This window comes from Dreissena polymorpha, chromosome 10 (genome assembly GCF_020536995.1).
Source record: "Dreissena polymorpha isolate Duluth1 chromosome 10, UMN_Dpol_1.0, whole genome shotgun sequence".
Taxonomy (NCBI): Eukaryota; Metazoa; Mollusca; class Bivalvia; order Myida; family Dreissenidae; genus Dreissena; species Dreissena polymorpha.
This window is the reverse complement of record NC_068364.1, coordinates 12,337,119-12,409,207: the sequence shown is the minus strand read 5'-3', so window position 1 is coordinate 12,409,207 and position 72,089 is coordinate 12,337,119. Positions and strand designations below refer to the sequence as shown.

At 35.8% G+C, this 72,089-nt stretch overlaps 2 protein-coding genes across 3 annotated transcripts; one reads left to right on the top strand and one right to left on the bottom strand.

The window, feature by feature from the left end:
- Nucleotides 1-24,380: 24,380 nt before the first annotated feature.
- LOC127847175 (uncharacterized) lies at nt 24,381-28,414 on the top strand. Its single transcript, XM_052378892.1, has 3 exons — nt 24,381-24,797; nt 24,960-25,079; nt 26,115-28,414. The coding sequence occupies exons 1-3, from the start codon at nt 24,542-24,544 to the stop codon at nt 26,642-26,644; spliced, it is 906 nt and encodes a 301-aa protein (XP_052234852.1). The 5' UTR covers nt 24,381-24,541; the 3' UTR covers nt 26,645-28,414.
- Nucleotides 28,415-50,226: 21,812 nt separating this feature from the next.
- Nucleotides 50,227-64,829, bottom strand: LOC127847176 (uncharacterized). 2 transcript variants are annotated; one of them, XM_052378893.1, is made up of 2 exons: nt 64,341-64,829; nt 50,227-50,318 (listed from the first exon to the last, which is right to left on the bottom strand). In XM_052378893.1, exons 1-2 carry the CDS (start codon nt 64,737-64,739, stop codon nt 50,250-50,252), a joined length of 468 nt encoding a protein of 155 aa, XP_052234853.1. In that variant the 5' UTR covers nt 64,740-64,829; the 3' UTR covers nt 50,227-50,249. The 2 variants fall into 2 exon arrangements, with proteins under 2 accessions (XP_052234853.1, XP_052234854.1); XM_052378894.1 differs by lacking the exon at nt 50,227-50,318 and adding an exon at nt 54,901-54,992.
- Between the last annotated feature and the right edge of the window lie 7,260 nt (nt 64,830-72,089).

Here is a 72,089-nt window from a genome sequence, read left to right as displayed (position 1 = left end):
TGTTTTCCCTTTATTTGTGAACCCTTTGTCAACATTTCTTAAGTATTATGGTGGTTAATTTAACGAATATTAATACTTGTCATAAAGTAATAACTTGCATGTACAATGTAGCAACTAACATAAATGTATCAAGTGTCAGAGAATAAAAATTATAAGAACAATAGATTTCCATTCTAATAGTCAAAATAACATGTGCACATAGTGTCTTGTTTTCAGCTTTCAAGACCTGCATTTACATTTGCAATTGTAAAATTAGATAATCAACAATAATATTTTTTCTGTTGCAAGACTGTATTACACACTCTTAAATGTTAATCAATTAATTAGAATATAACACCAAAGCAACAACCTGCACAGAACCTTCACAGTTGGCAGTACAGGAAACAAAGCCAGGGGCGTAGCTGCTATAAGGCACAGCTGGCCCGGGCCTACACTTTTTTGAAACATGAACAATAAAAATGCTTCAATTTCGAACACGCATTTAAATGTTGACCTGAGTGGTGAGGTGTTAGAAATCTGCATTTTATATTGACATAATCCTCAGACAATGGATTCTAGTGTTCAAAGGACATATCTTCCAATTATTAACTTTTCTTCTTTCTATGTGCATAGATTCTAGCTCGCTTCTTTTCACGTGACTTGATGTTACTAGTTTACATAGATCTACAAGTAGATCTACTTGTCTCCCTTTTAACATTACAGTAAGATGTAATCAGTTATCGTTGGATTTTTAAGAAACATTCCGAATGATGTTTATGACCGCGGATATTTAAAATGGAGCACTTGCCCCCGTATCCCGATCCATTGACTTAACACGGGTCGGTTCGGTCCCTTGATGCCGAACAAAAACCACCTGGTGGACGGACCGACCGACCGACCGACAAGAGCAAAGCAATATACCCCCTCTTCTTCGAAGGGAGGGCAAAAATATCAAAGAAAAACAGGCCAAAGTATTATATTTTCTTATCTTATAATTTGTCTAGATATACTTTAAATCTCACCACAGGCGTTACAGGATTTAAAAATGTTCAGGGGGAGGACCCCCAGACCCCCCATTTTAATGTATCATATTTGGGCCTACAGCTAAAAAAAATGCTAGCTACGCCCCTGAAAGCCAGTGTTTGTATTGTTTATATTCATATTTCGCATACATTAATGTTATCTGTAACAGTAATAACACCAGACACATAAAGATTGCTCACACAATCAGCTCATAGCTCTCATCATACCTGGCCTCCTAAACCAGACCCCTCAGTTAATGTGGATTTGAATATTTGTCTATGGAATGCTAGCAATAAGACAGCCCAGAAAATGTACCCATTCAAAATATACTCCTAAATCTGTGTCTGGAGAGCAAAATTGTTATACAGGAACTAGATATTGCAATATACCCCCTGTCTGAAGGAAACAATGTAAACCCATCAAAAAGAGTGATGGAGTGCCAAAAATTGACCCACTCCTAGTTGCGAAGAATTGACTTTAACTTAAATAGGTTTTAATTATTTAAGCGGTACAAAGCAGCATATGGTCGCGTAAACTGTAAAGCAGTTTACTACTTCAATTCCTTGGACAATCCTTGTTGCCATAGACAAATCAAAAGACTTTTTTAACTGGTCAATTCAACTTAAAAAGGGGCCTTTTCACAGATTTTGGCATATTTTTAACTTGTCATTAAATGCTTTATATTGATAAATGTAAACATTGGCTCATAAAAGCTCCAGTAAAAAATCAAGAATAAAATTTAAAAAAGGAAAAAAAGTAGCCAGTACCAGGGCTCGAACCAGTGACCCCCTGAGTCCTGGAATTAGTCTGAAGTAAAAACGCATTATAGCCCTCTCGGCTATTCCGCCGGGTATACACAGGTTAAGTATTTTATACCTTATATAAGCAATCTTTGTAGTTTTGTAAATTTAAACGACAAATACAGAACTCTCCAAATTATTCAATCGTTTTGCGTAGCATTGTTTTATAATTTTTAGGTTTTCCAATCGTCAAAAGATACATATACAACTGTAATGGCTATATTGGACTATGGTAAATGTTCAATAATACTGTTTCCTCACAAATATCATAACTAAAACGAAAATTTGCGAATCTGAAACAATTTTTTTTCAATTTTGTCAATTTACCAAACTGTGAAAAGATCCCTTTAAATAATTATATAATCAGAGCCCCAAAGTAGGCCTAATTGGAGGGACCCAACACCCGGGGCTGTGGCCCCATTTTCCAACCCTGCCTGGTTGAACCCCCACCTTTTTTTATCTGATGACATTATTATAAAATAAATTTTACTTTAAGTTGCATAAAATTGTTTTAGGTTTTACTTGAAACTAGTTATAATTATTACAGAAACAAAGTTTTAAATGTAAATACGAGTCATGTTATGTGTATTATATTTAACAAATGCTATATTGAAATTATAAGCCACATGTTTAATATTGACCACGAACGATTTTAAGGGCCCTTATGACAAATACATGTAAGCACACGGACCTTTTCAAATCCTAGCTGGAGCACTGTGTAAAAATATGATTTATATTGTATAATATAGCTATTAAAGATATAGGAAAAGGACGGTTGAATAAATATAGCTATAGTCTTACACACAATGAATTGTCTAATGTCGCAGAAAAAACCGTAAAAATACTTTTCATATTGTACATGATATCCAAATCCAAAATATCCAAATTATTAAAATTGAAAGATAAAGAAAAAGGGAGGTTATATAAATATGGCAACAGTGTTGACACATAAAATATTGTCTTATTTTCGCAGAAAATACCAGAAATATTACTTTTGATATTGACAACATGTATAGTATCAGCGATTTTTTTTGTCCAATTGGGAAAAGTACCCGTACCGGTCCAATTGGGAAAAATTGAGTCGTGAAAACCCTCAAATTGGGAAAAATCGAGTCGTGAAACCCTCAAATTGGGAAATTGGTGTATTTGATTTTATGCTCCCAAATACTTTAAAATTGATAACTAAGTGTTTTCAAGCTGTCAATATTATATTTACCTAGGTTCAAACCATAGAGCTGCACAGGGAAACTAACAAAATTGTGCACTTAAAAAAAAAAAAAAAAAAAAAATTTTTTTTTTCTTTTTACCTTAAATTGGGAATTTTATGGCCAACAATTTGAAGTTTTTTCGTAATTGGGAAAGTGCCGTTTACCGGTACTTTATCAAGAAGGAAAAAAATCGCTGAGTATACATTATTAAAATTGACAGATAAAGGAAAAGAAAGGTTATATAATTATAATGGCAATGGTGTTGACACATGATCGTATTTCGCAGAAAATACCAGTAAAATTACGTTTCATATTGACTACATGTATATTATACATTATTAAAATTGAAAGATAAAGGAAAAAAAAGGTTATAATATGGCAATAGTATTGACACACGATATCTGATATCGTCTTATACTGGCAGAAAATACCAATTAGGAGCAGGTGATTGCCACTGAAGAGAAATGTTACTACAGTAACGCACCTGAAACATCAAAAACTTGTATTGCAGTCATAATAAGGGCGTATAAAGGTGCTGTCAGCTTTTGTGGATGAGTGTGGAAGAATATCAAATAATTGTCATCAGTCCTTGGAGAAAAGAGCTTAATAAATATAATTAAAAAATTGCCTGACAAACCACAATACATATGATGCCAAAGAACTGTCTTGAATTGTGCTGATGTAGACTTTTTTCTTGCCTCTGTTTTTTGCTGCTCTTGACTTTTCATCCACTTTGATGCTTTAAGATGTGTGTGCCCATTTGTGTTATGTTTCATCTTCAACTAATACTATATAGTTGTTTTTGCTTAACACTTTTAACATGACATGCTTGATATTTAAGGTCTGTAAAATTATATCCCACAGCTAATTCTCCATGAACGTGTGCTATTTATGAATGCAGTGTTGTTTTTGTCATATTTTGCACAACAATTTGACCATATTCCAAATCTCAAAAAGTATATATTTGCCAATTGACTGCCTTAAAATTTTAATGAAGGTTCCAAAAAATATAAATAAATAAATTTCAGCCAATTGCCATTTTATAATTCAGCTCTTTAATCTTTAAGTTGAACCTTTAACTAAAATAATATAGAATTGAAACAATTTAATTCAGGTAATCCTCAATTTTGCAGTATTTGATAGCAACCCCCCCACCCAAATGTCCCTGTTTTAGTCAAAAAGACGTGATGATTTACAATCTGAAGGGCCCAGGTCCCATTCCGATAATGGCAAGAAATAGCACACACTGACATGTTGATTACAGCACAATAGGTGCAAGGGATGCCCAATTCTATACAATATTTTTCAAAGGCTTTGATCTATAGCCTATAGGGCACAAACCACAGAAAGAAAATGTTGCCCCATTCGTGCAGAAAGGTACCATGTGACATTGAAATTAGAAGGCACGTGGAACCTTTTTGCACCAATGGGATTATTTTACCTCCTCATCAGTTAAATATAAGGCCTATAATAGTTACAGATTATTAGAACACCATAATGGATTACAGCTGCTGCTTAATAAATGATAAATAATGGCACAGAAAAATAAGTTGTCAAGCCAAAGGGAAATACAACAGATATTTTGATATAAACAGTTAAATCAGTAAAACTGTGGCACTACAACACACCAATCCACATTTGATAAACTATATGTACATGGTGATGTATTAAGAATCATGACAGATGCTTTGGGTTTTAAGCATTGAATTCATTCAAACTTCACCATGACACTGACAAAGTCATCATTCTCACTGTGACAGCTTTATTTTCAAAACTAGTCATCATTAAAACTACAATTGTCAATTTTGACATCATTAACACTGACTATCACCAAAATGTGCAATTTTTTCATTGAATATACATTTAACAAAGAAATGAATTTAAAAATTAGCTGCACTCTGTGGAAAGGGGGTTAAATGCATGTGCGTAAAGTGTCGTCCCAGATTAGTCTGCACAGGCTAATCAGGGACAACTCTTTCTGCCTTAACTGGATTTTTGCTACTACAAGAGACTTGTTTTTTAGGAAAAATTTCATGAATGGAGAAAGTGTCGTCCCTGATGAGCCTGTGCAGACTGCACAGGCTTATCTGGGACAACATTTAAGCACATGCATTAAACTCCCTTTTCACAGAGCAAGGATCAAATACAATATTTTGAGTCATCAACAAAGATCTAAACACCTTAACAGGACAGAAGACTTTGGCAGGTGACTTAGATAACTCTGTTGAGAGGGACCACACATCTGATAGTGATGGCCAAGGCCTATTGTGCACATTTACAGTGTTGCATTTACAGTGCTTAATTTTTCCCCATACTTAAAAGTCCTGACCACATCTTGTGTTGAAATAACTTGGCTATTAATTGCCAACATTGAACATTTAATGTTTATGTGTTAACTTTAATTATGAAATATTGTAGTGTACAAAATATTCGTTGATTTTGAGTGTTTATAGGCTTTTAATAATTAGTTTATGAAAAATGGCATACAATTTTGTGTCAGTCCCCTAAAAAATGGAACCATTTGAAACAACAAAAATTAAGAAAAGGACATTTTGATTGCATAATGTATTTTTGTTGAAAATAAGAAAATTAGGTTAGTTTTTCTTAAGATAATTATTTCCTCAAAACCAAATGCAAATTTTATAATCATTGAAGACACTTAAAGAATTGACAAATTGATAATAAAACAAGAAATTTGTCCAAAGGAAATGGATGCCCCACTTTATAATATTACACTGGACACAGAAACAAGTATTTTGTGCCACACATACATGTAATATGAACAGTATTATGTACATGTACCAGTCCTTTGAAACTGTTTCTTAGTTACATAACAGCTCATTCTCATACCTGCCATTAACATTAACCCATTTATGCCTAGTAGACTCTCCCATCGTTCTAAATTGGATCAATTTATTTCCAAAATTAGGGATGTCTAGTATATTTATTTCTATATTTGGAATATTTCTTACAGAAATTCCTTTAAGCAAACAGCGCAGACCCTGATGAGACGTCTCATCTGGGTCTACGCTGTTTGCCAAGGCCTTTTTTCTAGACGCTAGGCATAAATGGGTTAAAGCAAGCACCATAGTTCAGGGGCACAGAACATGTCGTCTTGAAATTATGAAACATTTTGCAGATAAACTAATAAGAAATACTTTTTTATAGACATACAAAGAATAATCACAAACTCCAAGTGTCCACTTACTGTGACCTTGATCTTGAAGCAAGGGACATGCTTGTTGCAACTGACAGGTTCTCTTAAACATGATGATTATTTGTTCTAATTTATTTCATTATGCATCACAAAGGTTTGTCTCAGACACAAAGATGTACTTGGACTATATATTTAACATGGTATAAGGAATACACATTCACATGTATGCAAAACAGACTGACAGCATCCACTGTGACCTTGACCTTGAAGTGAATGACATGTTTTTCACGGGACCAATCTCCTTGTTATGATGATCATTTGACCCAATTTATTTCTAAATAAGTGCAAAATATTGTCATTGGCCGGACATGAACATGCTCCTCAACTATATACATACATAAACTATAGTTATACCTTTACAATTTATAATGGCAGGGACATACAAATAATTGTATCATGTATATGTAGTGATTTAAGGTCTATTCCAACAGCCTTGCTGTTGAGCTAGCTTTTCAGCGACGCGGTTAGAGTGTCTGACTACCACTCTGGAGGTCGTGGGTTCGATCCCCCATTGAAGCTCCGTATTTTTACAATAATGGCGACGAGGCAAACACGAATTGTGATTCAGAACGTGGGTGTGAGCTTTCTAATGGCTTCAAGGAGCCGCTTGTGAAGCGGTCGACACTATAATATAGCAAAAAGTGTCATATGACATGCTGTAGCAGGCATGTCTGGCCTTGAAACATTTTTAATGGCTTCAAGGAGCCGCTTGTGAAGCGGTTGACACTATAATATAGCAAAAAGTGTCATATGACATGCTGTAGCGGGCATGTCTGGCCTTGTAACATTAAGAGGGGGAGGAGTGTAGTGATTTAAGGTCACTTCCAACAGCCTTGCTGTTGAGCTAGCTTTTCAGCGACGCGGTTAGAGTGTCTGACTACCACTCTGGAGGTCGTGGGTTCGATCCCCCATTGAAGCTCCGTATTTTTACAATAATGGCGACGAGGCAAACACGAATCGTGATTCAGAACGTGGGTGTGAGCTTTCTAATGGCTTCAAGGAGCCGCTTGTGAAGCGGTCGACACTATAATATAGCAAAAAGTGTCATATGACATGCTGTAGCAGGCATGTCTGGCCTTGAAACATTTTTAATGGCTTCAAGGAGCCGCTTGTGAAGCGGTTGACACTATAATATAGCAAAAAGTGTCATATGACATGCTGTAGCGGGCATGTCTGGCCTTGTAACATTAAGAGGGGGAGGAGTGTAGTGATTTAAGGTCACTTCCAACAGCCTTGCTGTTGAGCTAGCTTTTCAGCGACGCGGTTAGAGTGTCTGACTACCACTCTGGAGGTCGTGGGTTTGATCCCCCATTGAAGCTCCGTATTTTTACAATATATGTCTGACTACCACTCTGGAGGTCGTGGGTTCGATCCCCCATTGAAGCTCCGTATTTTTACAATATATGTGCTATTGATGAATTGAGTAGAGTCAAGATGATGATATTTAAAGAGTTTTTTGTTCACTCAAATTGTGCGTTTATTATAAATGACAAAAATACTATCATAAATAATATGCATGCAGTTTTATGAGTATAATTTTAGTGGTTATGGAATAAATAAGGATTCATTTATATTTACAACACTTGCTTCGGGTGTTCTCACTGGATTTATGTCAACAAACTTATCATTAGTCAAACACAGCTGCAGAAATGTTTAATATCCCACTGTTGTCAATACACATCGCCTTGTATTAACTGTCAAGTCAATCAAGCAGACACTGTACATGTACACTGTTCGGTGAAGATCAAACAAAACGCCGAACCACTTGTTGCAACCGGAAAACAGTTAGATGTGTAAGTTTTCTTGAATATAAGGCTTTTAATGAAGTGAATAGAGTTTACAAACCTGTTGCCACCGATCCTCGAGGGAGGCTTGTGCAGAAAAATAGCCTGTGTCATGAACAACTTGCAGTTCCCGAAAAATGTTCCCACTAGGAAGAATGTCCATTTTGACAGTTCGGTTTATAAACCGGTTCACTTTCAACTTGCAACTGAAATCATACAGTCGTGTGAAATTCCCAGCCTCTCGAATTTAAGAAATTCACGAACCGAATCGTGATTTGCTTCACTGTGTGTTATGAAATTTAAACATTTTACGTGAAAGTTGTGGTATGAATGTATGAATCACAAACTGTCTACATGTCGCGAGTAGAAGATATACTCAACCAATCAGAATGTTCGTTACAAGGTAAAAGTATGTGAAGAATTTATTTCAACCAATCACAACGCGTGACCCATTACAGCTACTATTATCAATAATATTATGACAGAAGCCCTATGGTTGTAAATTGTATAGATTGAATGCATGTTTGTACATAATCAAGTGATTTATGGGCAAAATCATCTTTCGATCCAAGCAATAAAACCACTATTTTCAAACGATATTAAATAACTTGTGGATTAAGTATGCTTATGGCACAGAAGCTCTCTAGTATCTCATTAGGGCTACTTAAAATTGTACTTCACAAGAAACCCAACACTTGAAATGTCTCTTAAACTAGATCTAATGTAGTATTTTTAATTTTTGTAAACAAGAATAATGGTAAGCAAAATGACAATTCGATTACAGAAAACACTGGGCGTTAAGTAAATTTGCTACTGTTTAATCTATTAGCACACAGTAACTTTGAAAACCAATATGAAAAGTATGCGCTAATTTGTACATAATTATTATTGATACGAATATAAATCACATTTGAAATGCCCATGCATATAAACTAGTTGTTGTTTTTCAGAACAAGATGCGAACATATTTTGTCCCATATCATTAAGCGCGATAAATTTTACGAGGACATATTTACTCCCACCGTGGCCATATATGGACTATTACTAAGTGCACTATTTATAGCACAATATAAAATCGAAGGAATCGCTCGTTCGCTTCATTCAGTCCTGGGTGATTCAGTTAGAAACATGGGGCAATGAGATAAACCGAATATCACGACGGAATTGTTGTGTTTCCAAATTTAAATACCCCTTTTGCGCATTATAAATATTGGATGTGTCATATAGTCACACCATTTCTAATTTGGTACTAATCAATGATTTGAAATACATAACGTGTGCAAATAGAGGTTTATCAACTCTGGTTTATAGCGATCATACGCATGTTTACGGTGTGACATCCAAAACACTTCACTGGCATAATAATATCTATTTTTCGTTTAATTAAATGCGCGCCTACACCATGTTAAACGAAATCAACGAAATTTAATTGAACGGATTCAGTATGTGAAGACGCCCCGTGTCCCAAGCTCAGAGGTCAAGATCACGCTTTAAAGGGGCCTTAATTTTCACGTTGTGCTAAATTGACAAAATTAAAAAAAAATGTTTCAGATTCGTAAATTTTCGTTGTAGTTATGATATTTTTGAGAAAACAGTAATACTGAACATATAAAGTGTAAAAAACATTACTCATTGTATAAGAACGGATGGCCGAGTGGTATAAGCATTACTCTTTAACTCCAGGGATCAATGGTTCGAGACCAGATGAAGGTTACCCGGTACTCACCTTTCTTTCGTTAATTTTATTTGTGTTGTTTACTGGAGCTTTTAAGATCAAATGTTTTTATTTATCAATTTAACGCATTGAATGACAAACTTCAATACATGCCAAAATATGTGAAAAGGTCTCTTTAAACGAAATCAACGAATACAATTGGACAGATTCGGCATTTAGAGACGTCCCGCGTCTCAAGCTCAGAGATCACTATCGCGCATCAAGGTTCGTCGTTCGTCGATCAAATATGGACACACTACAGTTTGTGAAGCACGTAGCCTCAAAATTCATCGGAAATTTTTAAACAACAGATGCTCACTATTTCGTTTCGAGTTCAGCGAATGTAGGGTATGAGAAAATATCCCTTTTCTTGTGTTAGGTGAAAGTCCTATGCCAAAGGTCAAGGTCATATGCTCAAAGGTCGAGGAGAAACTAACAGGTGAATGCTCAGAATATGGATCCGATTAAACCCGTGCAAACTGTGAGTTAATCATTTAATTGACAATGCCATGTGTTACATAATATTATTCACCATATGGAATGCACTTGCTGCTAGATAGATAGATATCTGTGTCCCGAGCTCATTGCAACATGAATGACATTCAGGACAACGGTATCGACACATTGCCGTCAGATATTTTGATATTCGGTGCATTTCTCACAGAGGTGTTCATGTGTGCCTTGATTTGAATTTCATCAAGTGGCGTATTGATATTTATGAGCTATTTTTACACCTTTTTTGCACAGAAAAACATAAGCGTTTAGCTTGCGTTCCTATGATATCCTGACCGGCAGAATAGCTGAATAACATAGGGCCATTGGCTAAACGCGTTTGTTTTTGTTGGGGAACAGAACCAACTGAGTGTTCAAAGTTTATAAATATAAATTAGAAGCGCTTTAGGAAACAGGGATTCAATTCATATGCGTCAAGTGTCGTCTCAAATTAGTCAGTGCGAACTGCACATTCATTAAGTTCTATTTTCACAGAGCGCGACACAAATATATCTACGCACTTTTGCGCGTTTGGCGTTTCAAAAATGCGAATGTTTTCATAGGAATTTCAATATTGGGAGTAAAGTTGTATCATGTTTGTTTAATATTTTGTGTCCATGTATTCAATGACATTCCAATAAAGTCAGTAGACTCTCGCAGTTATTCGATTGTCTACAATGTTTCATCGCTTAAAGCAGGCGAAATAATGCGTAGAAAACTCGCTAAATTACTGTTTCAGAGTAGCGTCCCTTGCTCAAACGTGATGTTAATTCCAATAAATCTTCATAAGCTTTATTCAGTGCACGCATTGGATATAATTATAAATTAAGCATTTTTGCATTTTATTTAAGTTTCATTTCATCGTTTTGTATTTCACTGATATATTGATAGATAATTATGATTATAGAACAACAAAAGGTAGTAAGATATATCATGATTATCATCATTTTGCTGCTACCACATTGATGATACTCAAAGATTAAAGACAGTAAGTTTACCTTGGTATTTAAATTTCAGAAGTACCTTAAAGCTAGACAGACAATTTCTTTACGGTAAATACCGGAATCAAGGCCGGTATTAAAGGGGCCTTTCACAGATTTTGGCATTTTTTAACTTATTCATTAAATGCTTTATATCGATAAATGTAAACATTGGATCGTAAAAGCACCAGTAAAAAATCAAGAATAAAATTAAAAAAAGGAAAAGAAGATTGCCCGGACCAGGTTTCGAACCAGTGACCCCTGGAGTCCTGCCAGAGTCCTGAAGTAAAAACGCTTTAGCTTACTGAGCTATTCCGCCGAGTATACACTGTTTAAGTATTTTATACCTTATATAAGCAATCTTCGTCGTTTCACAAAATTAAACGACAAAAACAGAACTCTCCAAATTATTCAATCGTTTTGCGTTGCAACGCTTTATAATTTTTAGGTTTTAAAATCGTCATAAGATGCATGTAATGGCTATATTAGACCATGGTAAATGTTCAGTATTACTGTTTCCTCACAAATATCATAACTAAAACGAAAATTTGCGAATCTGAAACAAATTTTTTCAATTTTGTCAATTTACCAAAGCGTGAAAAGATCCCTTTAAATGCTCTACGCAATAAAGTGCGTAGGCACGAAAAAATTGTGTAATATAATGCGGAATAACGAGCGAAGTGCGCAATAGTACGCGCGAGAACAAGATATTTGCATCGCTGCCTTCTGTTTGAAACTCTTAGCAATATATTCAGAACGTTTAGATAGTAACACTACATTGAAATCTGAAATGTGTAATGTATATGTGTAACATATGTAATTAGCACACTAATAAGAGTAATATGTAAGAAATAACCTTTTATATTGAAACATGCACATTTTAATCATTTCTAATCATATTAATAAAATAATGAGAATCATCATCATCGTCTATAATCCGCACAAAGACCTGGTCCTCATCATCGGACTCATCATCAGCGACATTATATTCTTCCTCATCTTCTTCGTCTACATCACTCAGTGAGTAGTAACGCTGAGCCGGCTTTGTTTTCACCGTGGCAATGATCATCAGATCTGGATCGAACTGATCAACGTAGATGTTGTTGTTGTTGCCATCATTATCTTCATCATCGCTCTTACTACTGGTTTTGAATCGGTAGGTGTCGCTTCCATAAGTAGAGTGAGTAGATGTGTTTACTTCTGGCGCATCTCCCCTGGCTTCCCAACCGTAACTGGACCCCTGCATGATGTCGAAGAGCGGCACACTTCCGATCCGGTCTGTAAACTTACCGGGAGTGTCGCCTCCCCATATCTGACGGCGTAGGTGTTGAAGGATACTCTGCATGTTTCGTTTTGTTATGTTTTAAATCGGAGCTTCGATTATGCGTCTGATCGTAAAGGTTTCTTTTATCACAATGAGCGTTGTTGCTATATGATGTCATAAGACGGACGTCATGACGTCATAAGTATGACGTTTAAAGTAGTACGTAGTTTAAATAATATATTGGCACCAGCGAAGATAATGTTGTGTTTTAATTTACAGAATACGCATGGTTGTACTTAAAAGGACTGTCCAACAGATTAAAGCCTCGTTCGACGCGAATCGATATTTTGGGAACTACGAGGATTACTTATATAGCTAAAAATACCTCCGCATTTGACGTGAGCGTGGATGGTCGAGTGGTAAAAACAGGAGACATTTTACTCCAAGCTTCCATGACTCTAGGGGTCAGTGGTTCGAGCCCTGTGGAGGTTAACGTTTTTTTTTTGTTTTTTTTTTTTAATTGTATTCTTATTTTTTACTGGAGACTTTTAGTTCAAATGTTGAAATTTATCAATATAAAGCATTTAAAGCAGTTAATGACAAGCTTTAATACATGCCAAAATCTGTTGGACGGCCCCTTTAAAGACAGATTGAATATTCATTTTGTAAGAACATGCATTAATTGTCATTATTTTCTTTGAACGTTCCAAGTAATGGCGCTTTTACTTTCAGATATACTCATATGTAATGCCATATTTACGAGAGTTCCACTTATACTTAGTTTTTTTACAATACGATCCAACCTTATAGTGGAGAGATTACGCGACTAATGCGGTGTATTGAATATCCATGATTGTGTCGCTCTACCAGTTTTTGACGATGCTGGAACAGCGTCGTCTAAGGTTTGATAACCAGTAAAAAAAACTTCACAATGGGGACCTATGTAAAAGACCGAGCCAGTCCGATTGAGATAACTCGATTTTTCAGTTACTTCCCTTGGCATTTTCCACTGCGTAGGAGATTGCTCGTTGATTTTCATAGAAACATTCTCCTAGCAGAGTTGTCGTTCGTGTTGATAAAGGTAAATATTAATAGAACAGCATATCCTGGGGAAACAGATTCAATAAGTGTATCAGAACGTTAATTTAAAATTAGTAATTTTACATCCATTTTATTTTTATGGACCAATGAAACAACTATATATTTTCTCTATTTTGTTTGATATTTGTTCTCGATTTAGTAAATAAATTGCGAATAAAAACATGTAATATTAACTTTTTACGTGATCACAAAACTAAAGAATGCGAACAATTTCGAACCTGCAAATTGTAAACGCTGCACTGCTATGATATATATAGATATAACAAAATTTACGTAATTGTTCGTCCCGCTAGAGCAATGGTAAGGACGTTCGCTTTTTCACCTTTACGACACCGGTTCGATTCCCGCTCCCGGCGCAATGTTATATTTTGTCTGTTTTGTGGTCACCATTCCGGACAGGTGTTTTTCCCGGATAATCTCATCCCCCCCCCCCCGCAGCATTTGACCATATAAACAATTAAAAAGTATTTCAGTACAAAACAAATAGCTGGAAATTGCAGCTATCATTCAAAATTCGTCCCAACTGTCGTCAATCTAATCTTATTAGGTAGGAGTGCTGGACACACTCCGGGTCCCAACATTATGCAGCCTCAGCGCGGAGGTAACTCATAACCTTGGAAAAACACAAATACACAGACTGGGTGCAGCCTAGGCGCGTATAGACTCAAACAAGGCAACAAACTCAAGTGCGGGCACAATCATTAAAAATTTACATATTGAATACGATATTCTAACAGAAATTACACAACCACCAAAGTGTACATACCATGTTTGATATTTCGTTCGATTGTTAGATTTCAGCATGTACATGTATAAGGTCATTTCGCTATTAGTTAACTTATCCATATGTTCGTGGGCGAACTCGGATAGTCAAGTGCTCATACGATTGAGCTCACATGGTCCGGCTATGTGCTCATACTTACTTTCGAGAATCATCATGAAGGTATTGCCATACTTAATGAACAAGAATGTGACCCGCCTCCCAGTTTCGCTCAATAGGTCAAGTTACCCACGGGTAATACTTCCCCATACCCCTAAACTTGTTTTCGTACCAAAAATGTTTCGTACGCAAATTTTTTTCGTACCAAATTTATTTTCGTACCCAAATTTTTTGTACCCAAATTTTATATCGTACCCAAATGTTCGTATCAACATACAGAATTGTGGTGATATAGATAGACTTAAATTGATGTTTTATATCCATCCTCTTCAAAAGCATCGTCACACCAGTACTGTCATTACTTTGATTTTTCCATTGTGTGTACCGTTTTCTACCAATCGTAATACATCGACTATCTCCGGTATGCTACGCAACTGGTTTATGCAATACATCGGCCTGCTGATCCACGTTACAGTATACTAAATAATTTTGGTGTGCAATTCTATACCCTCTAAAACTTCTACATCAGTTATTTGAAGACACGATTCTCTGTTAAGTCATTTGCCGTGACTTAATTTAAGAATATTTCTGTGTGCATGTGGTAGGGGAAACATTGTTGTTAACTACAAATTCACTCTTTTGCTTGAAGTTTGGAGACTACATATGACTTTGCAGGGGCGTATCCAGATTTTTTTCAGAAGGGGGAGGCGGCTTAACTGGGGAGGATGCGGGAGGGGTGTCCCCTACCACGGTCAAATTTTTTTTGAAATGGTGCAATTTCCTGCTATCTAATCCGCTTTTTGCATGATAAAAGTGCATGTAAAACAAACAGGAACTTGAGTTCAGACATCAAGTGTGACAGACACATAGACAGACAGACAGACACACAGGGGTAAATCAAATGTCTGTCTTGAAAAGTACAATTTGAACACACTCAATTTTTTTGTTGGAAAGTACCTGAAAGCAGCAACAGACTCATTTTCAGCTGGTTCACTAGTTTTCTGTTTCTTGTTCCAAATCGTTTCAAGTGTTGCCTGTTGGCGTTTCATTTTGAAAATGATTTAGTTTCATACTAGCAAAGTAATTCTTCGTTTTTGAGTCCTTTTTAATTTCAATAACTATGGATGAACATCAAAGCAGTTAGCCCAATTTGTAAAAAACTAACAAATGAATTGCCATTCATAAAGTGTGCTGTTGAATTTCACTGGCAATAACTTGTTACTTAAAAGGATTATCACTTACAATAGCTAATGTCAATGAAATTCATCAAAGACACCAAAAAATTAATAATGATTGTCCATTGCACTCGTCTAAACTCTTTAATTGCTACACATTGGAATATTGTTTTTCACAAGTCCCATGCGGCAGCCATTTGTAAACATTTACTTATAGCTAAATGTATCGATTAATTTCATTAGTTGAATATATCTCCTTCAGCCAATCAAATAGCGCAGTTAATCACTTACAATCAATGAAGCGTGCAGTTTAGCTGGCGAAGGTAAAATTGTCTGTACACAAGACTAGGGGCTAAATCACACTTATCGACAGCTGTTTATTGCTAATTAGGGGCATATGACAGGAAATACACAAGTGGATATGTTTGAAACTTTAAGGGGCTCATTTTTTAAATCGTATCTAGCTTCAGCCCCCCTAGCCCCCCACCTAAATACGCCCCTGCTTTGTCAGATGACGGGAAAACCTCATCAACTGGAGAGAAGCCGGTAAATAGATTGCCGTAAAACAGTATGACGTACCATTCTGGTCGAAAGTCAACAAGACCTACTAGGTAAAAAGAGAAATGTACTTCGAAGTATATATTTGTCGTCACTTGAGCCGCTTTACCTTCAGATTTATTCATAATAAATGTTTAAAATCTCTTTTTAATTGGGGCACAATGAATAAAAATGTCAAAATTGAAAAAAAAGAAGTTTCTTTTTGCATGATAAAAATCACCCCCCCCCCCCCCCCCCTGGATCCGCCTTTGAGATTAGATTCAGTTGCGGACATAACATGTATATATGCTGAAAGGGCAGATACGATTCAAACGCAACAGTTCTTTTTTCTGGTTATAGAACTAGGTTATTTTATGGAAAAATAAGTTTTAAGTAGTTAATGCATTGAAATAGATTATAAACCAACTTAAAGAAGATTCAAGGTTACCTTTTTTAAAATTAAAATTAAAATTTAAAAAACAAACAAACACAAAATCGATATTATGCCAATAACATGCCTTATACCTATCTGTTGTGTTGTTGTTCGATTTTGTTTTTTGAAGCAATTTAGATTAGGGAATAATTGATTTACTCACAATGAAATAGTGAGTAAGAGTATTTATTGACCATGCGGGGAGGAGTATCGCGGTCATGTGCATTACTGTTTAACCAAACAGTTACCAAACGATTACGGGATTTAAAATGTATAATAACCTCCCCGGTTTGGTCGTATTTTGTGATAACCATTATTTGCATAAGTCAGAGGTTAATTCCGCCACGCCAGGTCAATGAATACGCACAATATCTATGAGTTAGCGGTCAAAAATCGCATAATTTGGTATAAATTATAATAGTAATAATAATAATAATAATAATAATAATAATAATAATAATAATAATGCTCAATGTCAAATATATCTAAAAGCAACAGATGTAAGGCGTCTTCTGATTGGCTAACACTCAAGGGTCAGTAAAAACTGTACCTCGAAGTACAATTTTGTACGTCGAAGTACACAAAAATGTACTTTGATGTACATAGTGTACGTCGAAGTACATTTCTCTTTTTACCTAGTATGTCTTGTTGACTTTCGACCCAAATGGTACGCCATAAAACAGTGACCGTTCATTTGTTTCGACTTCTTTCTTACTTAACGCAAGGCCTATCTATGTGTGGTTTAAATCAATTCGGCTTGGAATGCTCTTCGAGAAAAGGTATGGTTATGACGTAGTCCAAATAATTAGATGTAATCTACCTTCTAAACAGTTAACGTCATTTTCCTATAGTAAATTTATTTTAACTTATACTTCAGTTTTTCTTGTGCAATCTTTGCTTATGCATAATATTATCATTTATTAGACATAAATGTGAGCGATTACCTCTTAAATGTGTAAAAATTGTGCTGTAAAACCACTTTTGTACATTTTGAAAATAAACTTACACAACACACGAAGTGTATTTGTCGTTTATAGAATTACCTTGAAGTACCTTGAACGCAATTATTATTATTTTTTTGCAAAGGTTATACATAACCAATAGTTGTTGTGCAACAAACCACATCACTTTTTAGCTTTCCGTACTCTTTAAATAAATGAAACCTTTATGTGTATGTAAAAACTAGCAGTTGTATACATCATTAATTATTTGCACAACGTTATGAAATGTATCCTTTAATAAAAAATGTGTTTGATAGCAAACAAGGAATAATACTATATATCACATTTTTTAAAGCATATAATTATGGTATATCGACCTCATATTTATAGGAGTACAGAGTCTGGTGAGCACTAACCCTAACAATGCGAAAGTGTTCACATTTTCTTGATGTAGCCATATGAGCGCATATATGCACAAAGATGACTTTGTGCTGATTACAACGAGTGCCGGTTCTTGTATTGTCGCGTCTTAATACGGGCGTTTATCGCTTCATACATATGGACATTTAAGCATAACAATAGACATAGGGATGCATCTCTAACATTTTAGTCACGCGACATATATTTTCGCGATTCTATAAATGATATTGAAAGCATCAAAAACACTTCGACATATGCTTTATCACATTTAAATACATAAATACATACCTCAGGAAAAAGTATACAAATTACATAATTATTGTGTTGCGAATCGCGCTAAATATTCTCGCATTATATGTTTTTCTCCGCTACATATACATGTTCTGCCTCCGTTTGTTTACACTTCCTGTTTCCTTTTTCCCGGCCTTCTGTGGGTATAAGTCATAGACTGGTTCACTACAAATAGTGACAGTCTTTTCCAAACACAATTTCAGTAAACATAACCCGTCTAAAATGTATTGCCTGAATCTCGATTTCTTTCGAATTTATTTGCTTTGATCTTTTCGATATCTTTTTGTTATTATTATCCTGACAAATCACAAACGCTTGATTAAACAAAAAATAATTTCAAAACATTTTAATAACGCCACCCTACTGTTTTTTGACAGAATTCGTGACGCATTTTCCATTCGCTCTCAGAAAGCAGTTTTGCGTGTGATCATGAGCAATATTCTGGTAATTTGTGATTGTTATCCATCAGAAACACTTTTATTCACAAAATTTAACGAAATTCCGATTTAACCTTTTAGTATTTTAGCTTATTTTAAACTTATTTACACCTTGTCTGCTCGCACTTTCCCGATATCCCAAAAGGTTACATATCGCTATATAAAGTTGAGGCCTAAGACCACAAAATCTAATACCGTTGGATTTTTCGTACCAAAATCTTTCGTAACAAATCTTTCGGATTTTTCGAAATCACCACACACACACACTTACAGATCATTTAGAAATTGTCAAGACCTGGGCATCACACAAGCCATTATATTGAGCAAAACTGACAGTTTTCAGAAATCAACAAAGGAGTGATTCCTTCGCTATCAAAGTTTCCAAGGAAGAAAGATACAACCCATGGTGATCTTGTTCATTGATTTTGGATGGAACATATGTGAACTTTTATAGAACTGTGAAGATTCTATATATGTCTTTCCGATACAAAAATCAGCTACGTTGTTATGAAGATCAGATACATGTTCAAACATTGTCAAAGTGTTGTAAAATTAACAATTAGAAGGCAATTAACATGTTGAAGAAATACGAATCATTCGTAGTCTGCTCGTCAACCAGTGCATGCATATAAATGTTAAACTAGTAATAAAACAACTCAGTCTTCAAAACACTGTGGTGTGATCATTTTTAGTAAGACAGTGTTATTCTAAACAGTAGCAACACGCTTGTTTATTTGATGCATACAGGTGCTTTCCTGTTTATTGTGTAATTAATCAATTGGCTGTTATCGGTACTTAGTTTATGCTAGAATCAACGAATTTAGCAAGATTTCATTGAGTTGAGACATTTAATGAAACAGCCTGTTTCCTGGGTAAGACCAGTACTTGGGGTCTTAAGGGTCATCTAAAGAACACTCACACTTAAGGGATCAATACCAAGAACCCACAGTCGCTAAGCGGACACCATATCCACTACGCCGAAGCCACTGAACTAGCTTTGAATAACAGAGGCTCAAAAAGCAGCCAATTTATTATTATAAGATATACGATCTTAAAGCTTGGCTGATATAAAACAGTTTTATCATCAAGCAAAAAATGCAATTTAATTCTTTGGATGCATTACTTTTTTATTGAAAGTCTTGTAATGTTTTTTACACAATAATTTCCATATATGTATTACAATACATGGTAATCAAATATCCAAGCTTTTGCCCGTAAATTAGGTAGCACCTATTATCATATTAGTAGTTATTTGGAGTTCAATAAAAAACTGATTTTTTTCGATATCGATGTTTGTACCTTAGCATTAGCGGAGTTCGTGCAGAATATTGGGCGAAAATAAATTTAATTGCATAGAAAAAGGCAACAATGTAATGTTAATCTACCGACCCGCGCATATCAAAACAAAGAGACCCGTTGCCTGAATAACCGCCCATCAATTCCACGACGAAGAGTTCACATCGGTCGGCAATTTTCCGATTTACTTTCGTCATTGAAACAATGTTGTTCTCACAAAAAAGGAGTACACCAGCGTCAACGTGCCTACAGTCTAAAAGTACAATTCAAACGCCCGATCGCATCGCAACTGCCGCCTGTCGATATCTCCCGGGCTCAGAAAAATCATGCGTTGAGTGAGCTGCAACAACTCTTTATTTCTTACGGGGTTGGAATCCAGTGACGGTTGCGTATTTTACTAATTAATCAGTTTGACTCACACAAATACTGAAATTGAACTATTCATATGAAAAGTTTAATACAATTTTTATTACAAATGTTTTAATTAGTATTGCTTATTGTCAAAAATTAATGACTTTTTTTTAATACATGCAATCTCGATTTCTCAATATGCTTCGAATACATTATCATTCAGCATATCTTCGCTTGTATCCGCGCCAATTTTAACGCGTGAAAAGTTCCAATCTCTTAATGCTCCCATTGATTTTCCACCAGAAATAAAAGAGGCGAAATAATTATTGTTATTCTTGATTGTCGCTAACCATTGCATTTAACACAAAATGTGCGTGTGCGCGACTGTCCATGTGTTCGTAAGTGCATGTGTGTATCTGTGCATTTGTGGCTGTGTACGTACGAGCGTTTCGTTTTTTGGTCGTTGATCTCGTGGTTTATCAGTTCAATCAATATTAAACTTTAAACTTTCGTTTTTGTGTACGAGTTATTGCTGGTTAAAATTACAGCATGAACTAAAGCCTCAATGTTTTAATATGTTATTAAGGATTTGAATGCAAAGGACAAAACGTATAAAAACTTTATAAAGTGTATACGTTTATAAATAAAGTAAGGAAACGTCAATTATGTATTATTTTTTTAATTAGACAAAGTGCTAATTCATTAACTATTCAATTTCTTAGACAACATTGAGAATATTAACAGTTATCGAAATTGACAATATCACCGACATCTTGTTAAAGACTAAACACCGTTACAAGTATCGAATTTAACATGTCAATACAATTTATTAATACCAAAAATAAAGATTTCATTAAATATTGTTTACATTAAACCTTTAAATCAAATCTTTAGATCAAAGTTTAAATGGAAATCTAATATGATTTTTGCATGATTATTCATGAATATATGAATATTGTAAAAATACGGAGCTCAAGCGGGGGATCGAACCCACGACCTCCAGACTGGTAGTCAGACACTCTAAAGAGCTAAAGAGCTTGCCCAACATCAAAGCTGTTAGAAGTGACCTTAAATTACTACGCTCCTCCCCCTCTTAATGTTTTAAGGCCAGACATGCCCGCTACAGCATGTCACATTGACGCTTTGCTAAAGTGTCGACCGCTTCACAATCGGCTCATTAAAGCCATTCGATTTCGATACCAATACGGCCAATTTCGATTCGATTCACTGCAATCCCGATTGATCTGCATTTTAAACTTTACTTTCCAAATCCGTCGTCTAAACTTTCTTTCCATTTGTAATACGTCTTGTGATTGGTCAATAGCCAATATGGCATCCGATGAATGCTGAGCCGGTAAAATGGCTTCTTCAACCACGCCAAAAGACGCACCGTCAACATTAAAATCAAGAGTATGGGAACATTTCGGATTTCGCGAAGGTTCTGATGCAAAAGGCAACTTGCAAAACGTGTTTTGTTGACGTAAGTTACCCTTAATCTGGAAGCACTACAAATTTTAGGCAACATTTATCGAAAAAACACTCGGTTGATACTTCAGATGTGATTTGTATCACCTACATTTTGATAACAAAAAGTTATTGTTGCTCAATTATACTCATGTGATGTTTTGATCTCATTTTTTCCTCAAAACATATGGTTTGTTTACTAAATTGTGTGCACTCTGTTAAGAAGTCAACTGGAAGTTGTTTATATACTTACATGTTTTTTTCTTTTAAACACATGTGATACATTGTGCACTTTATGGTTTTTAAGAATAACTCACAAGGAAGTTTTGTTCAATAAATTTGTTACTTATAGAACAATTTTGCGTTTTAAATTGTATTCCAAAAATTAAACACTTTAAATGTACAGCATAGTAAGGTAATAACAAATACCAAACATATTAATTCATGCCCTGGACAAACCAAACATCAAATAGTTTGCAAAATAAGCAGCAGATAGTTTAATTTGAATCGAATCGTAAATAATCGAATCGGACCATTTGGTATCGAAATCGAATCGAATGATGGGTGAATCGTTACAGCTCAATCAGACAACTCACACCAACGTTGTGAATCACAGTTCGTGTTTGCCTCGTCGCCATTATTGTAAAATTACGGAGTTCAAGCGGGGGATCGAACCCACGACCTCCAGAGTGGAAGTAAGACACTCTAATCGCGTCGCTAAAGAGCTAGCCCAACAGCAAGGCTGTTGAAAGTGACCTTAAATCACTTCATGAATTAGCAGTCGTTAAAGCTTCCGACATGAATTCATGTCGGATCTATGCTATTGCAAAATGACGTTAAACGATATGAGGTCGATGTATATCGATGTCATATTTATAGGATTAGGTTATGACGGTATCTATGCGCAAAAGTGTGACTGTATTTTTTGTTAAAAATATTGCTTTTACATTGAATTTAATAAGGAAACCTTTAAGTATATTCTGACCTCCAAAGTGCGTTTTTTACATGTGATTAATTGTTACGTTACACTTAATCATTGCGTATCCAGGGGCGGATCCAGAATTTCTGGTTGGGGGGGGGGGCGGGATATTGAAAGATTTGCTGGGGGTACAGTGGGCCGCTAGGGCCCCTGGTGGGTGCAGGGTAAAGCCTTGCTAGGGGGTCCAGGGGGGGGGTGCGAAGCCCCCCTTGAAGCTCCACGATTTTAGTGATTTTGACGGCTTTGACAACCACTTCTCGAGCATGTCACGCCTTATGTACTTTCATCAAAGTAAAAAATGAGTTTAAATAGTTGATTTAGATCTAGTTAAGTGTGAGACATCAAATGAATTGACTTTACTTTGGCGATTCCCCTCCTTGTATCCACCTATGAGATTAGATTCAGTTGCGGACATAACATGTATATATGCTGAAAGGGCAGATACGTTTCAAACGAAACAGTTCTTTTTCTGGTTATAGCACTAGGTTATTTTATGGAAAAATAATTATAATACTCGGCATATTTGAGTAATTCAACATCATCAGAACTTTGGGTTGTTCTTTAGGTTTCTGAATCAATCACCAGTATCACCATCATCATCATAATTAGTATTATAATCATCATCACATCATCATTAACAACTTCAATATTACACTATCATAGATATTGCTTTAATAATCATCTTCAGAGAGAAGCAACATCAACCTTTGCCAAAATTACAAGCGAACACATCCCATGGCAGCTATATTGGATTGAAACTGTAAGGGACTAATTTTATAAATCGTATCTAGCCAGCCAGCTGGGGGGGCTTTAGCCCCCTAGCCCCCTCCCACCTAAATACGCCTCTGCAATGTGTGGTAGTTTTCTAGATCATTCGTGGCAACCGACTTCAATATCGTCTTAAAAGGCATTCGGACGTTTGCGTTCCCGATTTGTTAAGTATTCCTATGGTTTCTTATTTTTTTTAAACTATTATAAAAGATTGTTTTTGAATATAAATATGGCATGTTCACTTTCGATTAAATGTGATTGTTAAGGAGTTTTACAAAAACCGAGAATATTAAATTATTTTTTTTTCACCTCTTGTTTTACTGGATATCAGCGTTTACTATAGTTGAGCCACTTTCCACATCATTTTTAAACAGTACTGCATTTTTATGCTCTCCCCAAAAAAAAATGAGGGGAGCTTTTGTCGCCGCTTCGTCCGTCCGTGTGGCCGTCCGTGCACAATTTTTGTCCGGGATATTTCTCAGCAACTAATGACCGGAATTCAATGAAACTTTATGGGAAGCTTCACTACCAAGAGGAGATGTGCATATTATCAACGGGTTCTGGTCGGATGATTTTTCACAGAGTTATGGCCCTTTGAAATTTTATATAAAAAAATTCTTGTCCCCCCATCTACTGTGCCCTCAGGACGTTTCCTTTTATCTGAATATATAGTGCAATACTGTGACAAAATACCTTTGGGGAGCATCACCCGTCTCCGACGGTTTCTTGTTCTTTCGAGCTTGAGAGGATAAACATATGCAAGGAAATATCTTGGGGATACTAGATTTGATATATAATCCCCCAAGTAATCATTCATTTTTTTCAGCAGCAGTAAGAATCACCAGCATGCAGCATGAGTTTAAATGATACACCTTAAATTAAAACAATTTCAGTCTTAAAATGCCTCAACATATGTAACGAGGATGCTTAGAAGGAGCACGATGATAGCTGACGGCTGTACAGGGTGTTGATGATTGTTTATCGGCTAACACATTTACAACTATATGTGGGTGAATGGGAACAATGTGAGTACACAGCTTCAGCAACACTTTGTATCTAGCGGATATATAACACTTACGAAAAACAACATCTCTCAATTATCTTACGGCATCTTAGATCAGCTGAAAATGTCTTTCGGTCGGGATGATGTCGAAAGGGTTGAACGATTGGGTACACATCTTCAAAAGTTGAGACAAGACACAAAAGAGGTTGCGGATGCTTTGCTTGTTATTTCCAGAGAGTTCCACATAGTATATCTAGGTAGGTCTCACACAATTAAATAAAGGTAATTGATCGGTAACTCTATTTAATATCGAGATGTTTTTTTTTTGCATTAACATTGTTGTTTTTATTTCGGAAATCATTTGTTAAACCGTTTCGTGTTGTAATTTATTTTTGATATTTTGCTTTTTTAAATCACAGATTCCAAGAAAGCCACCATTAAGGGATCGACGGCAGGTGTGGTCGGGGGAACACTAGCTGCTATAGGATTCGGCTTGTCGTTTGTTACTTTTGGTGCTTCGATTGGATTGACTGTAGTTGGTAAGTACGCGAAGACTAAAATGAATGTTTTCCCACCAATGTAACGTCAATTGCAGAATCTTGTTAACACTTGGATCTAAATAAATATCTTTTCCGCCACTTGAGATTAATGTATGACCGGCGTAGTGCGATGTGCGTCATCAACTCTAAACTCGTTACCACATGTTTAACTGTTTATGAAATGTGTGTTTAGCAAGTCCGAAAAGTAGGTCAATAGTTAATATTTTATAGAAGAAATACTTTGATTAACTCTAGAGGCCAATTTTATTACTCAATCTAAATAAAACTATGTGTAAATGTGTATCTTGAAACTATCATTGTTCAACATTGGGTTAAATGGGGTCAAAAAATAGGGCATCGAGTCAAATCTGTCAGAATGTTAACCTTGACAATATATAGGTCAAGGTCGAGTCTAGGTCAAGTGGGGTCAAATATTAGGTCACCGGGTCAAATCGTAGAATTCTTTTTATCACTTTAGAAACCATTTGTTTGACTCTATCTTGATAAACTTAGTTGGAGTAAAAATCTTAATGCCAACTAATCCTAGTTCGAATCTTGGCCAAGTGGTTTCAAACCTTTTCATCGGGATACATTTTAGGAGTACGTTTTTATGAATCTAGAAACCACATTTATGATTCAACCGTGATGAAACTTGGTACGAACGTTTAATGGACCATATCTTTTAGTATTCTCTGGGTCAATTAATGTCAAAATCTTGGTAAAATATTTCTACCTACCAAGAAAATATTTATACCACCCACGAAGCCATATTTATGATTATTTTTTTTTATCAAACTTGGTCGAATTTTCTCCACATTATCGAGGCGCAGTTCGAATCTGAGTAAAGTGGGGTTTAAAATTTTGTCATGAGGTCAAGTCGTCGACAATTTTTGTACCATGAACTCAGGTTATCGTTTAAGAGCTATCATGCCGCTATTGTCCATACTTGTAGTCGTTGTTGTGTTACATTAACTTTACTTTGATGTAAAAGTTTGGTCTGAAAGTTTCCACGATTTATTATCATTCATTTTAAAGGAGCATTGATCGGTGCGGCCGGTGGCATGGTAACAGGCCATGCTTCAATTAAAGAAAGTGTCAAAAGTAAGAGAGCAGTCAAGGAGGCAGAGCAGCTTATCGAAAGGTTCGAAAACACGAGAAACATAATTTTAACGGAATGCAAAGAGATTTCTGATAAACTTCAAATAGACGGACTGGACACAGTCTTTCAACACTGGATGAGTTTCTTCAGCAAACTAGTTGGTGGATCTGTCAAAATTGGCTGGTCCGTGGTTTATAAAACTATCTACAACACTGTGTCAAATATTAAACTAGGAAGGGCAGCTTCACAATTTACCATTGAGTCCTTGAGTTCTACTACTGGGCGCGTGACAGCAGCTTCGTTAAAGGCTACGTCTGTAGTTGCCAGGGGTTTCCATATAGCAGGTGGTGTTATGGGTATCGTTTTAATACCCGTAGATATAGGGTTCCTCGTGCATTCTGCACGTGCTGTGGCAGCTGATAAATTGCCGGACACTTATAAGAAGATTACTGAGGTGGCCGAATAATTGCTTGAAAATTGTCCAGATGAAACGATATCTCCCAAATGATTGCGGGAACCATTCGTGAAATAAATCTGGCAATTTCACTGCAATCGGAGGAGTATGTAACGCAGATATAATAGTACACCATCGGATCTCATTTTGACCTCAAAATTGACCTACTTTTGTCAAATGAGACAATTGATCAATACTTACAAGGTAAAAAACACACAATGTTTTCCATTGGAACCGTATGCAATTATGTAACGCAACATCTTGTTTACCTTGTTGTTTGATATGTTTTTCGACTTTTACAATATTGAACTGTCACCGCTTACCAGTTTGAATTACAGAGTAGTACAATCTTGTAAACCTCTACGTATGTAACCAGGAGACAAACAAACTATGCATACGTTATACCAACAACGTATTTAAGCTTTAGATATTGGTCCAAACATAATTTTAACACCCAAAATTAAAACTAATTTCTTAACAAAGTATTGATATTCTTACATAGTACTTGTGTGTATTGTCTCCTGTTAAGAAAAGAAGTCTCTCATTGTTTACAGTATTTAATTTAATTTTAATAATTCTACAAATTTCAACATAAGTCTACAACTAACTTATCCTCATGTAATTACATCGGATCACATACATTTATTGCTTTGTATGTGTAATGTCTTCGTATCCGGAAATAAAGCTTGTGTATTAAATTATTCCATGTGTAATTTTGCTATGTACATACCTGTTCACCATCTTGTTTTCATTTCTTACTTGATATCCATGACAGATCAAATGAATTAAGATAATCACATTTGATGGTGGTAGGTAATATTGAACACTATTTCGATTTTCTACATCGGTACATTTTAACGCGAATCAGCGATAACAAATCATTTTCATGTTGTGCTTGTTGTTTTATGTTATTTATTATAAACACACTGCAAATGCCATGCGTCTTAGAGCCTTTTTGCACAATTTTACGAAACATATTTCACTAGTCTGTAAGATATATAGGCGTATAAAATGACAAAATCATTCATTGAGTATCATTCCTTTTGAGAAAGTCATACTGTGAGATTTGTGCATTTCAAATTTTATAATTAACACATCGTCGAAACCCACGGTATACTTAACCCTGTGCATGCTTGGAAATTTGTCGTCTGCTAAAATGTCTGCTGAATTTCTAAAATTAGCATTTTCTTTGATATTTTTTCAAAAAATACTATCAGAATAGCAGACAGTTTGGATCCTGATGAGACGCCACGTTTTGTGGCGTCTCATCTGGATCCAAACTGTTTGCAAAGGCCTTCAAAATTCGGTTCCAGCACTGAAAGAGTTAACGTTATTACTACAGTGTAACAGTAAGTACAAATGATATGCAGAAGCAAAGCGTATTTGAGTGAACGTGGGTTCCGACAATGTAATAACCCTAGCAAATTACGGTTAATGCATACCAATTAAAAGAGGTATCACTTAAAACTATATAGAGAATAACAAGCTACTGTAATAATATAATAGGCGAGGCTTAAAATAAAAAAATGGCAAAACTTTTCTTCCCGTGTTTTTTATTCGTACCGAGCTTGATGTATTACAACGCGATAGCGCAGTACTATGTTTTTCTGTTTGTCATACCTGTTAAAAATAATTAAAAATTTTCATACTGCTAAACTGTGTCTATTTGAAGTATTGTTGTTCTTGGGTATCCTTGTCGAAGACGATGCTTCTTACTTTGACGAGAAAACGTTAACGAAGTCGAACGCTCATGAACACTCAATTGTTATCACGCATAACATAACGTACGACCTTACTTCTTGCTGTAAGCAGAACAACACCCTTTGAATGCTCATGTTCAGATTATCTTGGCATTAAAACTAAGAATATTGGAGAAACGGTTTTTTTTACTTATGTGTCGGTCAAAATTGTACACAGAAATCAGTTTCATTTGTATAACATGTGTAGGATCGTGAATCACGTGCATAAGAACTTAAAGACGACCAACATGTTCATCTGTTAGTAGATTTAATAATTTCTACCGTAAATAACAGCCGTAATACAATATGCACAGGTTGGAGTGCTTCTTATATAGGGATAATACACGTTTTCGAGGGCATGATCATCTGCGGGCTCTCGAAAAATCCGTTCCAGGAACGGATTTTGAGAGCGCCGGCAGATGATCATATCCGAGAAAATGTGTATTTTCGCTATTATTGCATACACAAATCACACATACCGAAATAAATTAAAATAACCTTGAAAACAATATGACTTGTTCATTCGACATCGACAAAATAATTCGATTATTTCAATACAGTTCAAGGTTGTGTTTTACATATGCCTCACTCGGTCATCATCCGAAATGACGAGGCTTTATATACCTTCGGATAGGCAGTTTTCGATTTAAAATGTGTTTAAACAGTGGATTAATGCAAAGTTGAAATGCAGCCGCGCAAATTTAGAGATGAGGAATTATTTTGGAATTTACAGCAGGAACGTTGAAGGTACATAAACACTTACATTTACAGCATAGTCTGTTGAAAGTGTTGAGTAAATAACGTTAACTTCATTGACGTTGCCAATAAAATAAAGCTGTTGTCAAGAGAGTGCAGATGGTATAATTTGAAAAGTGGATTAAAATAGTCATTATCCCTGTATGCATGAGGAAACTGGTGCTTATTCAGTTCCCCATTTATGCTTGGAAAGTCGTCGAAGGCTGGAGAAGGGAAGTAACTGCGCGTGACCAGATTATGGATATGAAAAACACGTAACAGGGCTTGAACGGCACGTGAATCGCCTTGTTAATACACGATTTCTCCCGTTCAAGCCCTCCTTTTGCCACGTTTCTGCACCCCGCCAGAGGGCATTATAGATAGAGTTTATGCAATAATACTGCATTCAAATTCGTATTTGGATAGAACAGCGTTTGAACAATATAAATAACCGTGTCTTTATGTGATTTCATTTTAGCACACGTTTTTGTTATAATTATTATTATTTAGCAATGCATTCTTACGACAGTTCTGGTTGTGTAAAGGTCATTGTTTGCAAATCAGCATATGGAGCAGAAATCGCGCGGATCGCGATCGCTCATGTTTGGGTAACAAAGCTACTGGGTGGTCAGTTGCCATGAAGACTTGATGTCCCTGATTCATCTAAAGTTTGTTTATCCCATGCATAATTTTGTAATTGAGAATCACGCATTGTTTACGCTTTTCATCGATTAATTAAAAAAATTCGTTTATTACTAGCATTTAAAATACGCTTCCAATTTCAGAATACTGAATGCTGTAGTGGTAGTGCGTTATATTTTGATTACCATTAAGCAGTTTGCAAATATTATATACGTGTTAGTAAATATAGTAAATGATTTTTGTTTTCAAAAAATACGAAATTATGTGAGCAAGTGACTAAACAAGTTATAACTCTCTGATATATTAAGACAAATAAGACACTATCCGGTCTGTCTGCAAAATTACTGACTACTTTACTTGAGTACCATTAAACATCAAACATCGCTAGAATGTTGAGTCTCAATAAAAATGAATATGTAAACATAATAATGTAGGAAAATTGAGCGGAAAACATGTTCATATTAACCCGTTAATATTTACCATTTTGCTGCACACATATTTTAATCTCATTTTTGAACATGCATGATGCTTTGTTTTATGTTTCTATTTATGTTTGCATAATATAGCCCTTGTTTTTCAGGAATTACCTTACTTTATTACAATTGCATATTGTTAGCAAATTTTATCCAATTTAGTTAATACATATAAGAAGAAAATAAATATATGAATTACTACTTCAAAGTTTATCTGCCTATTCAAACATGACAATATTCAAACATATTAATGATATTAGGAATTGATCCCGGTTTATTATTATGTTATAAATACTATGTGCAATATACTTTAACTTAATATAATAAAACTTGATTATTATCAAATTTAGCGCGTGTTTGAAAGAATAAGAATATACCTTTAAACGATCAGAAATTTATTAACGATATCGAATATAGGCTTTATTTTATACAAATTAACAGTTTACACGGCATGACCACACTCTCCAACAGCCTCGCGGGCTTATCAGGCTAGTACATTACGGCACACTCTTTCATGATTTGATGAGGATATAGATATACTGCAGCGAACCGATACATAAACGTTTTATTTAGAGGTCGCAACATCTCACTCACCTGTTGCTATGTTGTCATTTAACCCGTGAAACACTTGTACGGACAATACAGGGTATGAAAATAGGAGAAAAGTGAAGCGTATAATATTTGCTTATGGCGTTCGTAAGCTCCTAGCTAAATATAAAGAATCATCTAAGCTTATTTTCCACTTGTTTAATAGAATACAACGTTTCCAGTTCGTTTGTTTTTCTTTCTCTAAAACATGTAACATCTTCTAATGCATATAAAACTGTTTTAGCCTCTGCTTTTGCATGACCATCTACCTCAAGATGATGTTAATCACTTATGGATGTATGGAGTATTATACCGAAAAGTAAAATGTATTGTTACTTTATATACAATTATTTTTAGCTTTATTTGTTGCTGGAAAAAATGTGCACGTACTTCGAATAACAAGTGGAATGATAACTTGAAAAGCTTCACAATAATCAACATATGGTTATAATCTTTGAAGAATATCCTCGATCATTTTATCAATTTCTCGGTCACTCGGACACGTTTCCAGCAGTTTTTCTGTCGGGTCGCAAATCTGTTTAGCCGTTTCAGGCCATTCATCAGATGACACGGCATGCATTGAGTGAACGAGGGACGCGATATCGACTGCAATAACTTCTATCGCGGAAATCCCGCCCGCCACGTGGATTGCTCTCGTAGTCGTGCACGTGATCTTAGTCACAGCTGAAGCTACTCTGCCTGCAGCACCAGCAGATTCCAATACAAATTTGTTGGCTGGCTCTCCAACTTGTTTAATTGCAGAAACATTAGTGTGTATAAACTCAGCGATGCTAATGCCTGCTTGTCCACTAAGTAGACGTGTTAATACTGTTAGAAATCTTTTGTCAAATCCTTCTTGTCCAAGTTTACTAATGATCGCATTGCAGCTGCCTAATATGTTTTGGCGCGTTTCTTGAAACTTGTTCAAGAGCTCCTCCGCTTTCTTGCAAGCTTTTGTTCTCTAAACACTTTCTTCGATCGTGGCGACTATTGAAACTGCGCCTCCTAGTGCACCAATGACTGCTCCTATGAAATATCGATGAACAATACGTTTATTAAATCGAATTGAAAACAGAACACATATTGAATCGGGTATCACCAAAAGCTTAATAAAATATATATGTATGTATACTGCACAAATTTAGCAAATAAAACGTGTTTTATCGTGTTATTTTATAATAAAAAATATTATGCCTACTGGCTTATATTTATGTGAAAATGTGTACTCATGGACTGTATGTCTATTGTATCTCGAATAAACCATTCTATGTAATAGCATGTTTTTGGTAGTGATTTGTAAACAAAAAAGACAGCAATAATTAACCGCTTATTTCAAAACCAATCAAACAAAGAACAATCAGACATAGAATATACTAGTTGGAAATATTTTCCATTATATGATACACATTTCCTTAACCATGACATTTCCATAGTGTTTTTTAAGTATTTATATCAGTCATAGCAGCTCCTCCATCATTCTATGATTTAATAGCAATATTATGTTTAAGTTGTGCATGACTATCTCATACAAATATATAACGGGTTGTTTCTTTGATGTCATTATTTTTCCCCTGAACACGGAAGAGCTATAAACAAATGTGTAACAAGGGCACGTAAGAGTTTTTTTTAACAAAGTTATCTTTCCTAGGGTTGTTAAACTTCTTCTGCCCCCCAAAAATATATCAAAATGCGACCCTCACTACTATCTTTCTGAGATTTATTTTGTTATAACTAACTATGAATCCAGACCATATGCAAAGTTTTTTTTAAAGATCAACGGTAGCATTGAAGGAAACATCTGTGTCATCAAATAACAGGGATGTAACATCCGCAAACTGAAATAAATTAAATTCAATATTTTGGTATCTCTATTCCTTTAATTGCATTAACATTTCTTATTTTCATTGCCAAAAGTTCAGCACAGAGAATAAATTATAGGAACTTATGTGTTCCCCTGTCGGCAGCCTGTTTTAATAAATGTAAGAAACTCTTATAAAAAATCATTGATTGGAATTAACGTCATTATAGACGAAAAGGGAAATCAATTTTTGAAAGGGAATGCCAAAATTAAAATACAGGTAGTCTTCAAAGATATCGAATGCCTTTTCAAAGTCCATGGTCATCAATAGTCTATTGCCATTGTAATCTTCTGTATATAGCATAATATCGTATAATAGCCGGGTATTCTCTCCAATAATATGCCTACAATAAATCTATTTTGATCTTATGAAATTAATTTATCAAGAACAGTTTTAATCTGTCAGCAATAGCCACACATACAAGGTTGTAAATTATATGTACACGTGTTAATGGAATTATTTTTTTACCTAAGAAAATTTCTGAATTTATTATCGTTAGACTATCCCTCCGTGGTCCGTTCAAAAGTAGTGCATATTTCTAACGAGTTCCTTTTCTCTTCTTGTTTAAAGGCGATTTAACGATCGCTCTTATGCTTGTTGTTGATATTTCTTGTATGTGTGTCATCATTATTTTTGTTTTGCATTTTATTGTGGACTACGTTGCAAGATGAACTTTTAGGGTGCGTTTATCGAGGTACGGGGAAATCTCACTTCCGAAACTCTGTTTCCCGACAGTGCTTGCATCTGGGCGATAGTACTTCTTTTTATAAGTAGAGAGACTATTTATTTTTAACTGCATTTTATCCTTAAAAGGATACCAGACTTGCAAAAGTTGATATATAGCAAAGGCAAGAAAAAAGGATTGAAAGTTGGCAGTTTTATAAATGGGCAATATGGGAATTGCATTAAGTCTTATCCGACCTTATGATTACATTGAGGTTACATTACACTTACATCAATTTAAATAAATTAATTTGACATTTCCCGACGTGGGGCTATAAAAGGTGCACACCCACAGATTTGAATTAAGTGTCTAGAATTTATGCATTTTTTTAACTGAATGAAGATATTTATGAGCAAAATCTAACTTCGATATTAACCATAAAGCCAATATTGTCGTATATTATTAAATAACATGTGGATGAAGCATAGTAAGCATACAGCTGATCCATAGTTTCTTAAAATTGTAAAATTTCCACGTTACAAGTTATTCAAAACTCGATTTTAATATTCCATAGACTCATCGCTTAAAGTGCATTAAAAAAAACGTTCAGGTATACAGGAAAATAATTCGACTTCAGAAAACACTATGCGTAAAGTAAATTTACTACTGTTTAATCTGTTATAATAAAGTTGCATTCATAACTTATATAAAATGTGAAAAAGGTATGTGCTTAATTATAAATTATTATTGACACGAATAAAAATTGCAGTAAAAATGTATATAAATATCCTAAAACCAGGTGTTGTCGTTTTTACATAAAACATTCGAACATGCTTTGTCCGATATCATTTTGAAATACATATTGTGTGCTAATAGCGCTTTACCAACTTTGGTTTATACTAATTTAACACATATTTACGATGTACCGTCCAAAACATAGCACATACATAATCATATAATTTTATTTCTTACGCGGCTACACCACACTGAACGAAATTCACGCATTCAATTGAACGGGTTCACCATGTGGAGACGCCGTGATGAGACCAAGTCCCGTTTCCAAAGCTCAGAGGTCCAACTCACACTTTGAGGGTAATGTTTAATATGGGTCCAATGCAGCGTGTGAAGCCTGTAGCTTCATAATTCGTCGGAAATTTTAAAGATACTTGCCGCAGATGGTCACCATTTCATAAAGAATATAAAGATTGTAGGGTACGAGGAAATGTCACTTGTCACGTGTTGCATACCATTCGCCCTCCCATCCATTGATTTATCGTGAAGCTATGGGCCTTGGGTTTTTTCTCTATCGAAGGTAAAGGTCATACGTTCAAAGGTCGAGGGCATTTTTAAAGGTGAAAGCTCAAAATATGGACTTGCCGTGCATACTGTGACTTCGTCATTTAACTGACAATAGCATGCCTCACATATAAACCAGGGTACATGGACTTGCTGCCCGCCATTTTGTCCCGAGATCAAAAGTCAAAGTCGTTTCAATTTAGTGCAGAATGAATGACATTCAAGACAACGGTATCGACACGTTGCCGTCAGATATATTGTTATTCGGTTCATTTATCACAGACATTTTTTCTTAATTACAATTTGATCTAGTGACGTATTGATCTTTATAAGCTGTGTATACCCCGGCCTTTTGTCACTCAAAACCAAACGCGTTTAGCTCGTGTCCCTATGCTTATCTGACACTCAGAATAACAAAATAACGTAGGAACACTTGCTAAACGCGGAAAAAAACTTACGGTGTACTAACGGCTTATTAATAAAAACGAGCCGCGTTTTGGGTAAAAGGGGCGTAATGGATGCGCATAAAGTATCTTCCCAGATAAGCATGTGCGGATTGCATTAAGCCCCGTTTTCACAGAGCGCGGCTTAAATATATCTATGTAATAATGAACGCTCGTAATTTCAAAGCGGATACTGTTTTTATATGTCAATATTGAGAATAACGCTTTATCATGTTTATTTTATATATTGATTCAATGAATACGATTTTAATTGTGTGTATTAGCAGATTAGCATGTGAGAACAGCACATGCATTAAGCCCCGGTTTCGCAGAACGCAGCTTAAATATATTTACGTAATAACGCACGCTCGATATTTCAAACAGGATAATGTTTTTATATGTATGCCAATAGTGAGAATAACGTTTTAATACGACCTTTCAATTAAGTCACTAGATTTACGGAGTTATTCGATCATCTGTAATGTTTCATCGCTTTAAGCAGACGAAATAATGCGTACATTACTCGCTAAATTACTGCTGCAGAGTAGCGCTCCTTGCGCAAACGTGTTTTGGTGTGAATTCCAATTATTGCCTATCATCTTTATTCAGTGCATCCATTGGCTATAGTTATCAACTATACTTGCAAGTTTTTAGTTTATATGTATTTTACGTTATGTATTTCACCGACATATTAATATATAATTATCATTATAGAGCTACCAGGTTGTAAGATTATAATTCTTGGCTTTTTTTCGCTTCTGCGGTGTTGGTAATACTAAAAGATTAAAGACAGTAAATTTACCTTGATATTTAAATTGTAGAAATACCTAAAAGCTAGAAAGACAATGTCTTAACGGCAAATACCGGAATCAGGGATGATATGAAATGCCCTACGCAATAAAGTGCGTAGGCACGAGAAGTGTTCGTAATATAATGCGGAATAACGAGCAAAATGCGCAATGATACGCGCGACAACAAGACATTTGCATAGTTTTCTTCTGTTTTAAACTCTTAGCAATGTGTTCAGAACGTTTAGATAGTAACGTTACATTGCAATCTGAAATTTGCAATGTAGATGCGTAATTAATGTAATAAGCACACTATTAATAGTAATATGTAAAAAAACAACCTTTTATATTGAAACATGCAAACTTTAATCATTTCTAATCATATTAATAAAATAATGAGAATCATCATCATCGTCTATAATCCGCACAAAGACGTGGTCCTCATCATCGGACTCATCATCAGCGTCATTATAGTCCTCCTCATCGTCCTCGTCTACATCACTCAGCGAGTAGTAACGCTGAGCCGGGGTTGTTTTCACCGTGACAATGATCAACAGATCCGGATCGAAGTGATCAACGTAGTAGTTGTTGTTGTTGTTGCCATCATTATCTTCATCATCGCTGTTATTACAAGCTTTGAATTTGTAGGTATCGCTGCCATTAGTAGAGTGAGTAGATTTGTTTACTTCTGGCGCATCTTCCCTGGCTTCCCAACCGTAACTGCACCCTTGCATGATGTCGAAGAGCGACACACTTCCGATCCGGTCTGTAAACTTACCGGAAGTGTCGCCTCCCCATATCTGACGGCGTAGGTGTTGAATGATACTCTGCATGTTTCGTTTTGTTATGTTTTATATCGGAGCTTCGATTATACGTCTGCTCGTAAAGGTTTCTTTGATCACTATGAGCGGTGTTGCTATATGATGTCATAAGACGGACGACGTAATGACGTCATAAGTATGACGTTTAACGTAGTAAGTAGTTTACATAATAATTTTTATATTGGCACCAGCGAAGATAATTTTGTGTTTCAATTTACAGAATACGCATGGTTGTACTTAAAGACAGATTTAATATTCATTTTGTAAGAACATGCATTAATTATCATTATTATCTTTGAACGTTCCAAGTAATGGGGCTTTTACTTTTAGATATCCTCATATGTTATGCCATATTTACGAGAGTTTCACTTATGCTTAGTTTTTTACAATACGATCCAACCTTATAGCAGGGAGACTACGCGACTAATATGGTGTATTGCATATCCACGATGGTGTCGCTCTACAATTTTTTTTCCCATTTTGTGTACTGTTTTGTACCAATCGTGATACATCGACTATCTCCGGTATGTTCCGCAACTGATTTATGCGATACATCGGTCTGCTGATCTAGGTTACAGTATTCTAAATAATGTTGGTGTGCAATGCTATACCCTCTAAAACATGAACATCATTTATTTGAAGACACGATTCTCTGTTGGTGCACTTGCCCGTGACTTTATTTTAGAATATTTCTGTGTGCATGTGGTAGGGAAAACATTGTTGTTTACTAGAAATTCGCTCTTTTGCTTGAAGGTTGGAGACTACATAGGACTTTGACAGATGGCGGGAAACCGTCATCCACTGAAGAGAAGCCGGTAAATAGATTGCCGTAAAACATTGAACGTTCATTCGTTTCGATTTCTTTCTTACATAACGCATGGTCTATCTTTTTATGGCTTAAATCTATTCGGCTTGGAACGCTCTTCGAGAAAAGGTATGGTTATAAGGATATCTATGCGCAAACGTGTGACTTAATTTTTTGTTTAAGTTATTGCTTTCACATTGAATTTGATAAGAAACCCTTTGAGTATACTGTGACCTCCAGAGTGCGTTTTGTACATGTGATTAATGGTTACGTTACACTAAATCATTGCGTATCACTCCGTGGTCCATTCGAATGTAGTGCCTATTTTTAACCAGTTCCTTTTCTCTTCTTGTTTAAAGGCGACTTAACGATCACTCTTATGCTTTTTGTTGATATTTCCTGTATGTTTGAAACCAATATAATTTTTTTGCATTTCATTGAGGACTACGTTGAGAGATGAACGTTTGGGATGCGTTTATTGAGGTACGGGGATTTTGTCGAAATCTCACTTCCGAAACTCAGTTTCCCGACAGTGCTTGCCTTTGGGCGATTGTACTTTCTTGGAAGAAGAGAGACTATTTATTTTTAACTGCAAATTATCTTTAAAATGATACCAGACTTGCAAAATTAGATATATAGGAAAGGCGAGAAAAAAGTTTCAAATTTGGCTGTTATATAATGGGCCATATGGGAATTGCATTTAGTGTTATCCGATCTTATGATTACTTAGGGGTTACATTACACTTACATCAATTAACATAAATTCATTTGAAATTTCCCGACGTAGGGCTATAAAAAGATGAACACCCACAGAATTGAAATACTAGTAAGTGTCTAGATTGTATGCTTTTTACAGAATGAAGTTATTTCTGGGCAAAATCTAACTTCGATATTAACCGTAAAACCATTATTTTAGATTATCAAATGACATGTGGATGAAACATAGTAATCATACAGCTTCTCCATAGTATCTATCTAAAGCTTCTTAAAATTTTAAAATTTCCACTTTACAAGTTTTTTAAAACTCGATTTTGATATTCCATAGATTCGTCTCTTAAAGTGCATTAAAAAAACGTTAATGTATGCAGGAAAATAACTCGACTTCAGAAAACACTATGCGTAAAGTAAATTTACAACTGTTTAATCTGTTATAATAAAGTTGCTTTAAAAACTAATATAAATTGTAATAAAGGTATGTGCTTCATTGTAAATTATTATTGACACGAATAGAAATTGCAGTCAAACATGTATGTAAATAACCTAAAACCAGGTGTTGGCGTTTTTGCATTAAACATTCCAACATACTTTGTCCGATATCATTTTGAAATACATATTGTGTGCAAATAGCGCTTTGCCAACTTTGGTTCATACTGATTTAACACATATTTCCGATGTACCGTCCAAAACACAGCACATACATAATCATATAAAAAAAATTCGTACGCGGCGACACCACATTGAACGAAATGCACGCATTCAATTGAACGGGATCACCATGTGGAGACGCCGTGATAAGCGCAAGACCCGTGTCCAAAGCTCAGAGGTCCAACTCACACGTTGAGGTTAATGTTAATTTGGCCCACTACGGCATGTGAAGCCTGTAGCTTCAAAATTCGTCGGAACTTTTAAAGATACTTGCCGCAGATGGTCACTATTTCATAACGAATATAAATATTGTAGGGTACGAGGAAATGTCGCTTGTCACACGTTGCATGCAAGTCGTATGTCCAAAGGTTAAGGTCATACGTTCAAAGATCGAGGGCATTTTTAAAGGTGAAAGCTCAAAATATGGACTTGCCGTGCATACTGTGACTTCGTCATTTAACTGACAATAGCATGCCTCACATATAAACCATGGTGCGCCATTTTTTTACCGAGCTCAAAAGTCAAAGTCGTTTCAATTTAGTGCACTATGAATGACATTCAAGACAACGCTATCGACACATTGCCGTTATATATCTTGTTTTTCTGTTCATTTATCACAGAGGTGTTATTTTTTTCGTATTTTGGAATTTGATCAAATGCAGTATTGATCGTTATAAGCTGTGTATACCCCGTACATTTTCAGTCAAAACCAAACGCGTTTAGCTTGTGTTCCTATGCTAATCTGACAGAATAACAAAATAAGGTAGGAACACTTGCTAAAAGCGGAAAAAACTTTCGGTGTACTAACAGCTTATTCATAAAAAACGAGCCGCGTGTTGGGTAAAAGGGGCGTAATGGATGCGCATAAAGTATCTTCCCAGATATGGGTGTGCGGATTGCATTAAGCAATGTTTTCCCAGAACGCGGCTTAAATATATCTACGTAATAACGCACGATCGTAATTTCAAAACGACTACTGTTTTTATATGTATGCCAATATTGAGAACAACGTTTTATCATGTTTATTTTATATTTCGATTCAATGAATACGACCTTTCAATTAAGTCTGTAGAATCTTGGAGTTTTTCAATCGTCTATAATGTTTCATCGCTTTAAGCAGACGAAATGAGGCGCATTTCGGGAAAAAAGGGGCTGAAGGGATGTGCATTAAGTGTCTTACCAGATTAGCATGTGAGAACAGGACATGCATTAAGCCCCGGTTTCACAGAACGCAGCTAAAATATATCTAAGTAGTAACGCACGCTTGTTATTTCAACAGGATAATGTTTTAATATGTATGCCAATATTGAGAATAACGTTTTAATACGACCTTTCAATTAAGTCAGTAGAATCTCGGAGTTATTCGATCGTCTATAATGTTTCATCGCTTTAAGCAGACGAAATAAGGTGTACATAACTCGCTAAATAACTGTTGCAGAGTTGCGCTCCTTGCGCAAACGTGTTTTGATGTGAATTTCAAAAATTGCATATCATCTTTATTCAGTGCACCCATTGGCTATAGTTATCAACTATACTTGCAAGTTTTTAGTTAATATGTATTTTACGTTATGTATTTCACTGAAATATTAATATATAATTATCATTATAGAGCTACCAGGTTGTAAGATTATAATTCTTGGCCTTTTTTCGCTTCTGCGGTGTTGGTAATACTAAAAGATTAAAGACAGTAAATTTACCTTGATATTTAAATTGTAGAAATACCTAAAAGCTAGAAAGACAATGTCTTAACGGCAAATACCGGAATCAGGGATGATATGAAATGCCCTACGCAATAAAGTGCGTAGGCACGAGAAGTGTTCGTAATATAATGCGGAATAACGAGCAAAATGCGCAATAATACGCGTGACAACAAGACATTTGCATAGTTTTCTTCTGTTTTAAACTCTTAGCAATGTGTTCAGAACGTTTAGATAGTAAACGTTACATTGCAATCTGATATTTGCAATGTAGATGCGTAATTAATGTAATAAGCACACTATTAATAGTAATATGTAAGAAAACAACCTTTTATATTGAAACATGCAAACTTTAATCATTTCTAATCATATTAATAAAATAATGAGAATCATCATCATCGTCTATAATCCGCACAAAGACCTGGTCCTCATCATCGAACTCATCATCAGCGTCATTATATTCCTCCTCATCGTCTTCGTCTACATCACTCAGCGAGTAGTAACGCTGAGCCGGGGTTGTTTTCACCGTGGCAATGATCAACAGATCCGGATCGAAGTGATCAACGTAGTAGTTGTTGTTGTTGTTGCCATCATTATCTTCATCATCGCTGTTATTACAAGCTTTGAATTTGTAGGTATCGCTGCCATTAGTAGAGTGAGTAGATTTGTTTACTTCTGGCGCATCTTCCCTGGCTTCCCAACCGTAACTGCACCCTTGCATGATGTCGAAGAGCGACACACTTCCGATCCGGTCTGTAAACTTACCGGAAGTGTCGCCTCCCCATATCTGACGGCGTAGGTGTTGAATGATACTCTGCATGTTTCGTTTTGTTATGTTTTATATCGGAGCTTCGATTATACGTCTGCTCGTAAAGGTTTCTTTGATCACTATGAGCGGTGTTGCTATATGATGTCATAAGACGGACGACGTAATGACGTCATAAGTATGACGTTTAACGTAGTAAGTAGTTTACATAATAATTTTTATATTGGCACCAGCGAAGATAATTTTGTGTTTCAAAAAATTTACAGAATACGCATGGTTGTACTTAAAGACAGATTTAATATTCATTTTGTAAGAACATGCATTAATTATCATTATTATCTTTGAACGTTCCAAGTAATGGGGCTTTTACTTTTAGATATCCTCATATGTTATGCCATATTTACGAGAGTTTCACTTATGCTTAGTTTTTTACAATACGATCCAACCTTATAGCAGGGAGACTACGCGACTAATATGGTGTATTGCATATCCACGATGGTGTCGCTCTACAATTTTTTTTCCCATTTTGTGTACTGTTTTGTACCAATCGTGATACATCGACTATCTCCGGTATGTTCCGCAACTGATTTATGCGATACATCGGTCTGCTGATCTAGGTTACAGTATTCTAAATAATGTTGGTGTGCAATGCTATACCCTCTAAAACATGAACATCATTTATTTGAAGACACGATTCTCTGTTGGTGCACTTGCCCGTGACTTTATTTTAGAATATTTCTGTGTGCATGTGGTAGGGAAAACATTGTTGTTTACTAGAAATTCGCTCTTTTGCTTGAAGGTTGGAGACTACATAGGACTTTGACAGATGGCGGGAAACCGTCATCCACTGAAGAGAAGCCGGTAAATAGATTGCCGTAAAACATTGAACGTTCATTCGTTTCGATTTCTTTCTTACATAACGCATGGTCTATCTTTTTATGGCTTAAATCTATTCGGCTTGGAACGCTCTTCGAAAAACGGTATGGTTATAAGGATATCTATGCGCAAACGTGTGACTTAATTTTTTGTTTAAGTTATTGCTTTCACGTTGAATTTGATAAGAAACCCTTTGAGTATACTGTGACCTCCAGAGTGCGTTTTGTACATGTGATTAATGGTTACGTTACACTAAATCATTGCGTATCACTCCGTGGTCCATTCGAATGTAGTGCCTATTTTTAACCAGTTCCTTTTCTCTTCTTGTTTAAAGGCGACTTAACGATCACTCTTATGCTTTTTGTTGATATTTCCTGTATGTTTGAAACCAATATAATTTTTTTGCATTTCATTGAGGACTACGTTGAGAGATGAACGTTTGGGATGCGTTTATTGAGGTACGGGGATTTTGTCGAAATCTCACTTCCGAAACTCAGTTTCCCGACAGTGCTTGCCTTTGGGCGATTGTACTTTCTTGGAAGAAGAGAGACTATTTATTTTTAACTGCAAATTATCTTTAAAATGATACCAGACTTGCAAAATTAGATATAGGAAAGGCGAGAAAAAAGTTTCAAATTTGGCTGTTATATAATGGGCCATATGGGAATTGCATTTAGTGTTATCCGATCTTATGATTACTTAGGGGTTACATTACACTTACATCAATTAACATAAATTCATTTGAAATTTCCCGACGTAGGGCTATAAAAAGATGAACACCCACAGAATTGAAATACTAGTAAGTGTCTAGATTGTATGCTTTTTACAGAATGAAGTTATTTCTGGGCAAAATCTAACTTCGATATTAACCGTAAAACCATTATTTTAGATTATCAAATGACATGTGGATGAAACATAGTAATCATACAGCTTCTCCATAGTATCTATCTAAAGCTTCTTAAAATTTTAAAATTTCCACTTTACAAGTTTTTTAAAACTCGATTTTGATATTCCATAGATTCGTCTCTTAAAGTGCATTAAAAAAACGTTAATGTATGCAGGAAAATAACTCGACTTCAGAAAACACTATGCGTAAAGTAAATTTACAACTGTTTAATCTGTTATAATAAAGTTGCTTTAAAAACTAATATAAATTGTAATAAAGGTATGTGCTTCATTGTAAATTATTATTGACACGAATAGAAATTGCAGTCAAACATGTATGTAAATAACCTAAAACCAGGTGTTGGCGTTTTTGCATTAAACATTCCAACATACTTTGTCCGATATCATTTTGAAATACATATTGTGTGCAAATAGCGCTTTGCCAACTTTGGTTCATACTGATTTAACACATATTTCCGATGTACCGTCCAAAACACAGCACATACATAATCATATAAAAAAAATTCGTACGCGGCGACACCACATTGAACGAAATGCACGCATTCAATTGAACGGGATCACCATGTGGAGACGCCGTGATAAGCGCAAGACCCGTGTCCAAAGCTCAGAGGTCCAACTCACACGTTGAGGTTAATGTTAATTTGGCCCACTACGGCATGTGAAGCCTGTAGCTTCAAAATTCGTCGGAACTTTTAAAGATACTTGCCGCAGATGGTCACTATTTCATAACGAATATAAATATTGTAGGGTACGAGGAAATGTCGCTTGTCACACGTTGCATGCAAGTCGTATGTCCAAAGGTTAAGGTCATACGTTCAAAGATCGAGGGCATTTTTAAAGGTGAAAGCTCAAAATATGGACTTGCCGTGCATACTGTGACTTCGTCATTTAACTGACAATAGCATGCCTCACATATAAACCATGGTGCGCCATTTTTTTACCGAGCTCAAAAGTCAAAGTCGTTTCAATTTAGTGCACTATGAATGACATTCAAGACAACGCTATCGACACATTGCCGTTATATATCTTGTTTTTCGGTTCATTTATCACAGAGGTGTTATTTTTTTCGTATTTTGGAATTTGATCAAATGCAGTATTGATCGTTATAAGCTGTGTATACCCCGTACATTTTCAGTCAAAACCAAACGCGTTTAGCTTGTGTTCCTATGCTAATCTGACAGAATAACAAAATAAGGTAGGAACACTTGCTAAAAGCGGAAAAAACTTTCGGTGTACTAACAGCTTATTCATAAAAAACGAGCCGCGTGTTGGGTAAAAGGGGCGTAATGGATGCGCATAAAGTATCTTCCCAGATATGGGTGTGCGGATTGCATTAAGCAATGTTTTCCCAGAACGCGGCTTAAATATATCTACGTAATAACGCACGATCGTAATTTCAAAACGACTACTGTTTTTATATGTATGCCAATATTGAGAACAACGTTTTATCATGTTTATTTTATATTTCGATTCAATGAATACGACCTTTCAATTAAGTCTGTAGAATCTTGGAGTTTTTCAATCGTCTATAATGTTTCATCGCTTTAAGCAGACGAAATGAGGCGCATTTCGGGAAAAAAGGGGCTGAAGGGATGTGCATTAAGTGTCTTACCAGATTAGCATGTGAGAACAGGACATGCATTAAGCCCCGGTTTCACAGAACGCAGCTAAAATATATCTAAGTAGTAACGCACGCTTGTTATTTCAACAGGATAATGTTTTAATATGTATGCCAATATTGAGAATAACGTTTTAATACGACCTTTCAATTAAGTCAGTAGAATCTCGGAGTTATTCGATCGTCTATAATGTTTCATCGCTTTAAGCAGACGAAATAAGGTGTACATAACTCGCTAAATAACTGTTGCAGAGTTGCGCTCCTTGCGCAAACGTGTTTTGATGTGAATTTCAAAAATTGCATATCATCTTTATTCAGTGCACCCATTGGCTATAGTTATCAACTATACTTGCAAGTTTTTAGTTAATATGTATTTTACGTTATGTATTTCACTGAAATATTAATATATAATTATCATTATAGAGCTACCAGGTTGTAAGATTATAATTCTTGGCCTTTTTTCGCTTCTGCGGTGTTGGTAATACTAAAAGATTAAAGACAGTAAATTTACCTTGATATTTAAATTGTAGAAATACCTAAAAGCTAGAAAGACAATGTCTTAACGGCAAATACCGGAATCAGGGATGATATGAAATGCCCTACGCAATAAAGTGCGTAGGCACGAGAAGTGTTCGTAATATAATGCGGAATAACGAGCAAAATGCGCAATAATACGCGTGACAACAAGACATTTGCATAGTTTTCTTCTGTTTTAAACTCTTAGCAATGTGTTCAGAACGTTTAGATAGTAACGTTACATTGCAATCTGATATTTGCAATGTAGATGCGTAATTAATGTAATAAGCACACTATTAATAGTAATATGTAAGAAAACAACCTTTTATATTGAAACATGCAAACTTTAATCATTTCTAATCATATTAATAAAATAATGAGAATCATCATCATCGTCTATAATCCGCACAAAGACCTGGTCCTCATCATCGAACTCATCATCAGCGTCATTATATTCCTCCTCATCGTCTTCGTCTACATCACTCAGCGAGTAGTAACGCTGAGCCGGGGTTGTTTTCACCGTGGCAATGATCAACAGATCCGGATCGAAGTGATCAACGTAGTAGTTGTTGTTGTTGTTGCCATCATTATCTTCATCATCGCTGTTATTACAAGCTTTGAATTTGTAGGTATCGCTGCCATTAGTAGAGTGAGTAGATTTGTTTACTTCTGGCGCATCTTCCCTGGCTTCCCAACCGTAACTGCACCCTTGCATGATGTCGAAGAGCGACACACTTCCGATCCGGTCTGTAAACTTACCGGAAGTGTCGCCTCCCCATATCTGACGGCGTAGGTGTTGAATGATACTCTGCATGTTTCGTTTTGTTATGTTTTATATCGGAGCTTCGATTATACGTCTGCTCGTAAAGGTTTCTTTGATCACTATGAGCGGTGTTGCTATATGATGTCATAAGACGGACGACGTAATGACGTCATAAGTATGACGTTTAACGTAGTAAGTAGTTTACATAATAATTTTTATATTGGCACCAGCGAAGATAATTTTGTGTTTCAATTTACAGAATACGCATGGTTGTACTTAAAGACAGATTTAATATTCATTTTGTAAGAACATGCATTAATTATCATTATTATCTTTGAACGTTCCAAGTAATGGGGCTTTTACTTTTAGATATCCTCATATGTTATGCCATATTTACGAGAGTTTCACTTATGCTTAGTTTTTTACAATACGATCCAACCTTATAGCAGGGAGACTACGCGACTAATATGGTGTATTGCATATCCACGATGGTGTCGCTCTACAATTTTTTTTCCCATTTTGTGTACTGTTTTGTACCAATCGTGATACATCGACTATCTCCGGTATGTTCCGCAACTGATTTATGCGATACATCGGTCTGCTGATCTAGGTTACAGTATTCTAAATAATGTTGGTGTGCAATGCTATACCCTCTAAAACATGAACATCATTTATTTGAAGACACGATTCTCTGTTGGTGCACTTGCCCGTGACTTTATTTTAGAATATTTCTGTGTGCATGTGGTAGGGAAAACATTGTTGTTTACTAGAAATTCGCTCTTTTGCTTGAAGGTTGGAGACTACATAGGACTTTGACAGATGGCGGGAAACCGTCATCCACTGAAGAGAAGCCGGTAAATAGATTGCCGTAAAACATTGAACGTTCATTCGTTTCGATTTCTTTCTTACATAACGCATGGTCTATCTTTTTATGGCTTAAATCTATTCGGCTTGGAACGCTCTTCGAGAAAAGGTATGGTTATAAGGATATCTATGCGCAAACGTGTGACTTAATTTTTTGTTTAAGTTATTGCTTTCACATTGAATTTGATAAGAAACCCTTTGAGTATACTGTGACCTCCAGAGTGCGTTTTGTACATGTGATTAATGGTTACGTTACACTAAATCATTGCGTATCACTCCGTGGTCCATTCGAATGTAGTGCCTATTTTTAACCAGTTCCTTTTCTCTTCTTGTTTAAAGGCGACTTAACGATCACTCTTATGCTTTTTGTTGATATTTCCTGTATGTTTGAAACCAATATAATTTTTTTGCATTTCATTGAGGACTACGTTGAGAGATGAACGTTTGGGATGCGTTTATTGAGGTACGGGGATTTTGTCGAAATCTCACTTCCGAAACTCAGTTTCCCGACAGTGCTTGCCTTTGGGCGATTGTACTTTCTTGGAAGAAGAGAGACTATTTATTTTTAACTGCAAATTATCTTTAAAATGATACCAGACTTGCAAAATTAGATATATAGGAAAGGCGAGAAAAAAGTTTCAAATTTGGCTGTTATATAATGGGCCATATGGGAATTGCATTTAGTGTTATCCGATCTTATGATTACTTAGGGGTTACATTACACTTACATCAATTAACATAAATTCATTTGAAATTTCCCGACGTAGGGCTATAAAAAGATGAACACCCACAGAATTGAAATACTAGTAAGTGTCTAGATTGTATGCTTTTTACAGAATGAAGTTATTTCTGGGCAAAATCTAACTTCGATATTAACCGTAAAACCATTATTTTAGATTATCAAATGACATGTGGATGAAACATAGTAATCATACAGCTTCTCCATAGTATCTATCTAAAGCTTCTTAAAATTTTAAAATTTCCACTTTACAAGTTTTTTAAAACTCGATTTTGATATTCCATAGATTCGTCTCTTAAAGTGCATTAAAAAAACGTTAATGTATGCAGGAAAATAACTCGACTTCAGAAAACACTATGCGTAAAGTAAATTTACAACTGTTTAATCTGTTATAATAAAGTTGCTTTAAAAACTAATATAAATTGTAATAAAGGTATGTGCTTCATTGTAAATTATTATTGACACGAATAGAAATTGCAGTCAAACATGTATGTAAATAACCTAAAACCAGGTGTTGGCGTTTTTGCATTAAACATTCCAACATACTTTGTCCGATATCATTTTGAAATACATATTGTGTGCAAATAGCGCTTTGCCAACTTTGGTTCATACTGATTTAACACATATTTCCGATGTACCGTCCAAAACACAGCACATACATAATCATATAAAAAAAATTCGTACGCGGCGACACCACATTGAACGAAATGCACGCATTCAATTGAACGGGATCACCATGTGGAGACGCCGTGATAAGCGCAAGACCCGTGTCCAAAGCTCAGAGGTCCAACTCACACGTTGAGGTTAATGTTAATTTGGCCCACTACGGCATGTGAAGCCTGTAGCTTCAAAATTCGTCGGAACTTTTAAAGATACTTGCCGCAGATGGTCACTATTTCATAACGAATATAAATATTGTAGGGTACGAGGAAATGTCGCTTGTCACACGTTGCATGCAAGTCGTATGTCCAAAGGTTAAGGTCATACGTTCAAAGATCGAGGGCATTTTTAAAGGTGAAAGCTCAAAATATGGACTTGCCGTGCATACTGTGACTTCGTCATTTAACTGACAATAGCATGCCTCACATATAAACCATGGTGCGCCATTTTTTTACCGAGCTCAAAAGTCAAAGTCGTTTCAATTTAGTGCACTATGAATGACATTCAAGACAACGCTATCGACACATTGCCGTTATATATCTTGTTTTTCGGTTCATTTATCACAGAGGTGTTATTTTTTTCGTATTTTGGAATTTGATCAAATGCAGTATTGATCGTTATAAGCTGTGTATACCCCGTACATTTTCAGTCAAAACCAAACGCGTTTAGCTTGTGTTCCTATGCTAATCTGACAGAATAACAAAATAAGGTAGGAACACTTGCTAAAAGCGGAAAAAACTTTCGGTGTACTAACAGCTTATTCATAAAAAACGAGCCGCGTGTTGGGTAAAAGGGGCGTAATGGATGCGCATAAAGTATCTTCCCAGATATGGGTGTGCGGATTGCATTAAGCAATGTTTTCCCAGAACGCGGCTTAAATATATCTACGTAATAACGCACGATCGTAATTTCAAAACGACTACTGTTTTTATATGTATGCCAATATTGAGAACAACGTTTTATCATGTTTATTTTATATTTCGATTCAATGAATACGACCTTTCAATTAAGTCTGTAGAATCTTGGAGTTTTTCAATCGTCTATAATGTTTCATCGCTTTAAGCAGACGAAATGAGGCGCATTTCGGGAAAAAAGGGGCTGAAGGGATGTGCATTAAGTGTCTTACCAGATTAGCATGTGAGAACAGGACATGCATTAAGCCCCGGTTTCACAGAACGCAGCTAAAATATATCTAAGTAGTAACGCACGCTTGTTATTTCAACAGGATAATGTTTTAATATGTATGCCAATATTGAGAATAACGTTTTAATACGACCTTTCAATTAAGTCAGTAGAATCTCGGAGTTATTCGATCGTCTATAATGTTTCATCGCTTTAAGCAGACGAAATAAGGTGTACATAACTCGCTAAATAACTGTTGCAGAGTTGCGCTCCTTGCGCAAACGTGTTTTGATGTGAATTTCAAAAATTGCATATCATCTTTATTCAGTGCACCCATTGGCTATAGTTATCAACTATACTTGCAAGTTTTTAGTTAATATGTATTTTACGTTATGTATTTCACTGAAATATTAATATATAATTATCATTATAGAGCTACCAGGTTGTAAGATTATAATTCTTGGCCTTTTTTCGCTTCTGCGGTGTTGGTAATACTAAAAGATTAAAGACAGTAAATTTACCTTGATATTTAAATTGTAGAAATACCTAAAAGCTAGAAAGACAATGTCTTAACGGCAAATACCGGAATCAGGGATGATATGAAATGCCCTACGCAATAAAGTGCGTAGGCACGAGAAGTGTTCGTAATATAATGCGGAATAACGAGCAAAATGCGCAATAATACGCGTGACAACAAGACATTTGCATAGTTTTCTTCTGTTTTAAACTCTTAGCAATGTGTTCAGAACGTTTAGATAGTAACGTTACATTGCAATCTGATATTTGCAATGTAGATGCGTAATTAATGTAATAAGCACACTATTAATAGTAATATGTAAGAAAACAACCTTTTATATTGAAACATGCAAACTTTAATCATTTCTAATCATATTAATAAAATAATGAGAATCATCATCATCGTCTATAATCCGCACAAAGACCTGGTCCTCATCATCGAACTCATCATCAGCGTCATTATATTCCTCCTCATCGTCTTCGTCTACATCACTCAGCGAGTAGTAACGCTGAGCCGGGGTTGTTTTCACCGTGGCAATGATCAACAGATCCGGATCGAAGTGATCAACGTAGTAGTTGTTGTTGTTGTTGCCATCATTATCTTCATCATCGCTGTTATTACAAGCTTTGAATTTGTAGGTATCGCTGCCATTAGTAGAGTGAGTAGATTTGTTTACTTCTGGCGCATCTTCCCTGGCTTCCCAACCGTAACTGCACCCTTGCATGATGTCGAAGAGCGACACACTTCCGATCCGGTCTGTAAACTTACCGGAAGTGTCGCCTCCCCATATCTGACGGCGTAGGTGTTGAATGATACTCTGCATGTTTCGTTTTGTTATGTTTTATATCGGAGCTTCGATTATACGTCTGCTCGTAAAGGTTTCTTTGATCACTATGAGCGGTGTTGCTATATGATGTCATAAGACGGACGACGTAATGACGTCATAAGTATGACGTTTAACGTAGTAAGTAGTTTACATAATAATTTTTATATTGGCACCAGCGAAGATAATTTTGTGTTTCAATTTACAGAATACGCATGGTTGTACTTAAAGACAGATTTAATATTCATTTTGTAAGAACATGCATTAATTATCATTATTATCTTTGAACGTTCCAAGTAATGGGGCTTTTACTTTTAGATATCCTCATATGTTATGCCATATTTACGAGAGTTTCACTTATGCTTAGTTTTTTACAATACGATCCAACCTTATAGCAGGGAGACTACGCGACTAATATGGTGTATTGCATATCCACGATGGTGTCGCTCTACAATTTTTTTTCCCATTTTGTGTACTGTTTTGTACCAATCGTGATACATCGACTATCTCCGGTATGTTCCGCAACTGATTTATGCGATACATCGGTCTGCTGATCTAGGTTACAGTATTCTAAATAATGTTGGTGTGCAATGCTATACCCTCTAAAACATGAACATCATTTATTTGAAGACACGATTCTCTGTTGGTGCACTTGCCCGTGACTTTATTTTAGAATATTTCTGTGTGCATGTGGTAGGGAAAACATTGTTGTTTACTAGAAATTCGCTCTTTTGCTTGAAGGTTGGAGACTACATAGGACTTTGACAGATGGCGGGAAACCGTCATCCACTGAAGAGAAGCCGGTAAATAGATTGCCGTAAAACATTGAACGTTCATTCGTTTCGATTTCTTTCTTACATAACGCATGGTCTATCTTTTTATGGCTTAAATCTATTCGGCTTGGAACGCTCTTCGAGAAAAGGTATGGTTATAAGGATATCTATGCGCAAACGTGTGACTTAATTTTTTGTTTAAGTTATTGCTTTCACATTGAATTTGATAAGAAACCCTTTGAGTATACTGTGACCTCCAGAGTGCGTTTTGTACATGTGATTAATGGTTACGTTACACTAAATCATTGCGTATCACTCCGTGGTCCATTCGAATGTAGTGCCTATTTTTAACCAGTTCCTTTTCTCTTCTTGTTTAAAGGCGACTTAACGATCACTCTTATGCTTTTTGTTGATATTTCCTGTATGTTTGAAACCAATATAATTTTTTTGCATTTCATTGAGGACTACGTTGAGAGATGAACGTTTGGGATGCGTTTATTGAGGTACGGGGATTTTGTCGAAATCTCACTTCCGAAACTCAGTTTCCCGACAGTGCTTGCCTTTGGGCGATTGTACTTTCTTGGAAGAAGAGAGACTATTTATTTTTAACTGCAAATTATCTTTAAAATGATACCAGACTTGCAAAATTAGATATATAGGAAAGGCGAGAAAAAAGTTTCAAATTTGGCTGTTATATAATGGGCCATATGGGAATTGCATTTAGTGTTATCCGATCTTATGATTACTTAGGGGTTACATTACACTTACATCAATTAACATAAATTCATTTGAAATTTCCCGACGTAGGGCTATAAAAAGATGAACACCCACAGAATTGAAATACTAGTAAGTGTCTAGATTGTATGCTTTTTACAGAATGAAGTTATTTCTGGGCAAAATCTAACTTCGATATTAACCGTAAAACCATTATTTTAGATTATCAAATGACATGTGGATGAAACATAGTAATCATACAGCTTCTCCATAGTATCTATCTAAAGCTTCTTAAAATTTTAAAATTTCCACTTTACAAGTTTTTTAAAACTCGATTTTGATATTCCATAGATTCGTCTCTTAAAGTGCATTAAAAAAACGTTAATGTATGCAGGAAAATAACTCGACTTCAGAAAACACTATGCGTAAAGTAAATTTACAACTGTTTAATCTGTTATAATAAAGTTGCTTTAAAAACTAATATAAATTGTAATAAAGGTATGTGCTTCATTGTAAATTATTATTGACACGAATAGAAATTGCAGTCAAACATGTATGTAAATAACCTAAAACCAGGTGTTGGCGTTTTTGCATTAAACATTCCAACATACTTTGTCCGATATCATTTTGAAATACATATTGTGTGCAAATAGCGCTTTGCCAACTTTGGTTCATACTGATTTAACACATATTTCCGATGTACCGTCCAAAACACAGCACATACATAATCATATAAAAAAAATTCGTACGCGGCGACACCACATTGAACGAAATGCACGCATTCAATTGAACGGGATCACCATGTGGAGACGCCGTGATAAGCGCAAGACCCGTGTCCAAAGCTCAGAGGTCCAACTCACACGTTGAGGTTAATGTTAATTTGGCCCACTACGGCATGTGAAGCCTGTAGCTTCAAAATTCGTCGGAACTTTTAAAGATACTTGCCGCAGATGGTCACTATTTCATAACGAATATAAATATTGTAGGGTACGAGGAAATGTCGCTTGTCACACGTTGCATGCAAGTCGTATGTCCAAAGGTTAAGGTCATACGTTCAAAGATCGAGGGCATTTTTAAAGGTGAAAGCTCAAAATATGGACTTGCCGTGCATACTGTGACTTCGTCATTTAACTGACAATAGCATGCCTCACATATAAACCATGGTGCGCCATTTTTTTACCGAGCTCAAAAGTCAAAGTCGTTTCAATTTAGTGCACTATGAATGACATTCAAGACAACGCTATCGACACATTGCCGTTATATATCTTGTTTTTCGGTTCATTTATCACAGAGGTGTTATTTTTTTCGTATTTTGGAATTTGATCAAATGCAGTATTGATCGTTATAAGCTGTGTATACCCCGTACATTTTCAGTCAAAACCAAACGCGTTTAGCTTGTGTTCCTATGCTAATCTGACAGAATAACAAAATAAGGTAGGAACACTTGCTAAAAGCGGAAAAAACTTTCGGTGTACTAACAGCTTATTCATAAAAAACGAGCCGCGTGTTGGGTAAAAGGGGCGTAATGGATGCGCATAAAGTATCTTCCCAGATATGGGTGTGCGGATTGCATTAAGCAATGTTTTCCCAGAACGCGGCTTAAATATATCTACGTAATAACGCACGATCGTAATTTCAAAACGACTACTGTTTTTATATGTATGCCAATATTGAGAACAACGTTTTATCATGTTTATTTTATATTTCGATTCAATGAATACGACCTTTCAATTAAGTCTGTAGAATCTTGGAGTTTTTCAATCGTCTATAATGTTTCATCGCTTTAAGCAGACGAAATGAGGCGCATTTCGGGAAAAAAGGGGCTGAAGGGATGTGCATTAAGTGTCTTACCAGATTAGCATGTGAGAACAGGACATGCATTAAGCCCCGGTTTCACAGAACGCAGCTAAAATATATCTAAGTAGTAACGCACGCTTGTTATTTCAACAGGATAATGTTTTAATATGTATGCCAATATTGAGAATAACGTTTTAATACGACCTTTCAATTAAGTCAGTAGAATCTCGGAGTTATTCGATCGTCTATAATGTTTCATCGCTTTAAGCAGACGAAATAAGGTGTACATAACTCGCTAAATAACTGTTGCAGAGTTGCGCTCCTTGCGCAAACGTGTTTTGATGTGAATTTCAAAAATTGCATATCATCTTTATTCAGTGCACCCATTGGCTATAGTTATCAACTATACTTGCAAGTTTTTAGTTAATATGTATTTTACGTTATGTATTTCACTGAAATATTAATATATAATTATCATTATAGAGCTACCAGGTTGTAAGATTATAATTCTTGGCCTTTTTTCGCTTCTGCGGTGTTGGTAATACTAAAAGATTAAAGACAGTAAATTTACCTTGATATTTAAATTGTAGAAATACCTAAAAGCTAGAAAGACAATGTCTTAACGGCAAATACCGGAATCAGGGATGATATGAAATGCCCTACGCAATAAAGTGCGTAGGCACGAGAAGTGTTCGTAATATAATGCGGAATAACGAGCAAAATGCGCAATAATACGCGTGACAACAAGACATTTGCATAGTTTTCTTCTGTTTTAAACTCTTAGCAATGTGTTCAGAACGTTTAGATAGTAACGTTACATTGCAATCTGATATTTGCAATGTAGATGCGTAATTAATGTAATAAGCACACTATTAATAGTAATATGTAAGAAAACAACCTTTTATATTGAAACATGCAAACTTTAATCATTTCTAATCATATTAATAAAATAATGAGAATCATCATCATCGTCTATAATCCGCACAAAGACCTGGTCCTCATCATCGAACTCATCATCAGCGTCATTATATTCCTCCTCATCGTCTTCGTCTACATCACTCAGCGAGTAGTAACGCTGAGCCGGGGTTGTTTTCACCGTGGCAATGATCAACAGATCCGGATCGAAGTGATCAACGTAGTAGTTGTTGTTGTTGTTGCCATCATTATCTTCATCATCGCTGTTATTACAAGCTTTGAATTTGTAGGTATCGCTGCCATTAGTAGAGTGAGTAGATTTGTTTACTTCTGGCGCATCTTCCCTGGCTTCCCAACCGTAACTGCACCCTTGCATGATGTCGAAGAGCGACACACTTCCGATCCGGTCTGTAAACTTACCGGAAGTGTCGCCTCCCCATATCTGACGGCGTAGGTGTTGAATGATACTCTGCATGTTTCGTTTTGTTATGTTTTATATCGGAGCTTCGATTATACGTCTGCTCGTAAAGGTTTCTTTGATCACTATGAGCGGTGTTGCTATATGATGTCATAAGACGGACGACGTAATGACGTCATAAGTATGACGTTTAACGTAGTAAGTAGTTTACATAATAATTTTTATATTGGCACCAGCGAAGATAATTTTGTGTTTCAATTTACAGAATACGCATGGTTGTACTTAAAGACAGATTTAATATTCATTTTGTAAGAACATGCATTAATTATCATTATTATCTTTGAACGTTCCAAGTAATGGGGCTTTTACTTTTAGATATCCTCATATGTTATGCCATATTTACGAGAGTTTCACTTATGCTTAGTTTTTTACAATACGATCCAACCTTATAGCAGGGAGACTACGCGACTAATATGGTGTATTGCATATCCACGATGGTGTCGCTCTACAATTTTTTTTCCCATTTTGTGTACTGTTTTGTACCAATCGTGATACATCGACTATCTCCGGTATGTTCCGCAACTGATTTATGCGATACATCGGTCTGCTGATCTAGGTTACAGTATTCTAAATAATGTTGGTGTGCAATGCTATACCCTCTAAAACATGAACATCATTTATTTGAAGACACGATTCTCTGTTGGTGCACTTGCCCGTGACTTTATTTTAGAATATTTCTGTGTGCATGTGGTAGGGAAAACATTGTTGTTTACTAGAAATTCGCTCTTTTGCTTGAAGGTTGGAGACTACATAGGACTTTGACAGATGGCGGGAAACCGTCATCCACTGAAGAGAAGCCGGTAAATAGATTGCCGTAAAACATTGAACGTTCATTCGTTTCGATTTCTTTCTTACATAACGCATGGTCTATCTTTTTATGGCTTAAATCTATTCGGCTTGGAACGCTCTTCGAGAAAAGGTATGGTTATAAGGATATCTATGCGCAAACGTGTGACTTAATTTTTTGTTTAAGTTATTGCTTTCACATTGAATTTGATAAGAAACCCTTTGAGTATACTGTGACCTCCAGAGTGCGTTTTGTACATGTGATTAATGGTTACGTTACACTAAATCATTGCGTATCACTCCGTGGTCCATTCGAATGTAGTGCCTATTTTTAACCAGTTCCTTTTCTCTTCTTGTTTAAAGGCGACTTAACGATCACTCTTATGCTTTTTGTTGATATTTCCTGTATGTTTGAAACCAATATAATTTTTTTGCATTTCATTGAGGACTACGTTGAGAGATGAACGTTTGGGATGCGTTTATTGAGGTACGGGGATTTTGTCGAAATCTCACTTCCGAAACTCAGTTTCCCGACAGTGCTTGCCTTTGGGCGATTGTACTTTCTTGGAAGAAGAGAGACTATTTATTTTTAACTGCAAATTATCTTTAAAATGATACCAGACTTGCAAAATTAGATATATAGGAAAGGCGAGAAAAAAGTTTCAAATTTGGCTGTTATATAATGGGCCATATGGGAATTGCATTTAGTGTTATCCGATCTTATGATTACTTAGGGGTTACATTACACTTACATCAATTAACATAAATTCATTTGAAATTTCCCGACGTAGGGCTATAAAAAGATGAACACCCACAGAATTGAAATACTAGTAAGTGTCTAGATTGTATGCTTTTTACAGAATGAAGTTATTTCTGGGCAAAATCTAACTTCGATATTAACCGTAAAACCATTATTTTAGATTATCAAATGACATGTGGATGAAACATAGTAATCATACAGCTTCTCCATAGTATCTATCTAAAGCTTCTTAAAATTTTAAAATTTCCACTTTACAAGTTTTTTAAAACTCGATTTTGATATTCCATAGATTCGTCTCTTAAAGTGCATTAAAAAAACGTTAATGTATGCAGGAAAATAACTCGACTTCAGAAAACACTATGCGTAAAGTAAATTTACAACTGTTTAATCTGTTATAATAAAGTTGCTTTAAAAACTAATATAAATTGTAATAAAGGTATGTGCTTCATTGTAAATTATTATTGACACGAATAGAAATTGCAGTCAAACATGTATGTAAATAACCTAAAACCAGGTGTTGGCGTTTTTGCATTAAACATTCCAACATACTTTGTCCGATATCATTTTGAAATACATATTGTGTGCAAATAGCGCTTTGCCAACTTTGGTTCATACTGATTTAACACATATTTCCGATGTACCGTCCAAAACACAGCACATACATAATCATATAAAAAAAATTCGTACGCGGCGACACCACATTGAACGAAATGCACGCATTCAATTGAACGGGATCACCATGTGGAGACGCCGTGATAAGCGCAAGACCCGTGTCCAAAGCTCAGAGGTCCAACTCACACGTTGAGGTTAATGTTAATTTGGCCCACTACGGCATGTGAAGCCTGTAGCTTCAAAATTCGTCGGAACTTTTAAAGATACTTGCCGCAGATGGTCACTATTTCATAACGAATATAAATATTGTAGGGTACGAGGAAATGTCGCTTGTCACACGTTGCATGCAAGTCGTATGTCCAAAGGTTAAGGTCATACGTTCAAAGATCGAGGGCATTTTTAAAGGTGAAAGCTCAAAATATGGACTTGCCGTGCATACTGTGACTTCGTCATTTAACTGACAATAGCATGCCTCACATATAAACCATGGTGCGCCATTTTTTTACCGAGCTCAAAAGTCAAAGTCGTTTCAATTTAGTGCACTATGAATGACATTCAAGACAACGCTATCGACACATTGCCGTTATATATCTTGTTTTTCGGTTCATTTATCACAGAGGTGTTATTTTTTTCGTATTTTGGAATTTGATCAAATGCAGTATTGATCGTTATAAGCTGTGTATACCCCGTACATTTTCAGTCAAAACCAAACGCGTTTAGCTTGTGTTCCTATGCTAATCTGACAGAATAACAAAATAAGGTAGGAACACTTGCTAAAAGCGGAAAAAACTTTCGGTGTACTAACAGCTTATTCATAAAAAACGAGCCGCGTGTTGGGTAAAAGGGGCGTAATGGATGCGCATAAAGTATCTTCCCAGATATGGGTGTGCGGATTGCATTAAGCAATGTTTTCCCAGAACGCGGCTTAAATATATCTACGTAATAACGCACGATCGTAATTTCAAAACGACTACTGTTTTTATATGTATGCCAATATTGAGAACAACGTTTTATCATGTTTATTTTATATTTCGATTCAATGAATACGACCTTTCAATTAAGTCTGTAGAATCTTGGAGTTTTTCAATCGTCTATAATGTTTCATCGCTTTAAGCAGACGAAATGAGGCGCATTTCGGGAAAAAAGGGGCTGAAGGGATGTGCATTAAGTGTCTTACCAGATTAGCATGTGAGAACAGGACATGCATTAAGCCCCGGTTTCACAGAACGCAGCTAAAATATATCTAAGTAGTAACGCACGCTTGTTATTTCAACAGGATAATGTTTTAATATGTATGCCAATATTGAGAATAACGTTTTAATACGACCTTTCAATTAAGTCAGTAGAATCTCGGAGTTATTCGATCGTCTATAATGTTTCATCGCTTTAAGCAGACGAAATAAGGTGTACATAACTCGCTAAATAACTGTTGCAGAGTTGCGCTCCTTGCGCAAACGTGTTTTGATGTGAATTTCAAAAATTGCATATCATCTTTATTCAGTGCACCCATTGGCTATAGTTATCAACTATACTTGCAAGTTTTTAGTTAATATGTATTTTACGTTATGTATTTCACTGAAATATTAATATATAATTATCATTATAGAGCTACCAGGTTGTAAGATTATAATTCTTGGCCTTTTTTCGCTTCTGCGGTGTTGGTAATACTAAAAGATTAAAGACAGTAAATTTACCTTGATATTTAAATTGTAGAAATACCTAAAAGCTAGAAAGACAATGTCTTAACGGCAAATACCGGAATCAGGGATGATATGAAATGCCCTACGCAATAAAGTGCGTAGGCACGAGAAGTGTTCGTAATATAATGCGGAATAACGAGCAAAATGCGCAATAATACGCGTGACAACAAGACATTTGCATAGTTTTCTTCTGTTTTAAACTCTTAGCAATGTGTTCAGAACGTTTAGATAGTAACGTTACATTGCAATCTGATATTTGCAATGTAGATGCGTAATTAATGTAATAAGCACACTATTAATAGTAATATGTAAGAAAACAACCTTTTATATTGAAACATGCAAACTTTAATCATTTCTAATCATATTAATAAAATAATGAGAATCATCATCATCGTCTATAATCCGCACAAAGACCTGGTCCTCATCATCGGACTCATCATCAGCGTCATTATATTCCTCCTCATCGTCTTCGTCTACATCACTCAGCGAGTAGTAACGCTGAGCCGGGGTTGTTTTCACCGTGGCAATGATCAACAGATCCGGATCGAAGTGATCAACGTAGTAGTTGTTGTTGTTGTTGCCATCATTATCTTCATCATCGCTGTTATTACAAGCTTTGAATTTGTAGGTATCGCTGCCATTAGTAGAGTGAGTAGATTTGTTTACTTCTGGCGCATCTTCCCTGGCTTCCCAACCGTAACTGCACCCTTGCATGATGTCGAAGAGCGACACACTTCCGATCCGGTCTGTAAACTTACCGGAAGTGTCGCCTCCCCATATCTGACGGCGTAGGTGTTGAATGATACTCTGCATGTTTCGTTTTGTTATGTTTTATATCGGAGCTTCGATTATACGTCTGCTCGTAAAGGTTTCTTTGATCACTATGAGCGGTGTTGCTATATGATGTCATAAGACGGACGACGTAATGACGTCATAAGTATGACGTTTAACGTAGTAAGTAGTTTACATAATAATTTTTATATTGGCACCAGCGAAGATAATTTTGTGTTTCAATTTACAGAATACGCATGGTTGTACTTAAAGACAGATTTAATATTCATTTTGTAAGAACATGCATTAATTATCATTATTATCTTTGAACGTTCCAAGTAATGGGGCTTTTACTTTTAGATATCCTCATATGTTATGCCATATTTACGAGAGTTTCACTTATGCTTAGTTTTTTACAATACGATCCAACCTTATAGCAGGGAGACTACGCGACTAATATGGTGTATTGCATATCCACGATGGTGTCGCTCTACAATTTTTTTTCCCATTTTGTGTACTGTTTTGTACCAATCGTGATACATCGACTATCTCCGGTATGTTCCGCAACTGATTTATGCGATACATCGGTCTGCTGATCTAGGTTACAGTATTCTAAATAATGTTGGTGTGCAATGCTATACCCTCTAAAACATGAACATCATTTATTTGAAGACACGATTCTCTGTTGGTGCACTTGCCCGTGACTTTATTTTAGAATATTTCTGTGTGCATGTGGTAGGGAAAACATTGTTGTTTACTAGAAATTCGCTCTTTTGCTTGAAGGTTGGAGACTACATAGGACTTTGACAGATGGCGGGAAACCGTCATCCACTGAAGAGAAGCCGGTAAATAGATTGCCGTAAAACATTGAACGTTCATTCGTTTCGATTTCTTTCTTACATAACGCATGGTCTATCTTTTTATGGCTTAAATCTATTCGGCTTGGAACGCTCTTCGAGAAAAGGTATGGTTATAAGGATATCTATGCGCAAACGTGTGACTTAATTTTTTGTTTAAGTTATTGCTTTCACATTGAATTTGATAAGAAACCCTTTGAGTATACTGTGACCTCCAGAGTGCGTTTTGTACATGTGATTAATGGTTACGTTACACTAAATCATTGCGTATCACTCCGTGGTCCATTCGAATGTAGTGCCTATTTTTAACCAGTTCCTTTTCTCTTCTTGTTTAAAGGCGACTTAACGATCACTCTTATGCTTTTTGTTGATATTTCCTGTATGTTTGAAACCAATATAATTTTTTTGCATTTCATTGAGGACTACGTTGAGAGATGAACGTTTGGGATGCGTTTATTGAGGTACGGGGATTTTGTCGAAATCTCACTTCCGAAACTCAGTTTCCCGACAGTGCTTGCCTTTGGGCGATTGTACTTTCTTGGAAGAAGAGAGACTATTTATTTTTAACTGCAAATTATCTTTAAAATGATACCAGACTTGCAAAATTAGATATATAGGAAAGGCGAGAAAAAAGTTTCAAATTTGGCTGTTATATAATGGGCCATATGGGAATTGCATTTAGTGTTATCCGATCTTATGATTACTTAGGGGTTACATTACACTTACATCAATTAACATAAATTCATTTGAAATTTCCCGACGTAGGGCTATAAAAAGATGAACACCCACAGAATTGAAATACTAGTAAGTGTCTAGATTGTATGCTTTTTACAGAATGAAGTTATTTCTGGGCAAAATCTAACTTCGATATTAACCGTAAAACCATTATTTTAGATTATCAAATGACATGTGGATGAAACATAGTAATCATACAGCTTCTCCATAGTATCTATCTAAAGCTTCTTAAAATTTTAAAATTTCCACTTTACAAGTTTTTTAAAACTCGATTTTGATATTCCATAGATTCGTCTCTTAAAGTGCATTAAAAAAACGTTAATGTATGCAGGAAAATAACTCGACTTCAGAAAACACTATGCGTAAAGTAAATTTACAACTGTTTAATCTGTTATAATAAAGTTGCTTTAAAAACTAATATAAATTGTAATAAAGGTATGTGCTTCATTGTAAATTATTATTGACACGAATAGAAATTGCAGTCAAACATGTATGTAAATAACCTAAAACCAGGTGTTGGCGTTTTTGCATTAAACATTCCAACATACTTTGTCCGATATCATTTTGAAATACATATTGTGTGCAAATAGCGCTTTGCCAACTTTGGTTCATACTGATTTAACACATATTTCCGATGTACCGTCCAAAACACAGCACATACATAATCATATAAAAAAAATTCGTACGCGGCGACACCACATTGAACGAAATGCACGCATTCAATTGAACGGGATCACCATGTGGAGACGCCGTGATAAGCGCAAGACCCGTGTCCAAAGCTCAGAGGTCCAACTCACACGTTGAGGTTAATGTTAATTTGGCCCACTACGGCATGTGAAGCCTGTAGCTTCAAAATTCGTCGGAACTTTTAAAGATACTTGCCGCAGATGGTCACTATTTCATAACGAATATAAATATTGTAGGGTACGAGGAAATGTCGCTTGTCACACGTTGCATGCAAGTCGTATGTCCAAAGGTTAAGGTCATACGTTCAAAGATCGAGGGCATTTTTAAAGGTGAAAGCTCAAAATATGGACTTGCCGTGCATACTGTGACTTCGTCATTTAACTGACAATAGCATGCCTCACATATAAACCATGGTGCGCCATTTTTTTACCGAGCTCAAAAGTCAAAGTCGTTTCAATTTAGTGCACTATGAATGACATTCAAGACAACGCTATCGACACATTGCCGTTATATATCTTGTTTTTCGGTTCATTTATCACAGAGGTGTTATTTTTTTCGTATTTTGGAATTTGATCAAATGCAGTATTGATCGTTATAAGCTGTGTATACCCCGTACATTTTCAGTCAAAACCAAACGCGTTTAGCTTGTGTTCCTATGCTAATCTGACAGAATAACAAAATAAGGTAGGAACACTTGCTAAAAGCGGAAAAAACTTTCGGTGTACTAACAGCTTATTCATAAAAAACGAGCCGCGTGTTGGGTAAAAGGGGCGTAATGGATGCGCATAAAGTATCTTCCCAGATATGGGTGTGCGGATTGCATTAAGCAATGTTTTCCCAGAACGCGGCTTAAATATATCTACGTAATAACGCACGATCGTAATTTCAAAACGACTACTGTTTTTATATGTATGCCAATATTGAGAACAACGTTTTATCATGTTTATTTTATATTTCGATTCAATGAATACGACCTTTCAATTAAGTCTGTAGAATCTTGGAGTTTTTCAATCGTCTATAATGTTTCATCGCTTTAAGCAGACGAAATGAGGCGCATTTCGGGAAAAAAGGGGCTGAAGGGATGTGCATTAAGTGTCTTACCAGATTAGCATGTGAGAACAGGACATGCATTAAGCCCCGGTTTCACAGAACGCAGCTAAAATATATCTAAGTAGTAACGCACGCTTGTTATTTCAACAGGATAATGTTTTAATATGTATGCCAATATTGAGAATAACGTTTTAATACGACCTTTCAATTAAGTCAGTAGAATCTCGGAGTTATTCGATCGTCTATAATGTTTCATCGCTTTAAGCAGACGAAATAAGGTGTACATAACTCGCTAAATAACTGTTGCAGAGTTGCGCTCCTTGCGCAAACGTGTTTTGATGTGAATTTCAAAAATTGCATATCATCTTTATTCAGTGCACCCATTGGCTATAGTTATCAACTATACTTGCAAGTTTTTAGTTAATATGTATTTTACGTTATGTATTTCACTGAAATATTAATATATAATTATCATTATAGAGCTACCAGGTTGTAAGATTATAATTCTTGGCCTTTTTTCGCTTCTGCGGTGTTGGTAATACTAAAAGATTAAAGACAGTAAATTTACCTTGATATTTAAATTGTAGAAATACCTAAAAGCTAGAATGACAATGTCTTAACGGCAAATACCGGAATCAGGGATGATATGAAATGCCCTACGCAATAAAGTGCGTAGGCACGAGAAGTGTTCGTAATATAATGCGGAATAACGAGCAAAATGCGCAATAATACGCGTGACAACAAGACATTTGCATAGTTTTCTTCTGTTTTAAACTCTTAGCAATGTGTTCAGAACGTTTAGATAGTAACGTTACATTGCAATCTGATATTTGCAATGTAGATGCGTAATTAATGTAATAAGCACACTATTAATAGTAATATGTAAGAAAACAACCTTTTATATTGAAACATGCTAACTTTAATCATTTCTAATCATATTAATACAATAATGAGAATCATCATCATCGTCTATAATCCGCACAAAGACCTGGTCCTCATCATCGGACTCATCATCAGCGTCATTATATTCCTCCTCATCGTCTTCGTCTACATCACTCAGCGAGTAGTAACGCTGAGCCGGGGTTGTTTTCACCGTGGCAATGATCAACAGATCCGGATCGAAGTGATCAACGTAGTAGTTGTTGTTGTTGTTGCCATCATTATCTTCATCATCGCTGTTATTACAAGCTTTGAATTTGTAGGTATCGCTGCCATTAGTAGAGTGAGTAGATTTGTTTACTTCTGGCGCATCTTCCCTGGCTTCCCAACCGTAACTGCACCCTTGCATGATGTCGAAGAGCGACACACTTCCGATCCGGTCTGTAAACTTACCGGAAGTGTCGCCTCCCCATATCTGACGGCGTAGGTGTTGAATGATACTCTGCATGTTTCGTTTTGTTATGTTTTATATCGGAGCTTCGATTATACGTCTGCTCGTAAAGGTTTCTTTGATCACTATGAGCGGTGTTGCTATATGATGTCATAAGACGGACGACGTAATGACGTCATAAGTATGACGTTTAACGTAGTAAGTAGTTTACATAATAATTTTTATATTGGCACCAGCGAAGATAATTTTGTGTTTCAATTTACAGAATATGCATGGTTGTACTTTAAAACAGATTTAATATTCATTTTGTAAGAACATGCATTAATTATCATTATTATCTTTGAACGTTCCAAGTAATGGGGCTTTTACTTTTAGATATCCTCATATGTTATGCCATATTTACGAGAGTTTCACTTATGCTTAGTTTTTTACAATACGATCCAACCTTATAGCAGGGAGACTACGCGACTAATATGGTGTATTGCATATCCACGATGGTGTCGCTCTACAATTTTTTTTCCCATTTTGTGTACTGTTTTGTACCAATCGTGATACATCGACTATCTCCGGTATGTTCCGCAACTGATTTATGCGATACATCGGTCTGCTGATCTAGGTTACAGTATTCTAAATAATGTTGGTGTGCAATGCTATACCCTCTAAAACATGAACATCATTTATTTGAAGACACGATTCTCTGTTGGTGCACTTGCCCGTGACTTTATTTTAGAATATTTCTGTGTGCATGTGGTAGGGAAAACATTGTTGTTTACTAGAAATTCGCTCTTTTGCTTGAAGGTTGGAGACTACATAGGACTTTGACAGATGGCGGGAAACCGTCATCCACTGAAGAGAAGCCGGTAAATAGATTGCCGTAAAACATTGAACGTTCATTCGTTTCGATTTCTTTCTTACATAACGCATGGTCTATCTTTTTATGGCTTAAATCTATTCGGCTTGGAACGCTCTTCGAGAAAAGGTATGGTTATAAGGATATCTATGCGCAAACGTGGGACTTAATTTTTTGTTTAAGTTATTGCTTTCACATTGAATTTGATAAGAAACCCTTTGAGTATACTGTGACCTCCAGAGTGCGTTTTGTACATGTGATTAATGGTTACGTTACACTAAATCATTGCGTATCACTCCGTGGTCCATTCGAATGTAGTGCCTATTTTTAACGAGTTCCTTTTCTCTTCTTGTTTAAAGGCGACTTAACGATCGCTCTTATGCTTTTTGTTGATATTTCCTGTATGTTTGAAACCAATAATTTTTTTTGTGCATTTCATTGAGGACTACGTTGAGAGATGAACGTTTGGGATGCGTTTATTGAGGTACGGGGATTTTGTCAAAATCTCACTTCCAAAACTCAGTTTCCCGACAGTGCTTGCCTTTGGGCGATTGTACTTTCTTGGAAGAAAAGAGACTATTTATTTTTAACTGCAAATTATCTTTAAAATGATACCAGACTTGCAAAATTAGATATATAGGAAAGGCGAGAAAAAAGTTTCAAATTTGGCTGTAATATAATGGGACCATATGGGAATTGCATTTAGTGTTATCCGATCTTATGATTACTTAGGGGTTACATTACACTTACATCAATTAACATAAATTCATTTGAAATTTCCCGACGTAGGGCTATAAAAAGATGAACACCCACAGATTTGAATTACTAGTAAGTGTCTAGATTGTATGCTTTTTACAGAATGAAGTTATTTCTGGGAAAAATCTAACTTCGATATTAACCATAAAAACATTATTTTCGTAAATTATCAAATGACATGTGGATGAAACATAGTAATCATACAGCTTCTGAATCTCCATAGTATCTATCTAAAGCTTCTTAAAATTTTAAAATGTCCACTTTACAAGTTTTTTAAAACTCGATTTTGATATTCCATAGATTCGTCTCTTAAAGTGCATTAAAAAACGTTAAGGTATGCAGGACAATAATTCGACTTCAGAAAACACTATGCGTAAAGTAAATTTACAACTGTTTAATCTGTTATAAGAAAGTTGCTTTCAAAACTAATATAAAATGTGATAAAGGTATGTGCTTCATTGCAAATAATTATTGACACGAATAGAAATTGCAGTCAAACATGTATGTAAATAACCTAAAACCAGGTGTTGGCGTTTTTGCATTAAACATTCCAACATGCTTTGTCCGATATCATTTTGAAATACATATTGTGTGCAAATAGCGCTTTGCCAACTTTGGTTCATACTGATTTAACACATATTTCCGATGTACCGTCCAAAACACAGCACATACATAATCATATAAAAAAAATTCGTACGCGGCGACACCACATTGAACGAAATGCACGCATTCAATTGAACGGGATCACCATGTGGAGACGCCGTGATAAGCGCAAGACCCGTGTCCAAAGCTCAGAGGTCCAACTCACACGTTGAGGTTAATGTTAATTTTGGCCCACTACAGCATGTGAAGCCTGTAGCTTCATAATTCGTCGGAACTTTTAAAGATACTTGCCGCAGATGGTCACTATTTCATAACGAATATAAATATTGTAGGGTACGAGGAAATGTCGCTTGTCACGTGTTGCATGCAAGTCGTATGTCCAAAGGTTAAGGTCATACGTTCAAAGATCGAGGGCATTTTTAAAGGTGAAAGCTCAAAATATGGACTGGCCGTGCATGCTGTGACTTCGTCATTTAACTAACAATAGCATGCCTCACATATAAACCATGGTGCGCCATTTTTTACCGAGCTCAAAAGTCATAGTCGTTTCAATTTAGTGCACTATGAATGACATTCAAGACAACGCTATCGACACATTGCCGTCATATATCTTGTTTTTCGGTTCATTTATCACAGAGGTATTATTTTTTTCTTATTTTGGAATTTGATCAAATGCAGTATTGATCGTTATAAGCTGTGTATACCCCGTACATTTTCAGTCAAAACCAAACGCGTTTAGATTGTGTTCCTATGCTAATCTGACAGAATAACAAAATAAGGTAGGAACACTTGCTAAACGCGGAAAAAACTTACGGTGTATTAACAGCTTATTCATAAAAAACGAACCGCGTGTTGGGTAAAAGGGGCGTAATGGATGCGCATAATGTATCTTCCCAGATATGGGTGTGCGGATTGCATTAAGCAATGTTTTCCCAGAACGCGGCTTAAATATATCTACGTAATAACGCACGATCGTAATTTCAAAACGACTACTGTTTTTATATGTATGCCAATATTGAGAACAACGTTTTATCATGTTTATTTTATATTTTGATTCAATGAATACGACCTTTCAATTAAGTCTGTAGAATCTCGGAGTTTTTCAATCGTCTATAATGTTTCATCGCTTTAAGCAGACGAAATGAGGCGCATTTCGGGAAAAAGGGGCTGAAGGGATGTGCATTAAGTGTCTTACCAGATTAGCATGTGAGAACAGCACATGCATTAAGCCCCGGTTTCACAGAACGCAGCGTAAATATATCTAAGTAGTAACGCACGCTTGTTATTTCAACAGGATAATGTTTTAATATGTATGCCAATATTGAGAATAACGTTTTAATACGACCTTTCAATTAAGTCAGTAGAATCTCGGAGTTATTCGATCGTCTATAATGTTTCATCGCTTTAAGCAGACGAAATAAGGTGTACATAACTCGCTAAATAACTGTTGCAGAGTTGCGCTCCTTGCGCAAACGTGTTTTGATGTGAATTTCAAAAATTGCATATCATCTTTATTCAGTGAACCCATTTGCTATACTTATCAACTATACGTGCATGTATTTAGTTTATTTGTATGTTTACTTAATGTATTTCTCTGGAAAATCAATACATAATTATAATTATAAAACTACCAGGTTGTACGATGTATCATGTTTGGCCTTTTTGCGCTGCTACTGTATTGTTGATACTGAAAGATTAAAAACAGTAAATTTGCTTTTATTTTTTAAATGCAGAAACTTCTAAAAGCTAGAAAGAAAATGTCATAACGGCAAATACCGGAATCAGGGCCGGTAGTAAATGCCCTACGCAATAAAGTGCGAAGGCACGAGAAGTTTACGTAATATAATGCGGACTGGCGAGTGAAATACGCAATAATACGCTTGAGAGCAAGAAATTTGCATCGTTGCCTTCTGTTTTAAACTCTTGGCAATGTGTTCAGAATGTTTAGATTGTAACGTTACATTGCAATCTGAAATTTGTAATGCAGATGCGTAATTAATGTAATTAGCACACTTATGAGAGTAATATGTAAGAAAACAACCTTTTATATTGAAACATGCAAACTTTAATCATTTCTAATCATATTAATAAAATAATGAGAATCATCATCATCGTCTATAATCCGCACAAAGACCTGGTCCTCATCATCGGACTCATCATCAGCGTCATTATATTCCTCCTCATCGTCTTCGTCTACATCACTCAGCGAGTAGTAACCCTGAGCCGGGGTTGTTTTCACCGTGACAATGATCAACAGATCCGGATCGAACTGATCAACGTTGTTGTTGTTGTTGCCATCATTATCTTCATCATAGCTCTTACTACTGGTTTTGAATCGGTAGGTTTCGCTGCCATTAGTAGAGTGAGCAGATGTGTTTTCTTCTGGCGCATCTCCCCTGGCGTCCCAACCGTAACTGAACCCCTGCATGATGTCGAAGAGCGGCACACTTCCGGTCCGGTCTGCCCGTGCCCGTTTTTTCTTATCAAATCCTCTTGAATAACGTTCTAGTAACTGTATTTTGTTTATGGTTTTCATCCCCGACATTTCTGTGAAAGTAAATAATTTAATTTATTCGATTCATCGTCTGTATGTTTGTCGAGCTTGTCACCAATAGTATAGATACATAATAATTAACGCAAATTTGTGTACTACCTAATTTTTTAATTCAATCTATTCATCACGTCTACTGGTTTGTCTAACAAAACACTGTATAGCTCATTTTTATACTTGTACTATGTTTATGGTTTCATCCTTTAAGTTTTATGTACAATTTAATAATGAAATTCGTTTCATCCATCATTTATACATGAATATATTTGTCGCGCAAAACCTTAATATTGTGGTTGCATATTTTGTAATTCGCAAAGAGGTGTTTCTCGACTTTATTATTTATATCCCATATATTAATCATTTATTAGTCGAACAAAACAGTTGCATATTTTGTTATTTGTGTAAAATCACACAACATGTATTATTATATATAAATATATACATATGATAAACTTTACGCGATCAAGATTATATTTAGCTAAATGCAATAATGTTAACGTTGACATAAGTATATGTAGTTATATGACAAACTCTCTGTGAATGACAAAAAACTGTAAAGTTTACGTCAATAAAACATTATGTCTGTCTGTCTGTCTGTCTGTCTGTCTGTCTGTCTGTCTGTCTGTCTGTCTGTCTGTCTGTCTGTCTGTCTGTCTGTCTGTCAGTCAGTCAGTCAGTCAGTCTGTCTGTCTGTCTGTCTGTCTGTCTGTCTGTCTGTCTGTCTGTCTGTCTGTCTGTCTGTCTGTCTGTCTGTCTGTCTGTCTGTCTGTCTGTCTGTCTGTCTGTCTGTCTCAGTCTGTCTGTCTGTCTGTCTGTCTGTCTGTCTGTCTGTCTGTCTGTCTGTCTGTCTGTCTGTCTGTCTGTTTGTCTGTCTGTCTGTCTGTCTGTCTGTCTGTCTGTCTGTCTGTCTGTCTGTCTGTCTGTCTGTCTGTCTGTCTGTCTGTCTGTCTGTCTGTCTCAGTCTGTCTGTCTGTCTGTAAACTTACCGGAAATGTCGCATCCCCAAATCTGACGGCGTAGGTGTTGTAGAATACTCTGCATGTTTCGTTTTATGTGTTTTTTATCGGAGCTTCGATTATGCGTCCGCTCGTAACGGTTTCTTTCATCACTATGTTGCTATATTTTTTCATAGACAGACGGCGTCATGACGCCATTAGTTTAACGTCTAGCGTTGTAAGAAGGTAAAAATTTAAATAATATAATTGCATCAGCAAAGATAATGTTTATTATGCATTAACATAATACGCATATCTGGCCTTTAAATAAACATCGACCTATCAATCTTCTGGAATATGCATTTTGTTTTATTCTTTGGACGTTTCGAGTAAACGTTTTTATATTGGTTTATTCTCATTATTAATGCAATTCGCACAAGTTTTCCACTTATCATCAGTTTTACTTAGCTGTTTAAACAAGATTTTCATATTAAATGACCATTAAATAACCATGATAACGCAAGCATTTTCGAATGAATACAATCGACAGCTCAATTGGCTGATTCGAGAGGAATCACACAGATCATTTGCCACATCACTGCGTTGGTGTACAGCATATAGGATGTAACACTGTTCAGGACAAATAATTCCGGACTACTTTCTGCATGTTCATGCGACACATAAACGCACATGTTTAACTCAGTTACAATTACGCGTTTAAATCCATCTCGCAGAATTACAGGGTCAGTACTCATTCGTGATATATCGACTATCTCCGGAATCCTCTGCAAGATTGGTTTATGCAATAAATTGTCTGCTGTACCAGAGTGTGTTGTACTCGGTCACTAAAAAAATGGATTAGCAATAAACGTTTTTAAGATAGTACTACTAACACGATTAGAGCACAATCACTAGCAAAATGGTATAGTATCATAATAATTAACAAGTTTTCTATAAATAACATAGTTTAACTTCAATTCACTATCGAAATGTATATTGCTTAGATGTTCCATTTGCAAGACGCCATGGGATGTTTAAAGACTCGTGTCATGCAAAAATGTGCCTTATGTCATATTCGGAAAGCGTTGCTATAGCCCATCGTGCGCATGTCGCTGTCTGGTCATGACATCTCTGATAATACCATAATTCCCTACGTGATTTTATAGGGGACAGCGTAGCTACTAGCTGTACTGCGCAGACACGCATGGTTGGGCTTAAGCTTCGCTTCGAAAACGTCATAAGACCCATTTTCGCATGACGACGCTCTGAAAACGAGATTTGAATGTGTTGAAAGAATACTGCGTGTTAATCAGATATCACATACTATATACTTTGATAGTAATCAGATATCAACATGCCATATACTTAGATAGTGAAGAAATTAACTTGTAAGAGCCTTTTGAGGACACATATTATGTGATCTCCCGATGTGAATTTTTAAACCACGAACACTATTGCGTGGTGTGAATATACGGTGAATATACGTTCACTTAATAACAAACATTTAATACGGCAGATACGCGATCAACAAATGAAAAAAAGAATAACAATACAACCTTTTTTGTCAATTTAATTCTTAAGAATCGTAAATTTCCTAACATTATTTCATAGTCAGTATTTACGCCGAATATCGTTTTTATAGATATTTCTTGTTTATAATGCATGATCCAATTTTACAGAAGGGAGATTACTCGGACAAGATGGTATATTGC

Excerpts from the sequence above, each read along its gene's own strand:
- LOC127847176 (XM_052378893.1), bottom strand. The coding sequence starts at position 64,739 with ATGCAGAGTATCATTCAACACCTACGCCGTCAGATATGGGGAGGCGAC. Across the intron at positions 50,319-64,340 it reads AGTCCGATGATGAGGACCAG|GTCTTTGTGCGGATTATAGA; the intron begins GTCTTTGTGCGG and ends GATGAGGACCAG.
- LOC127847175 (XM_052378892.1), top strand. The coding sequence starts at position 24,542 with ATGTGGGTGAATGGGAACAATGTGAGTACACAGCTTCAGCAACACTTT. Across the intron at positions 24,798-24,959 it reads GTTCCACATAGTATATCTAG|ATTCCAAGAAAGCCACCATT; the intron begins GTAGGTCTCACA and ends TTTAAATCACAG. Across the intron at positions 25,080-26,114 it reads GATTGGATTGACTGTAGTTG|GAGCATTGATCGGTGCGGCC; the intron begins GTAAGTACGCGA and ends TTCATTTTAAAG.